Source organism: Notechis scutatus, chromosome Z (assembly GCF_049901735.1).
Source record: "Notechis scutatus isolate UNSWTSFEM ecotype Mainland chromosome Z, rNotScu1.2, whole genome shotgun sequence".
Lineage (NCBI taxonomy): Eukaryota > Metazoa > Chordata > Lepidosauria > Squamata > Elapidae > Notechis > Notechis scutatus.
The window spans coordinates 115310717-115382805 of NC_142025.1; the positions used below are offsets into that span (position 1 = coordinate 115310717).

The 72089-nt window shown below is 38.5% G+C and overlaps 2 pseudogenes across 1 annotated transcript; both read left to right on the plus strand.

Annotated features, from left to right (window-relative positions):
- Nucleotides 1-37047: 37047 nt before the first annotated feature.
- On the plus strand, nucleotides 37048-37892 carry LOC148129153 (vomeronasal type-2 receptor 116-like; annotated as a pseudogene).
- A 1984-nt stretch (nucleotides 37893-39876) lies between these two features.
- On the plus strand, nucleotides 39877-47997 carry LOC148129154 (vomeronasal type-2 receptor 26-like; annotated as a pseudogene). The gene is made up of 2 exons (XR_015745969.1): nucleotides 39877-39977; nucleotides 47100-47997. The product of XR_015745969.1 is annotated as a vomeronasal type-2 receptor 26-like (transcript).
- Nucleotides 47998-72089: the final 24092 nt, after the last annotated feature.

Consider the following 72089-nt stretch of genomic DNA (forward strand, 5'->3'; position numbering starts at 1 on the left):
CTCTTATTATTGCCTTCAATGTGTCCCAAATATTCTGTTTCGTAGTTGCCTCATTATTATTTTCTTTTGAGAAGTAGTCTAATTCCTCCTTAAGTTTATTAATAAATTCTTTCTCTTTAGTTAGCTGTGTATTTAGAGTCCACCTTTTCCTTGGTTTTTTCCTACCTTTCCACACTATCTGAATTGGATTATGATCTGCCCATTCGTTAGGTAAAATTTCAATCTCTTTTAACTCATTTGCTAGCTCACCATTCATCCACACCATATCAATTTGTGTCCATGACTGATGTGGATTGGAATAAAATGTAAATTGCTTTTTCTCCAGATTTAATTTCCTCCACATATCTATCAAATTTAGTTCAATCATTATTTCCTCACATGCTTTCAGTAATTCTCTCTTTCTCCTCCTTTTTCCCGCCGCTACTGTGATCTTTCTGATGGTCCACAATCGCATTGAAGTCCCCCAAGATACAAATATTCCTTTTTCTAGTTCCAGTATTTTTCCATGTAGTTGTTTAAAAAATTCTTTTTGGTTGTTAGGAGCATAAATTACTACTAGTAGAATTGGGATTGATTTAATCCAAATTTGTAACATCAGAATTCTTCCATTAGGATCTGTCCAAATTAGCTCTGCTTTTATATCCTCTTTCACGTATACTGCTATCCCTCTCTTTTTCCCGAGGTCTGCTGGCGACATATACAAATTCCCTAGCTTGGGGCATTTTAGATATTTTTCATCTTCCTTCCTTATATGAGTTTCTTGTAAGCATATTATATCTGCATTTTGTTTAATTAGTTTGGTTAGTATTCTTTTCCTTTTTATCCTAGAGTTCAGGCCATTTATATTAATTGATAATATTTTCTTTTCCTCATCCATTACCTAATTGATTCTTGCTCTTTGTCTTGTAGTTACTCCTGTCTCTCTTTGTAGCTGATTATGTGTCTTTGGTTCTTCTCTCTCTTGTTGTTATTGTATGATTTTTGAATCCCTAAAATTCCTATCTCTATTCTTTTGATAGTCTTGATCATCTTGCGAATTTGATTCTAGTTCATCTTTACTACTTGATTCTTCAGGGCCTACCAATCGTTCATAGAATTCTTGGGCTTTTTCCACGGAATCTATTCTGATTTTTCTTTCTTCCCATGAAATTAACATCCCCTCTGGGATTAGCCATCTAAATATAATGCCTTTTTGGTTTAATTGGTTCGCCAAGGATTTATAGTCTCGCCTTTGCTCTCTCTCTCTTCTTGGAATTTGTTTAAGCACCAAGACTTCTTTTCCTTTATATGTAATTGTTTCTTCTCTAGATATTTTATATATAACATCCCGAACCTTTCTTCTGGCAAATCTTACATGGACCTTGTTGTATTGGTTGGACGGACACACCAGGCAGACACCGGAGCTGAAGAATAATGTTTCTTTATTTGAAGCAGTAACAGATTAACGTGGCTGCCCAGCTGGGCTGGCAGCCGGCTGGCTGGAGCTGGAGCCCCAAAGCCCGGTTGATGCCGTTTGACAGCTCCTTATATAGTCTACTGTCAAACGGCACCAACCAATGGGAACAGTCGGTGGTCCCGCTCAAAATGCGGACCAGGTTGAAGACTTATCTAGTCAGGCACACAACACTCCTTTCCCCTAGCCAAGGGCATGCGCTGCCCAGCCTCTCGGGAATACCATGGTACAAATAAGGAAATTGAACTAGTAGCTGCTTTGTGCACCTATCCACTAGGCTTACAAAAAATGGCACCCCACCTGTCACAAGGCAGGAGCCTGAGAAGGGGAACCAGATAAGATGGTGAATAAACATGTCTGGTGACTGCCTGCATGGGGTAGAGCAGAGGTGCCTGAACCCTAAGGCTGGAGGCTCATTGTGCTCTCCTGGCCCCCTTGGGACAAGAACATCCAACCTCCCACCTACCTAGCTTTCGCCCCCCCTGGGGAGTGTAATGTTACTGTCAAGGGAGACAAGCCCAGGTGGGGAAAGACCCTGGAGGTGGGTGCATGGAAGGACTCTAATGGTGGGTGCGCACCTCCTTGTTCAACGCCTGACACCCACCACCCCCTAAATACCGGATCCATCCCCAGAGTCACTGGGAAGGAGGGGGGTGCAGAGAGGATTTTAATTAACAAAAGTGAGAGAATGAAGAAAAGTCTCAAACAACTCAGTGCATCATGGAAACGAACACCAGCCATGCTCAACCCAGAAGGGGCTGCAGATCTGCAGAGCCAATGGCTGCACCCAGTCCACAATGGTGAAAAGCTGCACCGGCAGTGGCCCGTCGCTCGGCAGCCGGTGGGAGTCGAGGAGGCGCTCGGGCTGTCGGCGGCCGCGTCGGAGGCGGCAGCAGCGGCGACGGCCGGCACGGGGAGGTGACTGCAGCGGAGGTCGCGCGGCGGAGGCCGAAGAGGCCACGCAGCGGGCGGCGGAAGGCCTCAGCGGCAGAAGAGGCAGCGGCGCCCCAGACGGGGCGGCGCCAGCGGGCGCGCGGCAGCGACAGAGAAGACCGAAGAGGCTCGCGCGGCGGCGGCGGCGGAGGCCGAAGAGGCGCGCAGCGGCGGCGGAAACGGCGGTGGTGGCCGGAACAGGAAACAGCTGCAGCGGAGGCCGTGGCGCGGAGTGGAAGAGGCTGCGGCGGAGTGGAAGAGGCCGCGGCGGAGTGGAAGAGGCCGCGGGCGGTGCGGAAGAGGCCGCAGCAGAAGCGGAAGAGGCCGCGGCGGCGGAGGCCACGGCGGCGGAGGGCGCGCGGCAGCGGCGGAGCGAGGCGGCGGCTGCGGAGGCCACGTGGCGGCGGCAGAAGAAGCGGAGGCCGTGGCGGCGGCAGCGGGAGGCTGCGGCGGCGGCAGAAGAAACGGAGGCCGCGGAGGCGGAGGCGGAGGCTGCGAGGCGGTGGCGGAGCGAGGCGCGCAGAAGAAGCGGAGGCCACGGCGGGGAAGCGGAGGCTGTGGCGGCAGCAGAAGAAACGGAGGCCGCGGTGGCGGCAGCGGAGGCTGCGGCAGCGGCAGAAGAAGCGGAGGCCGCGGCGGCGGCAGCGGAGGCCACGGGACGGCGGCAGAAGAAGCGGAGGCGCGGCGGCGGAGGCCGCGTGGCGGCAGAAGAAGCGGAGGCGCGGCGGCGTAGCGGAGGGCGCGCAGCGGCGGCGGAAGAAGCGCTCGGCATCCTCGGCGAGAGCGGCTACAGCGGAGGCCGCGGCGGCGGAGCGAGGCAGCAGAGGCGGCAGCTCGGGAAGCGCGGGGCGGCGGCAGGATGGTAACGGCAGCCGCGCGGGGGCGGCAGCAGCGGAGGCCGCGCTGGTCTTCATGGGCCTTGAGGCAACATCTGTCCCTCGGCTAGGGGTTGTAGGCTTTGCGCTCTTGTAGCGCCAACGGGGTGCCCTTGGCACAGGAGGCGGCTCTATGCCTGCTCTACGGGGGTTTTGCCGGCCTTCACGGGCCTTAATGGCGACGCCTGTTCCTCGGCTGGGGAGTCTTTCAGACTTCTGCGCTCTTGATAGCGCCAACGGGGTCTCGCCGGCCTTCATGGGCCTTGATGGCAACGTCTGTTCCTCGGCTGGGGAGGCTTTCAGACTTCTGCGCTCTTGGTAGTGCAACGGGGTGCCTTTCGCACGGGAGGCTAGGAGTGCCTTCTCTTCAGTCAGGGAGACTTTCAGCTTCGCACCTTCAAAAGGGCGCACGCAACAGGGCCTGTCAGGCAGTGACTTTCTCCTCAGCTCAGGGAGACTTTCTCCTCAGCTCAGGGAGACTTTTTTTTCCTCAGCTGAGGAGGCTCTTTAAATTTGGCGCACGCAGAGACTGTGTGCGGCTCCAGACATTCTGTGGCTTCAGCTCTATCTTCAGTGACTTAGCTTCTTGCCTGGGTGTCTCTTCTGACATCCCATCCTCATCGCCAGTGTTGTATTGGTTGGACGGACACACCAGGCAGACACCGGAGCTGAAGAATAACGTTTCTTTATTTGAAGCAGTAGCAGATTAACGTGGCTGCCCAGCTGGGCTGGCAGCCGGCTGGCTGGAGCTGGAGCCCAAAGCCGGTTGATGCCGCTTTGACAGCTCTATATAGTCTACTGTCAAACGGCACCAACCAATGGGAACAGTCGGTGGTCCCGCTCAAAATGCGGACCAGGTTGAAGACTTATCTAGTCAGGGACACAACAGACCTCATTTGGATATTTATGATGTTTTGCGTAATTTGTGCTCACTCTGTAGACTTCGTCTAGTTCTTTCAGAATATTATCCTTACCTTTTTCCAACAGTTCTGCTAATATTCCTGCCATCACTTGTTCCAAATCCTCTTCTTTCTGGATTCTCAGATATGCTGTGGCCTTGTCCATTTCCAGATAGATCAAGGAGTCATCCATTTCTTTGCTCATGTTTCTTACTTGCTCACCAACCATTTCCAGCTTCTTCTCCGTTTGTTCCATCCTTTTACTCAACCCCCTTTATTGTTGATTCGTTTCTCTCTAGTGCTTGCTGTATTATTTCAATTTTTAGATACAGCTTTGAGATGTCTAATTTCATTTCTCCCTTTAAGTTCCCCATCTCTTTTTTAAAATCATTTGTATCAGCTCTTGTTTCAGTATGGTTTTTCATCATTATTTCTTGAAGTTTCAGTATAGATTCTTGTAATGTAAGAAGAGTCGCTTGGATATTGGCACTCATGATGGGAGGTTGTTTCTCTCCAGATAATGTTTCCTCAATTGTCTTTTGTGCCATCACTGAGGACAATGTCACTGCAGTTGTTTGTGTTGAGGTAATCTTCTTCCGAGATTTAAGTGTTGTATTAGTTGTAGAGGTCATTTCTTGTAAAATTTGTTTCTGTTTTTGTATTATACTAAATACGTTATCCCAAATTAGCATTCGCTATTGAATAGTATCAAATGGCAATGGCTACTGCTCTAATTAATTAATATGTTAATTAAGTAATCATTCTTATCAATATATAATTCTCCAAAACAGTTTTAAGGTTATTTTCTAAATCAAACACCTGGGTTTGTAGATCTTAATATTGTATCAAATTCCTCTATTTATATTTTAAGTAGTTGTAATCTGTACATCTATAAGTGCTATGAAATTCCTAATCTAAATATCAATATTATAGAATAGTTTTTCAAATGTTTACAAATCTAACTGAAGATAAATTAACCTTGCAGTTAATATAACAGTTAATTACAACAGTTAATTATTTAATCTATAGTAATCACAATTAATCACAATTAATTAATTTAATACAATCAATGCCTATAGTCAAATATCAATACTTAAATAATTAATTAATTATCACCTCCTTTTCTATATTTTAAACCCAGATATGAACTTCAATATTTACTAATATATCAATTAAACCATATATGAATCACCTTTACCGCTTCTGAAAAACAGTTGAGTTGGTGTCCAGAAATAATTAATACAATCAGTAGGAGTTAAAGGCATAAAGTGTCTTGATATAACTGTTCAATTCTTCGTCCCTAAATCAGGGAGTTCCTTCACCAAGAAGGAACTTCTTGCTGGAAGCAGAATCTTGCTGAGCAATGTCTCTGGTTTTACAATCTCACTGCACTATCCACTATAACTGTTCCTCCTTTCATTTAAAAGTCTTGCAGGTCACTCTCTAAATTTCATATAGTCTTTTCATTTAATAGATCTCCTCCACTTATTACAGCTCCAAGCCAATAATCCAAAAAGAATCCAGGAAGTTATTAGGTTTTGTTCAAGGAATATTTACAGTTATGATAAAGCTGATTGTTTCCTCACTTGGGATCTCCCCGCCGGTCTCAGATTCGTCCTTCCAATCTTCCCAAAATCCACAAATCAAGTCTCTCACACTTCCCGAAAATTAAGCTCATTGTTCTCCCCCCAATTATTGTCAGTCACTGAAATCTCTTCGATTTTCTTATCTTCTCTATCCGATTGGTCACATCCTTACCCTCTTCCATCTCACAAGCCCTTTCGCTTTCACTGCCACTCGTATCTACTTTGGCCGCTGCTTTCGGGCTTCGCTCAGACCAATTTTCTCCAATACTCCATGCTCAATCAAGATCGCAAATTCTTTCACTCGCACTCCTCATCCACCACAGTCTGTCACTCACTTGCTTCCTCTTGTATGTAATGATCCAGACTTCAGGACCACCATTACTAGTGGTCTCTTGATGTCAGTCTCTACAAGGTTTCTCTGCGTTGCGATAAGAATCGCCTCTCCGCACCGCAACTCGAGTCTCCCCACACTGGCACGTTTCTCTACAGGATATGTGCACTCCTAAGGATCACTCCAACAGCAAGAAAAGGTAACATAAAACTCAGAGCAAGCTTCAGCACCTCCATTTGTCCATACCTCGTCACCGGAAGTCTCTAAATAGCATGCTTCTATGAGAGCCATTAGTTCAGCTGCTTGTGCAGACATATGTGAAGGGAGCCGTTTTTGAAGTAATGGTCCATCTTCTGTCACTACTGCTAATCCTGTATATCTTTTTTCCATTTTTCATGAAGGAAAAATCATCAGTCCAGAGTGCCAGATTTCCATCCATCAATGGCTCAGTCTTTAGATCACATCTGGACCCTGTGATGCACTCTAACACATCTAAACAATCATGCGCTGTGTCTTCTTCGGGCCATGGTAAAAGAGTAGCAGGCTTTAAAAGTTGGCATCTGGATAACTGAACATTTTCTTGCTCTACTATAGTACTCACATATTGTGAAATCCTATTGGATGTTGCCCAAGCAGGAAGCTTTTGTTCTAACAGAGTCTGAATTGCATGGGGTATGAAAACATGGAGAGGAGTTCCAAGAATAATTTTCTGCGATTCTGCAATTAGGATAGCTGTAGCTGCTACTGCTTTTAAGCATGCAGGCCATCCTTTAACAACATTATCCAGGCCTTTTGACAAGTAGGCCACTGGGGCCTGTTGTGGACCCACTTTATGTAGCAAGACTCCCACAGCACAGCCTTTTGTTATGTGAGGTACAAATCAAATCCTTGGGATTGATCTGGTAGAGTCAAACAAGCTGCTTTTACTAGATGTTCCCTTAAGCTCTTCCAGGCTTGGGTGTGTTCCCCTGTCCACCCCAAGCCATATCTTTGGTACAAGGGTTTGGCTATTACAGATTAGAGGGGGATCCAAAGTCTGGCATATCCTGTAATACCCAAGAAAGACCCAAGTTGTTTCACATTGGTTGGCATTGGCAAGGCCATCAGTGCTTGGAGTCTACTTTCACGTAACCATCAAGTTCCTTTGTCCAGCACATAACCTAAGTAGTTTACAGTTTGCTTAGTCCATTGGATTTTATTTTGGGACACTGTGTATCCCTTTTTAGCCAGATGATTCAGTAACTCAATTGATTTTTCTTCTAACTGTTGTTCATTTTCAGCTTCCAGTAACAAATCATCTACATATTGTAAAAGCGTTGTGGATGAAGTATCAAAGTCTTTTAAATCTGAAGAAAGGGCAGCAGCAAAGGCTGTAGGGCTGTTTTTATATCCTTGGGGTAATCTAGTCCATGTCAACTGGTAGCAGTGTCCCTTATCTGGATCGGACCATTCAAAGACAAAGTAATCTTAGCACTCTACGACCAAGGGGATACAGAAAAAGGCATCTTTTATATCTATTATGGTGTACCACACCTGGCAGTGTGATAGGGTGGTCAAAAGGGTGTAAGGATTGGCCACGACAGGATGTAATGTCTGAATCCTGTAATTGGTCTCCCTCAAATCCTGGATCGCTCTCCATGTCCCGTCTGGTTTTGGGACTTAAAAAATTGGGGTAGACCATGGAGACTGAGTCTCTCTAAGAATACCAATGTTCAAAAAGGTTTGAATGTGTTCTTTTATGCCAATGCGAGCCTCCCTTTTTATTGGATACTGCTTTATTATGATCGGGGCTGCATCATGTTTAAGTTTTGCTAAATGAGGGACAGCAAATTTAGCATATCCAGGCATTCCCTGGTACCACACAGAAGGGTTAATGCGAGAGTTTGAAGGTGACTTGAAGTTTTGCAGACTCAGAAAACACAAATATGCTTGATCGGGGGAAAATTTAGCTGTACTCCCTCTGGAGAGCACTTAAGGGTAGCTCTAAGTTTTCCTAATAGATCCCTTCCTAATAAATTAATTGGGCCTTGAGGAAGAATGAGAAACGAATGGGTCACACTGGGACCTTGTATTCCTTTAACTTCCAAGCATCCGCTTTGTTTGCCAGTTTCCATTCTCCCTGTAACACCTACTATAGGGGTACTTTGAGTGGCTAGGCATGGCACAATAGGGTCATTGAGAATGATGTAAGTTGCCCTGGTATCGACAAGGAAAGATTGAAAATCCCCCCCTCCACTTGTAGCTCCACTAGAGGTTCCGGGGTAGAAAATAATCCTCTGGAGTTCTGTCAGTGTCAGCTGGTGCTCCATTCAAAATCCAAGAAAGAAATACTTAGACTCTTTTAATTAGAGAAAAGATATCTTTTACTGGAAATGAAGTGGTAGGAACAAGAAAATTCTGAATCTGAGGAAATAGGCGCGTAAATCACATATACAAAGTGATGGAAATGTTCCCACCCCCAATAGTTCAAATGGTTCTTCCAATTAAATGTTGTGAATATCATCATGTGGACATCTTCATGTGGTGATGAAGTTTCTGTCCATTGACCTTGGCATACTTTGATAAAGGTTTGCAGCTGTGCAGAGAAGAGAAAGCTAAGCAAGAATTAGAACCCTAAGCAAGAATGTACTCTCCCCCCTCCTCAGTTTATACAATACTAGTTTGTAACACCTCCAGCTCGCTTCCCATACTTTTCGCCCCTACTCCCACCATTACTCATAACAGCTGAAAGATGCAAAGCAAAGGTAGAAGATCTTGAAGGCTGACATTCGGCCCTCCTAGAAAAAAGACGGTAGTCCTATAAGAGAGAGAAATATAAAAGGTACTAATTAATAATCAGGTACATAAAATAGACACATTTCTAGGGTTTATCAGGATACTTGCTACGAAATGCTTTGATCAGCATAGGGGCTCTAACATCTTTTTCATTGACCCACTCGGCTTGGGAAGAAGGGAAATGTTTCCAAGCAACCAAATATTGGAGTCGACCCCTCCATTTGCGAGAATCCAGAATTTCTCTAACTTCAAAATGTTGTTGACCCTCAATCAGCAATTGTACAGGAGGATCAGTCTGGGTTGGTCTCAGATCGGAAGTATGTTCAGGTTTTAACAAACTAACGTGGAAGACCGGGTGAATTCGTCGAAGAGTTTTTGGTAATTTCAACTGGACTGCCACAGGGTTTACAATCCGTTCAATCAAGAAAGGACCAACATACTTAGGACCAAATTTCTTTGACTTTTGAGTAGTTTGTAGATATCTGGTGTACAAGAAAACTTTGTCGCCCACTTGATATGGTTTTTGTGGAGTTCTCTTTTTGTCTGCAAATTTCTTATGAGCTTGATGTGCATCACCTAATGCTTTACTAGTGACTGGCCAATTAAGCTGGAGTTGCATTATCCATTCATCTAATGACTGGATATTAGGCCTCTCACGCGGAAGTTCAGGTATGGGTACAAAATATTGTCCCGATGCCACCTTGAATGGGATAAATCCAGTACTGCTATGTACAAAATTGTTATATGCCACTTCAGAAAATGGCAATAGGTCAGCCCAATTATCTTGTTGATAATTTATGTAACATCTAAGGTATTGTTCCAATACTGCATTAGTTCTCTCACAGGCCCCATTGGTTTGGGGATGGTGGGTGGAGCTTAAGCCCTGGGCGGAGCCCAATAACTTCAGGAACTCCCTCCAAAAGTTCGAGGTAAATTGAACACCCCTGTCAGAGATTATGCTCTCAGGAACCCCATGTAATCTATAGATATGCAAAATAAACAGTTTAGCCAACGTTTTTGCAGATGGAATCTTCGAACAAGATATGAAATGTACTTGCTTGGAAAACAAATTGGTTACCACCCAAATAACTCTGTTTCCCCTGCTTTTGGGTAATTCCACTATAAAGTCCATAGAAATTTCCTTCCACGGAGCCATTGGCCTAGCCACATTTTGTAACAACCCTGCTGGCTTACCAGGAGGTCTCTTGGCCGATGCACAAATAGAACAGCTAGCCACATAAGTTTCAATGTCCTTCTTCAAAGTGGGCCACCAGAATTGCCACTTAACCAGGTGTAAGGTTTTCACAAACCCAAAGTGGCCAGCTGCTTTAGAATCATGAACTTGTTGTAATATTTGGCTCCTCAGTTTTTCTGGCACATACAACTTGGTTCCCACCCAGGCCAATCCATCTCTAACAGTACAGTTATTCGAATGAGCCAGGAACCAATCATCAAGTTTTAGAGCATCTTTTTTTTTTTTGAACAAATTTTATTAATTTTTAAAGATATACAAAACATAAATACACAGAAACACAAAACATAAAAGCATAAAAAATCTCTTTTCTGAAAGTTGCTTAGTCCCAGGTTAAAACTCTTGATACAGACACAAATTCAAATTCATATTTATTTCATATACCATTCCATATCTTGTTAGCATTTTCAATTTTCTATATAACTTCTCCTCTCTTTTAAATTTTCTCAATTTTATTTTATTTATCTCCTCTCAATTCGAATCATAATATTTATTATTCTTTGTCTGTTCTATTTCCAGCTATCCATTTATCTTTCTTCTTTGAAAAAAAACTTCTCCTGTACACTTAATGGAGTATGATGCCTTTATCTCTTTCCCCTATATTTATAATACTTAATATAAAACACATAACTTACATTGGGATTCTGTCTGGTACGTTCTAAAATTATACAGTATTATCAAAACCAATACAAATCTATTCATTAATATTGATATTCATTTATATCTTAAACATTTAGCACATTACTTTTCAGTTAAATCACATACTTTTATGGGAGCACCTATTTTCCATAGTTATCCCCCCACATCACATATTATAGATCATTATTTCATTACGATGTTCCCCTTCTCCTACTTCAAATCTCTCATTTCACAAAAGTTTCACTAGGATAACATAGTCTAATCATTAATATTAACAATCATTTATATCTTAAATATTTTACCCATTTCAGTTAAATATCATGCCTTTGTGGGAACACTTATGCTTTCCAAAATTATTTCCCTCCCCCCACATCACATATCTTAAATCATTGTTTCATTACAGTACTCCCCTTTTCTTAACAAAAATTTCACTAGATTATACTAAATATTTTATCGCATTTTAAATTACATATTATTTTCTATGGTTATTTCTAAATACAAATATAGAAATGCAATCTTATGTACCTTTCTAGAATCCCTTTTTCAATAAAATTTATCCATTATCTCTAAAAAACTTTTGCTTCTTTACATCTTGCTCCCCACCATTAAGGCTTCTCATCCCTTCCTTTCTCCCTTGCTTCTTCTTCTCCTTGTCCTCTTTACCCCCTTGTCTCTCCACCTCCCTTTTATTCTGCTTTCCCCCTTTCTGTTGTTTCCTAACATAATATCCCCTTTTCACCTTATTCTTCTCTTTTTGGATTGTTTTTCCAAGGCTTAAAGTCTTCTTTTCCTTTTTCTCTTTCTTTTTTCCTTCTCCAACCAAAGTTATTTGTTCATCAAAAATGGCTTCTTCTTTGTCCCAGTCATCCTGTTGCTCATTCAGCTTTACATAAGTACAAACCGCCATTTCTCCAATGCAGGTTTTCGGATTTCTCTTATGATTCATCTGCTGTCACATTAGGAAGGAGAGTGAAACAAAAAAAAAACTTTCCTTTTTAGGATATTTGCAGCTTGTAACTCTCACTGGAAACAATGTATCCTTAGCAGCCTTCAAAGTTCCAGCGCACTTTCTCTTGCCTTGTCCCGGTTGACAGCAACTTTCATAATTCTTCCAACTTTCTCCCTCCTGCACCTGCTTGTCCGGCTGCAGATTTCTTCGTGGCGGCCATTGCTGACCACCGCTCCTCTGCCTTGGGAAAAGTGGGTTCTGCCGGCTGGGGAGGGGGTCTGTGACACCCCCAAGCCCCTGTTCGGATCCCCCCTGTCTTCAGCTGCCTCTACAGGGCAGCTATATCCCCCAGATCCAAACGGATCAGGGGAACCTTGGCGGCGAACACAGCAGGGATCGCGCAGTATCGCGAATCCCTGCCGCTGCCGAAACCTTGCAAACCGGAAGTCAAGTTTTAGAGCATCTTTTAATTGTGCAGTCAAACCATTCGATAGATCCACTTCCTGCTTCTTCTTTTGGGTTCTAGTAACTACTGGAGCTGCTAGCTGTTTGGTTGGGACAATCGGCCGTATTACTTCCTGGCGAGCACTATTATATTGAAGTAGTCTAGATAGAGCATCCGCCATGAAGTTCCTCCCAACTGGAATGTACTTCAATGAAAAATTAAACCGCTTAAAGTACTGGGTCCAGCAAACTTGTTTGAGGGACAGCTTCCGAGGCGTTTTTAAGGCCACCAAATTCTTATGATCAGTCCACACCTCAAATGGGTGTTTTTCTCCTTCCAAGAAATGTCTCCAAGTCAGTAGGGCCCAGCGGACTGCAAAAGCTTCTTTTTCCCAGACGGCCCACCTTCTTTCGGTTTCAGATAATTTACGGGAGGTATATGCACAGGGTTGTAAAATCCCTTTTTCATTGATTTGTAGTAACACCGCTCCAACTGCTACATCACTCGCATCGGCTTGGATCACAAAAGGAGCATCCATGTCCAGGTGCTTTAGCACTGGTTCATAAGCAAACAGTTGTTTCAGCTTTTCAAAGGCCGCTTGACATTCCATGGACCACTCCAATGGTTTACTAGGCTTTGGTTTCGCCTCCCCTTTAGTTTTTAAGAGGTTTCTGATAGGCAGTGCTATCTTTGCAAAAGCCGGGATAAATTGTCAGTAAAAATTGGTGAATCCCAAGAAACTCTGAAGTTTTTTTCTGGTGCATGGGGGGGGGGCAATTCCAACATGGCACGCACCTTCCCTGGATCAATTTCTATGCTCTCATGTGAGATGCAATATCCCAAATAGTCGATTTTCTCCTGATGGAACTCACATTTGGACAATTCAGCATACAACTTAGCGGCTCGGAGTTTCTCTAAAACTGACCGCACTAGTTTCACATGTTCATCCCAAGTCTCCGTGTAGATAAGGATGTCATCAAGGTAGACCAAAACCTCCTTGTTCATGTAACACCTGATTGATCATCTGCATGAATACTGCTGGGGGCCCCTGTAGGCCAAATAGGAGAACGTTGAATTGGAAACAACCCATCGGGTAGTTAAAAGCAGTTTTCCATTCATCCCCTTCCTTAATTCAAACTCAGTAGTATGCTTCTCTCAAGTCGAGCTTCGTAAAAAAATTTCCCTTGGCCAGGTGGGCCAGCATGTCCTTCATCCTTCATCCCCCCTTACACATTTTCCACTGAAATAGCGATCAGGTTTCTATAATCAACACAAAAATTCAGGGAGCCATCTTTCTTTTCACGGAACAATACTGGGGCTGCTACCTGGGGTCTAGTGGGTTGGATGAAACCACATTCCAAATTTTTATCAATAAACGACCGCAGCTCTTCTAATTCCCGTGATGTCATCGAGTATAGCTTCGGTTTCGGGAGTTTCACCCCAGGTAAAATTTCAATACTACAATCTGTTGAACGATGAGGGGGAAGGTCATCTGAGGCCTTCTCACTGAATACTTCCTTTAAGTCCCAATATTCCTCCGGAATTTTCTCCTCCCCCTTCAGTTCCTCGGTGCCCATGGAGGCTAACTCAATAGGATACTGAAGTTTCAGCTGAGATCGCCCCTCCCCTTCCGGGCTGGTCGGTGTGTATGTGCAATGACCCTTTCCTCCAGTTGATGTGGGGGTTCCATTTCCGGAGCCAGGGTAATCCCAATATTAGCGGCTGTTCCATCCCAGGGGCCACAATAAAACACAGAGTCTCTCTATGCCTCCCCATGGTCTTTTCTATGGGTTCCGTTATGAAATGTGCAGGGCTGCCCCCTGGCACTGATCCATCCAATTGGCAAAAAGCTATGGACGTTTTTAAAGTTTTTAGTCTTAAGCCCATTTTCTCTACTACTCCCGTGCTGATTACACACCTTGTGCACCCAGAGTCTAGCAAGGCTAGCTTTTTCCCTTTGGCCCCCGATGTGGGTACCCTTAACTTCACTGGAATGGTCATAGGGCCCTTGTTTGGACTTACCAGGGAGTCATCTTCCAAATCGAATTCACTCTCTTCAGAGGAGGTCGGAGTTCCCAGCTCCTCTCCTTTCGGAGGGGCGACCTCTACAACCTACCCGGTCTTAAGCGCCATTTCACGAGGCTTAACTGGGGTTTTTTCAGGCTTTTTCCCTCCTCTTGGCTACCCCTTTGGTTCCAACTTGGCCCGGCAGTCTGCAGCCCGGTGACCTTCCTTCCCACATCGGAAGCAGGCGGTGATCTTGGGTCTTGCCACCATCCCTCCCTTTTGGGGTTTGAAGGCTTCTTGAGGACGTGGGGGGGAGGGCTTCCTCCAACCAGAGCCCCCCCCGGTGTCGGTTTCAGGTAAGATTAATTTCCACCTCTGCTGCCAGCAGGTACCACATCTACAAATCACTGGGGTCTCCTCTGGCAATGCAGCTCTGGTATACATCTTCATTTAATCCATCTTTGAACGCTTCTATCAGGGCTACCTCCGACCAGCCTTGAATATGACACACCAGCTCTCTAAATTCCTGGGTGTAGTCGGCCACTGATCTCTGCCCCTGATTTATCATCTTCATCCTAATCCTGGCCTTACATTCCGCCAGTGGGTCCTCAAACCTTGCCTGCAGCACAGTCATGAACAGGTCATAATTCAACAGCTGGGGAGCATTATCATTATGCAAAGTCACCATCCACTTTGCAGCTGTTCCCTCCAGAGCCCTGGTAACACATCTAACTTTGGCTGCTTCTGAGGGAAAATCCCCTCCGTATTCTTCCATATAGCTCCAAACTTGTGCTAGGAAAAATCCCAACTCTTTGGGATCCCCCCCATATTTTACTTCCAATGGAGGCAACTTTGGAGTTCTACATCTTCTGGCAATTACACCTCCCGCTGGGGCCCCTGGGGCTGCTGCTGCCTGGTGCGATAGCCCAGGTTGATTTATGGGGGTGGCTGCTCTGCTTCTTCTGGCTGGGGCTGCCTCCCCCTCCTCTCCCTCATACCTTTGTGCAGTGTGAGGCTCTCCAAGGGCTTCATTGATGAAGTGCCTGGCTTGATTCAGTAAAAAGTCTTTCCTTTTCCTCTCTTCCATGCCGATGGGTAGTGGTGACTCCTGGGGGAAGCCCTCCTCAGGATCTTTCCAGGTGACTCCCAATGACCATTTGGGTTTTACAGCTGGTTTTTCCCCAAGGTTGAGCTCTGCTAGCAACTCAGCTTCCCGTGCTTCCTCTAGCAGTAATGAGTCTTGCCCTCCAATGGCACCCAGGTCTTCTTGGTCACTGGCTGGAGTTGACATGATGTTCAGACCCCCTCAGAAGAAATTGTATTATCTGTCCAGGTGGGCTGGTAGGTTGAGATTCAGAATAATGTCAGCTGGTGCTCCATTCAAAATCCAAGAAAGAAATACTTAGACTCTTTTAATTAGAGAAAAGATATCTTTTACTGGAAATGAAGTGGTAGCAACAAGAGAATTCTGAATCTGAGGAAATAGGTGCATAAATCACATATACAAAGTGATGGAAATGTTCCCACCCCCAATAGTTCAAATGGTTCTTCCAATTAAAAGTTGTGAATATCATCATGTGGACATCTTCAGGTCGTGATGAAGCTTCTGTCCGTTGACCTTGGCATGCTTTGATAAAGGTTTGCAGCTGTGTAGAGAAGAGAAAGCTAAGCAAGAAATAGAACCCTAAGCAAGAATGTACTCTCCCCCCTCCTCAGTTTATACAATACTAGTTTGTAACACCTCCAGCTCGCTTCCCATACATTTCCCCCCTCCTCCCCCCGTTACTCATGACAGCCGAAAGATGCAAAGCAAAGGTAGAAGATCTTGAAGGCTGACAGTCAGTATAGTTCTTCCTGTCTTGCCAACATCTGCCTCTGGGGAGGGTTTGGGAATGGCTGGGATTGAGGCCATTGCTGTTGGAATCGTCTATTGGGCTGAGGGTTTTGGTGATTTAGTGGACACTCATTCCTCCAGTGTCCCATCTTTTTGCATAGGGCACATTGGTTTTTCTTCAAACCCCCAAAATGTTGGTTTGGATATCCTGTCTTAGGTTGTGACTGTAATGCCACTGCTAGAAGGGTGGCTTGCTTCTTCATCTTTCTATCTTCCTTTTTTTTCTTCTCTTTCCTCTCGTTGGGAGTATACTGTGAAAGCTGTCTGAATCAGGAGTTCCAGATTTTGGGTAGTTGGGGCATCTAATTTTTGGACTTTCTTTCTGATATCAGAGGTACTTTGTCCCACAAAGGTCATTTTCAGAATTACTTCATTCTGTGGGGCATCTGAGTCTAGGTCTATAAAATGCTGAAAGCCTTCTTTCAAATGGATTAAAAAGTCAGATGGGCTTTCTTTTGGCTCTTGCATAATTTGGTGTACCCAATGAAAATTTACAGTTTTGGGTACTTTGTTAATGGTTGCCCTTTTGGCTTTATAATGTTTTTCTGCAGCCTCTAAAACTTGTCGCCTGTCTTCTGGGCCCAAGAAGGCAGAAAGCAAAGTATGCAGGTTGGGCACAGTTGGTCTGCGGGTTGCTACAATTATTTGAACCAGTTCTACATATGATTGAGGGGCTTCTCTACATGGGGGCATTCCCCTTTGCCAATTAAACAGATCACTTTTGGTGAGTGGAATGTGAACATACACAAGGTGATTTCCCATCGGTAATTCTCTTAAAGGGGCCATCAGCAGGGCTGTAAATGACCTATCAAGTCCTCAATAAAGTATTCCTCCTCTAGTGTGAGAAGCACTTAACAATTCCCCTCCCTTTTTATTTGTGGCTGTGGCTTCCTCATTGGACTCAGGAAGAGAGGGGGGGAATAGGTGGGGAGACTGGAAATAATGCTGCTGGAACAGGAGGATTTTTTATTTCTGGATTATAGGGAGGTGGAAATTCTAACTCTGTTTGATCTTCTAAAATCTCTTCCAGCACAGATTTTTCTTCTTCCACCCTCTTCTGAACAGGACAGACTTTAGATGGCAAAAGTCTGGCGGGTTCAAGATGACATTGTTTCAAGATGTCTTGTCTTAGTGCCAAATTAAGGAAGAAACCCGCATATAGTTCTTCCTCTAATTTTCCTTGGGCATTGAGATAGTCAGTTAAGGCTTTAAAAAAAAAGTTTTTATTTTTTACAACAACCATACGAACAAAACATAAAAACATAAAAGCATCTTTCAATTAAATACATACAGTGTGTCAGTTGGTTACAATCTTTTGTGCTATCCTTTTTTTACCATTACTCACAAGTTATATAAATTCTCACCTTATCGATCTAGCTTGTGCTTATATAATATCAATTATTAAACATTCATTTGACTATTTTTCCATCATTTTATACGAGATATTCTAATTTTCATTATGATTTAATCTTATACATTTATCCAATGATTATATATTTTATATTGTATTCTATATCATTCTATTAACTTTTATTGTAAGGCTTATTAGTCTATTTCTTTACCATGTCTTTTTAATCTAACAATTGATAAAATAAATCCCATATCATATAAAATTGTTTATCCTCTTGTTCTCTAATTTCAAATGTCAATTTACTCATTTCGGCACAGTCCATGATTTTCTTAATAATTTCCTCCTGCATAGGTATTTTTTCTTTTTTCCAGTTCTTAGCAAATACAATTCTAGCCGCTGTTAAAACATTTACAATCAAATATTTCAATTCTTTACAATATATTTCCGGTATAATTCCCAATAAAAATATCTCAGGTTTAAAGTCTATGTGTTGTTTTGTCATTTTTTCCAACCATGTGTGGATTATAGTCCAATATCTTTTTGCATCCGAGCATGTCCACCACATGTGGTAATATAAATCAGGTATCTGATGACATTTCCAACATTTATCAGATTTGTCCTTGAACATCCTGGCAATTCTCGTCGGGGGTAAGTGCCACCTGTAAAACATCTTATACAAATTTTCTTTATACGCAGTTGACATTGTCATTTTATAATTTTGAGACCACAATTTTTGCCATTTATCTAAGTCAATCCCATATCCGAAATTTTTCCCCCACGCAATCATTGTTTCTTTTACTTGTTCTTCCTCTAATTTAAACTCTAGCAAACGTCCATAAAAATTGTTGATTACTTGTCATAGATACCTTCTGTTTTAACATCTTTATCAAATCTAGATTGTATTTGCAAATATGAAAACCAATTCATTTTTTACACCTTGTTCTTCCAAAGCTTGCATAGATTTAAGTTCACCCTTTTCATTCAATATCTCACCATATCTAACTGTTTGTTCCTTTTTATATATTATTGGATAGGAAAAAGCTTCAATAGTAGATAACCATAGTGGAATTTTTAAATAATATTGCTTTTTTATCTTCTCCCAGTTTAGAAACAATGCTTCTCGGATATAATGTCTTCTAAAATACCCTTGCATTTTAGTTCCCTTATACCAGAGGAAGGCACGCCACCCTAACAGCAAGTCATGTCCTTCTAAATTCAAAAGTCTAGTATTCCTTAATGTTATCCACTTCTATACCCACATCAGACTTCTTGCTTGGTAGTATAATTCCCAATTGGGCAAAGCAAATCCTCCTATTATTCTTGCATCTTGTAACAATTTAAGTTTTATTCTCGCTTTCTTCCCCTGCCAAATGTATTTTAGCACTATTTTGTTTAAATCTTCAAAAAATTCTTTCCCTAATCTGATTGGAATTGTCTGGAATAAGTATAAGATTCTGGGCAATACATTCATCTTAATTGTAGATATTCTCCCAATCAGTGATAATTGCAAAACTTCCCATTTTATTAAATCTGTTGTAATCTGTTGTTTAAATTTGAGATAATTGTCCTTCTTGAGTGTGCTATATCTTGGTGTTATATGTATCCCTAAATACTTAACCTTGTTTGTGACCTGGATCCCCAAAACTTCCTCCAATGCTTTCTTTTGTCTTACTAACATGTTCTTTGCTAAAATCTTTGTTTTATCTTTATTTATTTTCAAAGCTGCTACTTTCCCATACTCTTCTATCTTTTCTATCGGTCTAGGTGCAGACTCCAATGGATTCTCTAATATAAATACCAGGTCATCTGCAAAAGCTTGCAATTTATACTCTTCTTTTTAAATTTTCATTCCTTTTATTTCTTTTTCTTCTCTGATGTTCCTATTCAGCACTTCCAGTGTTAACACAAACAACAGAGGCAACAGTGGACAGCCTTGTCTGGTCCCTTTTCTTATATCTATAAAGTCTCTTAACTCTCCATTTATCATAACCTTTGCAGTTTGTTTATGATATATCGTTCCGATGGCTTGAGTAAATTTTTTACCAAAGCCCATTTGGTCCAATTGTAACAGCATAAAATGCCAATTCACATTATCAAGGGCTTTTTGTGCATCTATAAGCATCAGAGCCATTTGTTTTTCAGGATGCGCCTCATAGTATTCCAGTGTATCTAAAATTATTCTCGTATTATCTTTAATCTGTCTCTTCGGCAGAAATCCATTTTGATCAGGATGAATAAAATTGTTTAAATATCTTTTCAGTCTTTCTGCCAGAATTGAAGCAAAAATTTTATAATCTGAATTTAATAGTGATATAGGTCTGTAATTTTTAACTTGCTGTGTGGGTCTGTGTCCTCCTTCGGTACAAGTGTTATATATGCTTCTGACCATGTTTCGGGTATTCTCTTCTTTGTCACAACTTCATTCATAATTTCTAATAAGTGAAGATTCAATGTTTCCTGGAATATCTTATAAAATTCTACTGGCAAACCATCCGGACCTGGTGCTTTCCCAATGTTTTGCTTTTTTAAAGCTTCTGTTAATTCCATCATTGTTATATTACTTTCTAACGTTGTTTCAATATCTTTGGGTATCTGGGGCAAATTTGCTTCCTGTAAGTATTGTTGAATTCTTTCTTCCTGAAGATTCTCTTGATGATACAGTTTTCCATAGTAATCTTGAATAATATTTTTCTTCTCCACATTTCCATAGCATACATGTCCTTGTTCATTTATCAATTGATTTATTCTTCTCGAGTCTCTTTCCTTTCTCAATTTATATGCTAGCCATCTGCCTGGTTTATTTGCATCTTCAAAATAGTTCTGCTTAGCATTTCTAATTTTTTGTGCTATTTCTTCTTTTTTCCATTAGCCCCATTTTATGCTTAGTTATGTCCAGTTAAGGCTTTGATCTCTTCTATATTCACAGAATCTTCTTTTGGCCATGGCAGAGATTGTGGACCAAGATTATATGTGGGCCAGATGATGTTGCAAAAGGTTCGGAGTTAGCTTTTATGAAAACTTATCTTAAAAGTCACCCAGGGTTTCAATGCTTTCCAGTTACTAAAAACACATTCTAAAAGAGTGCACGTTTTCCTCAAGGTGGCCAGTCCAACAATTCCTATATCTTTACCTTGCCTATTTCCCATTGTCCTTAAGGAGTTTTTCGGTTCCTTTCCTTCAGAATCAAGGCTAGCTACATCCCCTCCTTGTACATCGGACTGGGACCCTCTTCCCCCAGAATATTCAACAAGCATGCTTCGTCTGTCACTTCGGAAGTCAACATCCGTTTCCCTCGTGGCTTAACGAAAACACAGATCGTTCCTCTGCACTCACATCAGAGCAAACCTCTATCAGGAATTTCTCTGTCTCATTCTTCCATTCATGCAACACTCCCCACCTCCCCACTAATGAAATTATACTCACCACTACAAAGCTGGCCTCCCTTCTCTCCCACTCTTTCCTAAACGTTCAGTGCCTCGATTTAGCCAAGGCATTCTGGTCCTCTCACAGTGGAGTCCTCCATCCTCGGTGGTCATGAAATCACCAGGGGCAAGGCCCCTGGGAGTGCTCTTGATGTCGAGATCCTCCAGGTCCAGTTTCCTCTGGGAGATAACAAGAAGGCTCTCCATATGTACAAAAATGACAATGGCTAATGGGACTCAATGATGACAGCTAATGGGAACGTTGCCCTTGAGTTGTAATGCCCCAAGGTTGGGCGCCAGGAAAAATGTAAGGTTTTTGAGTGCAGCTCAGAATCTAATAAATTCAATGAAACTCTGAACATGAGGCTACTGATAATCAGCTTTATTTTCTGATCAGAAAGCAAAAACTGGGTCACTTTTCAGTCTCCCACCCTAAACAGCAAGGCAGAGAGAAAGAAAAATAGGTGTGCACAAAAACTTTTTCTTGAACTTTTATAGATTACACAGCGAGCAAACACCGTCATTGCTATGGAAACATTATTTCCTATCAAGCAAAGCTCATGAAATTTTCTCAGCACTTCTGCAAACAAAGGAACCTTATTTAGATGGATTGGAAAGAAATACATTTTAGCTCAAAGCTTCATTTCTCACATTTTAAGTTATTGGAAAAATACATTCTAAGTTAGTTACAAGCAGATAAATGCATTTTGCATTTCTCAAGTAGTTACTTTTCTAGGCTAAGGTTGGCAGTTCACCAAGTAGTTCTTATCTCTGCAGTCGGCTCATCTCCCAGCTCAGTAAGGAAATCAAGATTGGGTCAGACACACACTGTATATGCAATCTGTTTATGCTCCAATCCTTCAATAGCATGACAATAGCAGAGCAATTTTACTTCCTCAAAACCAAAGAACATTTTTATTAGTTAGGAACTGTGTGAAACTTTGGATAAGAGTATCTATTCAGTTATCAATATTTATAAGATCACAAAATGAAATGTTTATGAACTTTATGGATGTTTGAACAGATACAGGGCAGTAGACAAGGAAGGGTTTTATTAAAAAAAATTGAATTACACAATTGTATCTTTTCATCAGATTGCTGATTTTCATCTCTAACACAACATTATTCTTGATCCTTCTGTTCAGATGTCTTCTCATTCCTAGCTTTCTTATTTCATTCAGTGTGGTTTCCTTTCATTGAGAAGCCATTAAGCCAGATTGTTGAATACTAGCATGGGTATTCTTCACAGAAAACCATAACCCTGCATTTTCTTCTTTATGGGATCAATGGCTTTTTTGCACATTAGGTTTAGTTGACTCAAATCTGTATCAGAAGTCAGTTTCTTTAGTTTTGTTTTATGCATGAAGAATATGCAGTGATCCACAAGGATTGACTAATAAGTTATAACAGGCACTTTTTCCTTCCAGGTATAATGCATAATTAGAACTCCAATTGTTTTGACTGGCACCAAAAATATTGACCTACAAACAAGAACTTGCGAAAAATATCTATATTTTTTCACATTTGCTTAAACCTCTAGATTAGTAGTAAATCAGGGGAATGTGCATTAGGGGGATATTTGGTGTGGGGGAAATAGGCTACGCTTTGACACATTCTCCAAATCTAGAAATCACAAGAAGTACTGAAGAGTTGGGCGGTGGTTAGAATGCAGTCCTGCAAGTTAACTCTGCCCACTGCCAGGACTTCTATCCTGACCGACTCAAGGTTGACTCAGCCTTCCATCCTTCTGAGGTTGGTAAAATGAGGACCCAGATTGTTGGGGGAAGTATGCTGACTCTGTAAACTGCTTAGAGTGGGCTGTACAGAACTATGAAGTGGTATATAAATCTAAGTACTTTTATTATGGTAGATTTATTTAATAGACTAGGCAGTAGAAATAGATCGGCCATTATATATCCACATGAATACGGAGTGAAGGACTTTTGTCAGATTTCAGAACAATAACTTAGAAGTATTTAATGAGAACACATAAATTATCCTATTTTCAGGGCTCTAACAAAATTCTACCAGCATGTCCTTACCTTGGTCTTTGCTGTGAAGGAAATCAATGAGAATCCAAAAATCTTGTCCAACATTACTCTTGGCTTCCATATCCATGACAGCTACCACAATGCAATGATGACTTATCGGACCACTCTAGACCTCCTCTTCAGGTCACAGAAATGTGTCCCCAACTACAAGTGTGAAACCAGGAAAAATCTCATTTCTATCATTGGGGGGCTCAGCTTTGAAACTTCCTCCTATATCGCTGACCTTTTACAGTTTTACAAGATTCCACAGGTAGGATCTTTGAGAATAGAGACATGAAAAGTTTCTCTTTCTTTCTTTTTCTCAAACAAGGTTATCAAAAACTGACTGTCTCTAAATGACACCCACATAGCTCAACAATCTGACCAAATATGTTGAGTAATATAGAATAGAATAGAATTCTTATTGGCCAAGTGTGATTAGACACACATGGAATTTGTCTTTGGTGCATATGCTCTCAGTGTACATAAGAAAAAATAAAATACATTCATCAAGAATCTTAAGGTACAACACTTAGTGTTAGTCATAGGTTACTGTAAGTAATCAATTCATACATAGTTTACTAATACAAAATCAAAACATATTAGGAAAACAAATAAAACAATATAAATTGTAAAGATACAAGCAACATGGTTCTAGACATAAATAGGAAGAGATAGGTAATAGGAAGGATGAGGAGAATAATAATAATATAGTCTTACTAAGTAATTTGACAGTGTTGTGGGAGTTAGTTTAGCAGAGTGATGGCATTCGGGAAAAAACTGTCATTATGTCTATATGTTCTGATTTGCAGTGCCCTATAGTTCCATTTTGAGGGTAGAAGTTGAAACAATTTATATTATATTACATTATTTATATTAATTTCATATTTGGTTGGTCAATGGCAAGACACTGATGAAACGGGCGCAGCACCACCTGCATTTTCAATGTTGCATGACACGTTTTCCTCCCCCTGTCCTTACCCCTTTCTATAGAGGGACAATCGAGAGCATCCTGTCATATTGCATTACAGTCTCATTTGGAAGCATTACTCTTTCAGATAGGAAGGCTGTGCATAGAGTGGTGAGGTTGGCAGAAAAGATTCCTGGAAGTTCACTCCCTTCTATCCAAGACAGGCAATTTAAGCAATGCCTGAGCAGAGTCTGCAGGATTGTGTGGGATGCTAGACATCCCCTTCATGACCTGTTTCCTCTGGGAGGAGGCTTCGTAGCATCTGAAGCAGAAGATCCAGATTTAGTCACAATTTTGTTAAATACAATATCAACCGTCTGAACTCTCAAGCGTCCTCTTTCTGCCATGTATTCAAGATGGACAGTGGTTAATATTTATATAAATCATTATGTTAGGGTATATGGTGAGAATGCAGTAATGCAGGCTACTTGTGCTGACTGCCATCTCCCTGCAATCTGGCAATTCAAATCTCACCAGGCTCAAGGTTGACTCAGTCTTCCATTCTTCCAAGGTGAGTAAAATGAGGATCCAAAATGTTGAGGGCAATATGCTGACTCTGTAAACTGCTTAGAGAAGCTGTAAAGCATTGTAAAGCAGTATATAAGTCTAAGTGCTATTGCTATTGCTATATACATATATCTATGAATATAGCATGTCCATATGTGTGTTATGTATGTGTACACTTTTGAGAGCAGGCAACAGAATTTCATTTTTAAAATGTGCCAGTGTGCCCACAGGAAAAAATGACAATAAAGATTATCTTTCACAAATAGCAAAAAAAAAAATGTTGATGTTGATACTGATATTATAATATGTGTTTATTTTCTTTTAGCTCACATATGGTTCCTTTAGCCCCCAGGATATTCATTGTGCTGAGATTCCCTTTTATTGCTCCATGGTCCCAAATGAGTCCACCCAATATATTGGGATTATCCAATTGCTTCAACATTTTGAGTGGAGATGGGTTGGGCTCCTTGCCATTCATAATAGGCACGGAGATTATTTTCTGTAGACCATGGAGTCCCTCTTTTCCCAGCATGGAATTTGCTCTGCTTGTACACAAAGAATTCCTTTTTTAACTTACTGGGATAAATTATTTGAGATGCTTGAGAAAGGCAGACATATTTACGACCAAAGAACTACTGAAAAGATCAATACCTTTATCATCTGTGGAGAATCTTTGTCAATTATATGGGTAACGAGTACCATTTTTGGGATTGATCCCGGACTCAGGCAGAGTCCTTTGGGAAAAGTGTGAACCATGACTGGCCAGATGGATTATGTATTAACAGGAATGCAAAGAAAATGGGATCAACAGTTCTTTGATGAAGCCATTTTTTTTTACCATTCATTCCAGAGAAATTCCAGGGTTCAAGGAGTTCTTGAAGCCCATGAAACCACCTTGGATTCAACAAGATGGCTTTTTCACACTTTTCTGGAAACAAGTATTGGATTGTTCATTGCCATCTCCTTCTGTGACCCTTCTGGATGATGATACTTGTCCTGGAGAAGAGAGGATGGAGAACATTCCTGGGGCACTTTTTGAGGTGCAATTGACTGGGCACAGCTATAGTATCTATAATTCTGTCCATGTATTGGCTCAAGCTTTATATGCTCTCTCCTTACATTGATCTAACCACAGGAATTTGGAGAGGCACCAATTGTCAGAATATGAAGATGCACAACCATGGCACGTGAATTGTGTGCTACAAGTCCTTTATATTATAAAGATATACTATAAAGGTAAAGTTCAAAGTTAGGCTATGTGATTCTATGTGATGCTATGACCTGTGGCTTCAATGGCACCAAAACCCTAGTCACTATAGAAAACCTCAGCTACAGAATCATCAGAGAAGCCATAGAGATTGAAAAAAGACCTGAAAGCATGAATAGAAGAGATGATTCCACCAGACTGTCAATTATTTGCAAGCCTGCACTCACTAACAAAAAAATATCCACACCACTACCCAGGCAAACACCTGGGCACAAACAGATCCTCCCTGATACCTCCAGCTCAAACACACCCCAACCAGGCACCCAGCTGAAACCTAGCTTCCTAACAAATGATAGCCGCCCATTTACCAGGAGCCAAGCTGCACTAAAGGCCTTCAATAAAGGAATACAATGTTGCCAGCCAATCAAGACACAAAAAGAGCCACAAAACAGACAGAAGATATTAGAAACACCAATCAAGCAGAACACAGCAAACTCCAAGACCAATAAACACAGACCTAGACTCCCAACCAATCAGGATAAAGAAAAAACCATTCTGGCACAGCAATAGGCTAGCCCCAAATTTAAATCTGAACCACTGTAAAAGTCTGACTCACAGATGAACACATACAGAAGCCTGATGATGGCAGATGGTTCTTGGGACATGGGGCAAACTAATTAAGCATTTATTGTAGCAACAATGCAGAATATTATAGATGTTAGGAACAATATAAATAAATTATTCCCTAATTCAAATCATTTTTTTTATTTCCACTCATTCTCCTTAAGGGATAAACACAAGAAAGGAAGCTTTAAAAGAAGAAAGCAAAAATAGAAATATTAGATGAAAAGGAGACATATAGTTCTCTGAAGTATCGGGAAATTATGTTTCATATACATTTACTTGAAATAAATGTGTACTATATTGATATTTTTGAATTTCTTCCTTGACATATTATCTTTCATTTTTCACTTGAAACTTGATGAAAAAATTCATTTACATACCATATTTTGAAATGTCACCGTGAAATCAATATGGTTTTAAATATGAAAATATTCATTTCAGATGTTCATGAACTTTCATAGGAACAGTCCTTTATCATTAAAAAAAAATTCAAGATGGATGGAGTTTTTCCTGGGATTTACTATACATTTGTATGCTTTCAAAGTAATACTTGACTTAATTCCAATAACACACAAACCATACATAGGGAGATGTTCAAATATATTTTCCTAATGCATGTTGTATATTTTGTACCAGACATAAATATCAGGGTATGGATAAAAATGAAAATTAACAATTATAATTCTTATGAATCTGTGTTGACATAATATATATATATTTTCTTTTTAGATATTGTTTCTTGCTTTCAATGTCCTGATGATCAATATGCAAACCACAAGAAAGATGGATGTGTCATGAAAACAATTAACTTCTTGTTTTGTAAAGAAGTTTTAGGACTCAGTTTAGTCATTGTTACTATTTTATTCTTCCTCACCACGATGTGGGTGTTGGGAACATTTATTAAGCACAGAGACAGTCCCATTGTCAATGCTAATAATTGGGATCTCACCTACACCCTCCTCATCTCCCTTCTGTTCTCCTTCCTCTGCCCTTTCCTCTTTCTTGGACAACCTGGGAGAGTCACCTGTCTTCTCAGACAGCCTACATTTGGTATCATCTTCTCATTGTCTGTCTCTTGTGTGTTGGCCAAAACCATCCTTGTTTCTCTTGCTTTCAAGGCGACCAAACCTGGATCTCAGATGAGGACATGGGTGAGAAAAACATTGGCTGTTTCTATTGTCCTTCTTTGCTCTTCGTTCCAAGCAAGCATCTGTATTGTGTGGTTGTCAACCTCTCCCCCATTCCCAGAATTAGACATGCATTCAGTCCCTGGAGAAATGGTTTTACAATGCAATGAAGGGTCAGTTGCTATGTTTTATTATGTTCTGAGCTATATGGCTCTTCTTTTACTTGCCAGCTTCATTGTGGCTTTCCAGGCTTGTAATCTTCCTGACATTTATTATGTCCGCCCCCCGCCCCCCCACTTAGTTAATGTTGAGATCTGGATTGCACACTGCATTAACTTAGCATGAAAAAAAGGAAAATACTGTTTTGCACACATAAATCACCACAATCTTTGAGTTAATATAAAAGTCCCTTCACTCCTGTCCACCAGAATTAGATTCCACAGCCCACCAATACTAAGCCATTATTAGAGTCCCAAACCATTTCCATTTCTACCACTGCTGGTCCTCTAACATCTTTCATGTGATTCTGTCTAAACCCAAATTCTCCTATTGTCAAGCCTGTCATCAATTTAGTCATCATAAACCTTCTTGGGAAACTTAGCCCATGGTGCTAAACAGGAGGATAATTATTTTATGTTTTTTAAAAACTATAGAATAGGAACTCCCAAGCTTTTTCAAGAGACAACTGGACTTCCTTTGTTTTTCCTTGAAGATAATTTGCTTCTCATCCAAGAAGCTTCTTCAGTTCTGATTGAATGGTGGGGAATGGATTTATAGTCCTTGCAGTCATCTGGTCATTAGCACTCTTTCTGACAGTCATTGAGACGACTTAGAGGTTTATCTGTGCCCTCAGAGCCTCCTGAATAATGTAAATGGGTATGGAAACTTTTTGGAAAGTTGAAAGCACCATGTTGTAAAAGGAGATAGCTGGAGTCATATCCCTCTCTTGTTTAGACAGGGCTGTTCACTCTCAGAAAGAGTGATAACAAACAGATGGCTGCAAGAAATGTAAATATTTCCATTCCCCACCATTCAGTCAGAACTGAAGAAGCTTCTTGGATGATTAGATTAGAGATACTCAGAGTTGGAAGGGACCTTGTAGGTCATTTAGTCCAACCCCCCACCCAAGCGGGAGACCCTACACCATTTCTGACGAATAGCAGTCCAATCTCTTCTTGAAAGTGTCTCAACTGATGGCGCTCCCACAACTCAGACAACAAACTCCCTCAGACAACAAATGGTCAAAATTGGGAGCGTCCTATCAAATTCTGTACCTGTCAATAGTGGTGTCCCCCAAAGCAGTGTTCTAGGACCAACTCTCTTCATACTCTACATAAATGACCTCTGTGATCACATTAAGAGCAATTGCGTTCTTTTCGCTGATGATGTAAAGCTGTTCAATACCACAGACAATACTGCTACCCTACAAAAAGATCTTGACTATGTATCAGAATGGTCAAACAAATGGCAAATTCAAATCTCAACAAATAAATGCTCTGTCTTACATATTGGCAAAAAAAATCAGAAAATAAAATACAAGCTGAATAGTCAAGATCTTGTTGATGACCCAAGCTCTGTAAAGGACCTTGGAATACTCACCTCTAATGATCTAAGTGCTAGAGCCCACTGCAACTACATAGCCAAAAAGGCATTAAGAGTTGTTAACCTAATCCTACGTAGCTTTTTCTCTGGTAATATCACACTACTAACCAGAGCATACAAAACATTTGCTAGACCAATACTCGAATACAGTTCATCAGTCTGGAACCCACATTACATATCTGATATTAGCACAATTGAGAAAGTCCAGAAATATTTCACAAGAAGAGTTCTCCACTCCTCTACTCGTTGTAGAATACCTTATGCCACCAGACTTGAAATTCTAGAACTAGAAAACCTTGAATTACGCCGTCTTCGGTCTGATTTAAGCATGGTATATAAAATCATACATTGCAATGTCCTACCTGTCAATGAATACTTCAGCTTCAACCATAACAACACAAGAGCACACAATAGATACAAACTCAATGTTAACCGCACCAAACTTGATTGCAGGAAATATGACTTCAGCAATAGAGTGGTCAATGTCTGGAATACTCTACCCGACTCTGTAGTTTCCTCCCCAAACCCCAAAAACTTTAACCTTAGACTGTCTACTATTGACCTCACCCCTTTCCTAAGAGGTCTGTAGGGGGCGTGCATAAGCGCACCAACGTGCCTACCGTCCCTGTCCTATTGTTTCTCTTATTCTTCTTTTATTTTTCTTATATGTACCCATTTCATGTATTCACAACTATGTATACACTTATACTTATTATCTTGTAAACAATTGGCAAATCAAATAAATAAATAAATAAATAAATAAATAAATAAATAAATAAATAAATAAATAAATAAATAAACTTCTGAGGGCAAGCTGTTCCATTGGTTGATTGTTCTCACTGTCAGAAAGTTTCTCCTTGTTTCCAGGTTAAATCTCTTCCTGTTCAGTTTCCATCCATTATACCTTGTCTGGCCTATAGGAGCTTCAGAAAATAGCTGGACCTCCTCCTCCCTGTGGCAGCTCCTCAAATATTGGAAGACCACTATCATGTCTCCCCTGGTCCTTCTCTTTACTAGACTAGCCAAGCCCAGTTCCTGCAACAGTTCGTTGTATGTTTTAGCCTCCAGTCCCCTAATCATCCTGAGAAGTAATGAGAAGTGAAACATCTACAAGGAAAAAGAAAGAAGGTTCAGCTGCCTCTTGAAAAAGCACCTTTGGGACAACCAGTGACCTGGATGACTAAGAATATCCATAGATAAAGAATAGGAACATTGCAGCTTTCATTGTCTTTCCTGCAATTGCCTAAATTATAATAATTACTACTTCTCAAAAAAATAATAATAATCCAACAGTTTACCAAAGTTAAAAGAAAAACAGCTGATGTGTAATTTCAAACATGGTTATAAAACCCTTTTACCCCCTGCTCTTCAAATCTGGGCTACCTGGGGAGAAGCAATAGATGTGGCTATGTGGGTTTTTTTTTTTTTTTAACTTTTCCTTGACATGCTATGTGACTTTTCACATTGCTGAGCTTTCTTGAATTAAATGTAGCTCTAGAGATGAGTTCTTGATGGACAATGGAGGACCTAATCTGACCTAGAAGATGATATTAGAAGTTGTATTTCTTCTTTTATCTCACATAGAAAACAATATCAATTCAAGGGCCTGCTTTCCACCTGATTCCCTTTCCATCCCTCATGAATCATGAATCATGAATGAACTGTCCGAAACATCATCAGGGATTATCAAGCATCAACCATCTCCGCTGATGAAATACTTGACATTTCATGCATTGGCTGAGAGCTCAATAACTGTGACGGCTCTGTAGCCCCACGCCTGTGCAGAGTCATTTGCAAAAATGAAACAAGCAAACGTAAATTCATTTATACTATAAACTCACTAACCAAAACCAACACCAACCATAAGAACCTCCGTTGCGCGCTTCTGACCTAACCATACAGCAACGTGCCCGCTCCCGTGTACTCCGCATTGAACTCAAAAACCGTCTAGACAATGGAGAGAAGGACCTGTACATTGACTACCATGCTGACTGTATCAAAAGTAAGCCACGCAACCCAATACTCAGCTTTTACCCTCAACCACAACCCTACCTCAACCCATCCACCATCACCCAAGACTAGGCACGCACGCCCCCAACTACCTCAATTCCAACTACTGCCGGCCTTAAATGCAAACTACTCAATGCAAGAAGCCTTGTGAATAAAATACCTGAATTTCTCCTCTTACTAAATATGGCTAAATTCGACATTATATTTGTCTGTGAAACATGGCTCAATGCATCTCTCCCCGACTCCATTACCACAGTAAGAGACTATCATGTTTACCGATCAGATCGTGAAAATCGTCGAGGAGGTGGTGTTGCTATCTACTATAAAAAATCCTTACATCTAAAAAATATCCAAGTTACCCAGGAGCTTGCTCTTCCTGAGACCATCATCTGTGAACTATCCTTAAATATCACAATTCGATTCTTACTATGTTACAGAGCACCTGATTATGACATCGAACATGTAAACAAGCTAAATACATTACTAACATGGGCTGCATCCTGCCCATACCCTTTTATCTTTCTTGGTGATTTCAATCTACCTCATATTGACTGGACCCTAAATGATTGTACAACTGAAATCATACACACAACCTTCTACAATGCTACTACAAATCTGGGACTGGAACAACTAGTAACCAACAACACTAGACTAAACAACTGCCTCGATCTCATCTTCTGCAATAGTTTGAATTTAATTTACGGAATACAAACTAAAGAACCCTTTTCCAGTAGCGACCACAATATGATTGACTTTTGTCCCAACATACGTCCACACAAAAATCACCACAATGATGTAATTCCCAATTGTAACTTCAAAAAAGGCAACTATGATCTTATACACAACGATCTCTCATCCCTTGATTGGCAATCTCTATTCACTGGATGCAATACTGTTGAAGACCATTACAAAATATTTTTACTTGAAGTCAAAAGAGTCATCAAACTATATGTACCAACAACAACTCCCAAAACAAAACAAAAAAGCAGATTACCCATATCAATAAGGAAACTTCAATCCAAAAAGAGATCACTCTGGCGGAAAAACAAATCTGGTCACGTTGCCAATTTCAAAAACCGATACAAAAACTTATGCCACCAGATAAAGACCGAATGCACCAATTATCACATTAAACAAGAGGAAAACCTTCTAAGCACCAATTCCACCCGTGCTTTTTACAATTTTGTAAACAACAAACTAAAAGACTCAAGGTCCATCCCTCCCTTGATAGGACCTGATGGTAAAGACTGCAACGACGACACCATTAAAGCCAACAACTTTAACACATTCTTCGGCTCAGTATTTGTAAACAGCAATGGATCATGCCCAGTATTTCCTAGCCGTACCACAGATAACAACAATGATCTAATACACATCGATTTCACAGAAGACAATGTTGAAAAAGCACTACGCAACCTAAAACCATCTCTATCTATTGGACCGGATGGAATATGTGCCTACTTCTTAAGAAAGCTATCCACTGCCATAGCCAAACCTCTAAGCATAATCTTTGAAAAAATCTTTCAGAACCAGCTCCTTGCCTAACCTATGGTCACAAGCCACAATCATCCCCATCTTCAAAAAGGGAGACCCAAGCCTAGTTGAAAATTACAGGCCAATCTCCTTATGCTGCGTCACCTGTAAAGTCATGGAATCAATTATTAACCAATCCATCATCCTTCACTTAGAGACAAATAACCTACTCTCCAATAAACAATTTGGTTTCAGAAAAAAACTATCCTGTAATCTGCAACTCTTACACTGCAAAAACATATGGACGACACAACTCGACCAGGGCAAAGCAATAGACGCAATCTACATAGACTTCTGTAAAGCCTTTGATTCAGTGGTACACGACAAACTACTCCTAAAAATAAAATCCTATGGTATCTCTGGACAACTGAATAACTGGATAGAAGCATTCCTGTCAAACAGACAACAAATTGTCAAAATCGGGAGCGTACTATCAAATCCAGTACCTGTCAATAGTGGTGTTCCCCAAGGCAGTGTTCTAGGACCAACTCTCTTCATACTCTACATAAACGACCTCTGTGATCATATTAAGAGCAATTGCGTTCTCTTCGCTGATGATGTAAAGCTGTTCAATACCACAGACAATACTGCTACCCTACAAAAAGATCTTGACTATGTATCAGAGTGGTCAAACAAATGGCAACTTCAAATCTCAACAAATAAATGCTCTGTCTTACATATTGGCAAAAAAAATCAGAAAATAAAATACAAGCTGAATAGTCAAGATCTTGTTGATGACTCAAGCTCTGTAAAGGACCTTGGAATACTCACCTCTAATGATCTAAGTGCTAGAGCCCACTGCAACTACATAGCCAAAAAGGCATTAAGAGTTGTTAACCTAATCCTACGTAGCTTTTTCTCTGGTAATATCACACTACTAACCAGAGCATACAAAACATTTGCTAGACCAATACTCGAATACAGTTCATCAGTCTGGAACCCACACTACGTATCTGATATTAGCACAATTGAGAAAGTCCAGAAATATTTCACAAGAAGAGTTCTCCACTCCTCTACTCGTTGTAGAATACCTTATGCCACCAGACTTGAAATTCTAGAACTTGAAAACCTTGAATTACGCCGTCTTCGGTCTGACTTAAGCATGGTATATAAAATCATACATTGCAATGTCCTACCTGTCAATGAATACTTCAGCTTCAACCATAACAACACAAGAGCACACAATAGATACAAACTCAAAGTAAACCGCACCAAACTTGATTGCAGGAAATACGACTTCAGCAATAGAGTGGTCAATGTCTGGAATACTCTACCCGACTCTGTAGTTTCTTCCCCAAACCCCAAAAACTTTAACCTTAGACTGTCTACTATTGACCTCACCCCTTTCCTAAGAGGTCTGTAGGGGCGTGCATAAGCGCACCAACGTGCCTACCGTCCCTGTCCTATTGTTTCTCTTATTCTTTTATTTTTCTTATATGTACCCATTTCATGTATTCACAACTATGTATACATTTATACTTATTATCTTGTAAACAATTGGCAAATAAATAAATAAATAAATAAATAAATAAATAAATAAAAATAAATGAATCGTATCAACCAGGTGACTTCCTCATAGGTGGGATTACTTCTCAGATGTGGTACTTCTTTCATGAACTTTCCTTCCACAAGCAACCTTCACAGGACTTGAGCTTCCAATTTCCAATGTAAGAAACTCATGGATCTGACTTTAGAGTAACTCCATTCTCTTTTCTATGAAAGAAGATATTGGTTGGATAACTCTGTAAATTGCAAGGTTTGCTGATATGCACATGGAATAGATGAATGAAGGAGGCAGTTTACAAACTTATTCTTACAATTTCTAAGGACAAATTAAAGGAGAAATGAGTAAATAAATAAGCTAACCCCTTTTCTCATGTTCTCTCCATTTATACATCTAAGACATTATATTTGGAGCAACTACTTTCAAAATAATTCTTATTTGGTTCAGTCCCAGTCACTGAATTGATCCAATAATTCCATTCTTCTTCCCAGAACTAAGGAGAAATTTCCTGATAGTGAGAACAATTAACCAATGGCATTGCTTGCCTTCAGAAGTTGTGGGTACCCCATCACTGGAGGCTTTTAAGAAGAGGTTGGACAGTCACTTTTCTGAAATATTATAGGGCCTCTTGCTCTAGCAGGGGTTCAGACTAGAAGACCTCCAAGGTCCCTTCCAATTGTGTTATTCTATGTTCTATATTCTCACAATATATTAGATACCAAAGATACAACTGTAAACATTCATCATTTGGAGAGAAAGTTGTTAGGTAACCATTTAGGTATAATCTATCATAATATACATAGCTTCCTCCCCAAGAATTAGAGATATCTAGTCAAATAAATTAAATATCTGAAGGGGGGGGGAGAAAACTTATGTCTATGGAGATCCTCAATCATCCAGATTGTGTATAGTACTTTATTGTCATTCCACCTCACACAATGAAATTAAATGCCATCTTCAGTGTTCATTATACATAAGAAAACTAGAAAAAATAAAGCAAAAGCACATCCTTCACATTCTATGTAATTGAATTGAAAACCCCTGATATTGCATTAATATTGCACTATATAATAGAATTCAATATAGTTATTGCTCTGGGATAGAAGCTGTTTTTCAGTCCCATTTGTCCTTGTCCTGAACCATCTCTCAGATGGTAATAGTTTTTAAAAAGGGTGCCCAGGATGAGGTGGATCTTTAAGAATATTTTGAACTTTCTTAAGGCAGTGGAAGCTATAAAATTCTTCTAAAGATTGGTTGTCCAAAGCTGCGTTTCCAAACCACAACTAGATTTTCTTGGGGTTTTTTCTCTTGAAAACATTTTGCTTCTCATCCATTTAAAACTAGTTTCTGCTTATAATAAAACAGTAGTTTATTACATTCACCGTACTTCTGGCATACCTTTTTTTATCTCTACAAACCATTCTTGTTTCTACTATCTCCCTACATACTTTCATCTGTTCTTTAAACTTCTCTCCTCTCTCTTTGACTCATTGTATAAGGAGAACCATGTGGGCACTCAGAAGGTAACTGGTAGCACCTTGTACAAGTAACAAATTCTCCTAAAAGATATCAACTTTCAAGAGGTTCAACGAACTTTATCAAATGCAAAGAACTGGCTGAAGGAATTGCATTGGATCAAGCTCTGTGAAGAGAGGAAGAGAAGTCAGGGTGATTATTTATTTTATTTTTTATTTTATTTGGTTTGTCAAATGCTTACAAGATAATAGGTATAAGTAAAAACATAGTTATGAATACATGGATACATATAAGAAAAATTAAAAGAAACAATAGGACAGGGATGGTAGGCATGTTGGTACGCTTATGCACCCCCCCCTACACACCTCTTAGGAAAGGGGTGAGGTCAATAGTAGAAAGTCTAAGGTGAAAGTTTTTGGGGTTTGGGGAAGAAACCACAGAGTCAGGTAGAGTATTCCAGACATTGACCACTCTGTTGCTGAAGTTGTACTTCCTGCAATCAAGTTTGGTGCAATTAACCTTGAGTTTGGATCTCTTGTATTGTTATGATTGAAGCTGAAGTATTCATTTGCAGGTAGGACATTGCAATGTATGATTTTATATGCTATATTTAGATCAGACCAGAGGTGGCATAGTTCTAGTTTTTCTAAGTCTAGAATTTCAAGTCTGGTGGCATAAGATATTCTACAATGAGTAGAGGAGTGGAGAACTCTTCCTGTGAAATATTTCTGGACTTTCTCAACTGTGTTAATATCAGATACGTAATGTGGGTTCCAGACTGATGAGCTGTATTCAAGTATTGGTCTACCAAATGTTTTGTTTGCTCTAGTTAGTAGTGTAATATTACCAGAGAAAAAGTTATGTAAGATAAGGTTAACAACTCTTAATGCCTTTTTGGCTATGTAGTTACAGTGGGCAATAGCACTTAGATCAGCAGAGATGAGTACTCCAAGATCCTTGACAGAGTTTTATTGGATACATGTCTTGGGCTTGGTATTTGCAGTAAATGAGATCAACCAAAATTCCCAGATCTTGCCCAATGTCACACTTGGTTTCCACATCTATGATAGTTATTACAATGAAAAAATGACTTATCAGATCACCCTGGACCTGCTCTTCAAATTTGATAGATTTGTCCCCAATTATGCATGCCACTATAATTCATGCCACTATAATTCATAATTTCTTTGATTATAAATTAAGATGGGATTTGATTATGAATTAAGATGAGGTAGATAAGCATTTAATTGATTTTTCGAACAACATTATACCTTAGAAAAAAAGGAAGAAAGATTTGACTGGCAACAAATGCTTGACTATTCAAAATGAAGCCTAATTATTGTGGTTTAAGGGATCTTGACAATTAAAGAACAGCAAAAATAAGGCAGAGTAATGGGTTCGAACAGATTAATTTCTTGTTATTCTTTTTGTAGAAATTATTTCATTTTCCCATCGACCAGCATTGTTTACTTAGAATGAAGAAAAGACATTCAAATCATGATCTGAGACTCCATGCTCTAAAAAGACAGTCACAAAGACTAAAGATGTTTCTTACAGTAAATATATGTGTGTGTTTTTTTAAGCTCACATATGGTTCTTTCACCTTTGAACAAAACAACCCTGCACGATTTCCTTTCTTTTATCGCATGGTTTCAAATGAAGCCCTTCAGTATGCAGGAATTGTCAAATTACTGAAGCATTTTGGATGGACCTGGATTGGACTCATTGTTTTGAGAAACAAGAGCAGAGATCATTTCTTGAAGATCTTGGAACCTTTGTTTTTCCAGAATGGAATCTGTTCAGCCTTCATACAAAGAATCCCAAGCCAAGGTCATTTGACATCATTAACCCAAATCAAGTATCCTCAAGTACTTATCAATATGTCATGGACAACAGAGCCAACATATTTATTGTGTATGGAGAAATTCTCACAGTTATGTGGCTGAAATTTTTGATGTTTCAGTCTGATTCTTTTCATCAGGAAAATGCACCAATGGGAAAATTGTGGATTGTGACTGCGCAGATTGATTTCACCATCATGGGCCTTGTAACTAGCTGGGATTCAGAATTATTCCAAGGCACCATATCGTTTGAGGTTCCTTCAAATGAACCACTCGGGTTTCAGGCCTACCTTCAGAACCTAAAGTGCTGCTCAGAACAAGGGGACAATTTCCTAAAGGACTTTTGGGAGCAAGCCATTCACTGTACGCTTTCAAATTCCAAAGAATCAGTGGAGCACAATAAAATATGCACTGGGGTAGAGAAGTTGGAGGTGCTTCCAGATGCTGTTTTTGAAATGCAGATGACTGGTTACAGCTACAGTATCTTTAATGCTGTCTATCTTTTGGCACATGCTTTACATGCCATGTCTTCATTTAGGTCCCTCCACCAAATGTTAGTGAAAAGAAAAAGATTTGCATGTCAAGAACTTCAACCTTGGCAGGTAATAAGGATCATGGTGGCTCCTGTGGTTAGGATTCTGGGTTCATGATTTGCAAGCTCACGTTCAAGACCAGAGTGTTTCTTTGTGGTGGGATGAAGTCCCATCATTCGCTCCAACTCCTGCTAACCTAGCAATTTGAAAGCGAGTAACCACTAGTAGATAAATAGGTACCACTTCAGTAGACAGATTAACATGAAAGGAGACATCTCCAGGGCAACAGTAATGTCACCAGCTAATTCTTTCAACCTGGAAGCCTCTTAGGTGCTTCTGATACAAATGGGATGGGGCTAGGTAAATTCTCAAAAACAAAATAATTTTATTATTAGGGACACATTTTTGGTAAGTGAAATAGCCTTCAGATAAGTTGCAATGGAATCATAATTTTTGTTCTCGGCGAATGCATGCCAATTCTTTGTTTATTTCTGTGCTTGAGCCATGGTGGTGCAGTGGTTAGAGTGCAGTACTGCAGACTACTTCTGTTGACTGCCAGCTGCCTGCAATTTGGCAGATCGAATCTCACCAGGCTCAAGGTTGACTCAGCCTTCCATCCTTCCAAGGTAGATAAATGAGGATCCAAATTGTTGGGGAAAATATTATGCTGACTCTGTAAACTGCTTAGAGAGGGCTGTGAAGCACTGTAAAGATGTATATAAGTCTAAGTGCTTGCATTGCTACTTGCATTTTATGTATTTTTGTCCTTGTTCAAGAACACTCAGAAGAGGTGCCATTCAAGATTAGCTGAGACAGGACTTCCTGTTTTGAACTTCCCCAAAGATTGACCACTGACCACGATTGTACATGGCTTTGGTTCGTGCTTCAGCATTGGAGAGCCCCAATCCTTTGGATTCAGGGCAGAAGCTACCTCATAGGGGTAGCAGAGGAAGAGGAGACCATCAGCTGGGTAGAGGGGAGTCACAAATCCCCTCCCCGGCTTGGCAATTGTTCCCTCCTGAAGCGGTGGTGTAAAATGGCCACCCTGAAGGGGAAGATCAGACTGGAATAAGATTGTGCAGGAGAGAGAGAAAGAAGCGAACAGCAGGAGGAACGGGATGATATAATCAAATGGAAAATTTAAGAAAAGATCTAAGCGGCGAAGAGAAAGAGAGAAAAAAGGTGTGAATTGCTTTTGATAGCGTCGGGGCTTTGAAACCGCAAAAGGTAGAAGCTGGAGAAGGAATTATATAATCAACTTGGATAAGTATACTTTGATTTTATATTGGCACTAATAAAGCTGAACTATAGACTGTTAAAGAGGAAATTTAATATCAACTGGATTTGATTTTTTTCTTGTTGGAAAATTGTGGATTAAAAAGTTTTTGCTGGCAGATGCACCACGAGATGGTCCTTCACTGTTTCTGGCCCAGCCCCATGATCCTTGAGTTTGATATCCCTTAGCTACAGTAAAAATGGTAAAGAACTGTTTTTCATGACCACATAAAGAAGGAGTAGAAATGGCAATAAATTGTATTATGTAGTTTTTGTTTAAATACATAGAAAGCTTCTTGATAGTAAAATTGGTTCAACAGTGGAACATCCTAGATATAAAGATGGGTTTTCCATCTCTGGAGGCCATTAAAAAAAGGCTGAACTACCTGTTCTCATGGATGGTTTAGTTGGGTTTCCTACACCTTGCAGAAGATTAGAGCAATGTTCCTATAGTTCTGTGATTTTAGGATACTTTGAATCTATTCTCAACCATGTTAAGATTTTCAAAACACTTATTTGATATATATATTTATTACCTAGATAAACTGTGATAGAGTCCTAAAAATTGTATTTATGAATCAAGTTGGAGCTGAGGGCTACTATATCTCTATCTCTGAAATATTATTTGGGAAGCAAGTCCTTGATCTCTCAAATTCTCCCCAACCAGTCTCAGAAATTCTTGCTAATCTATTCATGTTATTTATCCATATGAATCAATACAGACTTTCTTTTTTTTAATAGATTATATGATGAAGAAAGCCAGTTTTTCCCTCTTAAATTATTTTCACATTTATGGATAGGTTCTGCCCTTTTCTCTGTGTAGTAATCCTTGCCAGCCTGGATACCAAAAGAAAAAGAAAGAAGGGGAGAAATTCTGTTGCTATGATTGTGCTCCCTGCCCAGAAGGGGAGATTTCATACCAAATAGGTAGGTAATATAGTACAAGAAATATTCCAGCATGCATTAATGCAAGTGAATGTATGCAAATATTTAGCTGGCCAGGAGAATTTGAATACATTTCCATGTGTCTGGGAAAGAAGAAACTAATTTCTAATACAATATTTTTCAATGGGATCAATAAGAAATCAACAGAAGGATAAAAGAAAAAAACAATATCTGTGCATGAAAGATAAAAGTTTACCTGTCCTTTCATGTCTGGCTCTTGGACAAGGTGCTCATCTCCGTTTCTTAGCCAAGGGAGCCAGTGTTCTCTGAAGATGCTTCTGTGGTCATGTGGCCAGCTAAAGCACATGGAATGCTGTTACCTTCCCACCAAAGTATCTACTCACATTTGCATGTTTTCTAACTACTCAGTGGACAGGAACTGGGGCAAGGAATGGGAGTTCATTCTGTCATGCAGCATTGGGTCTCTAACCCATGTTATCAACTCTCCAGCTGGCAGGCTCAGTGTCCACTTTATTGTCTCAGAGGTGCTTTTTCAAGAGGCAACTGAACTTTCTTATTTATCTTTGAAGACGTGTTGCTTCTTATCCAAGAAGCTTCTTCAGTTCAGTGAAACATCTTAAAAGAAAAACAAGAAAGTCCAGTTGCCTCTTGAAAAAAGCACCTTTGGGACAATGATAACCTGAAAGGCTGAGAATCTCCATAGAACTTTAACTGCTTTTTGTGTATTATGTATTAATATTGCATATTTATTCATATGTATGTGACTTAATGATAAGCAATTTTATTACTAATAAGATCTTATGAGATTCTTCCAAACTAATGTCAGTTGCATACAGTAAATATATTTCCATCATGCTACTCTCCCTTGAGTTCAAAACCTTTATTAAAAGAAACAAAGAAAGAATAAGTCACAAGCAAACTTAAAGCTAGAATAGGAAAAGAGATCTAACTAAATCAGCTTTATATTGATACCATTTATGAAACCTCCATGCATTATATTGGCAAAGCATCTTTGCATCCACCGGATCCATACACTATTCATTCACTATCTTATCTTCTTGAGAAGATCATTTATTTATTTATTTATTTTTATTTATTTATTTGATTTGTCAATTGTTTACAAGATAATAAGTATAAGTGTATACATAGTTGTGAATACATGAGATGGGTACATATAAGAAAAATAAAAGAATAGAGAAACAATAGGACAGGGACGGTAGGCACGTTGATGCGCTTATGCACGCCCCCTACAGACCTCTTAGGAAAGGGGTGAGGTCAATGGTAGACAGTCTAAGGTTAAAGTTTTTGGGGTTTGGGGAAGAGACTACAGAGTCGGGTAGAGTATTCCAGACATTGACTACTCTATCACTGAAGTCGTATTTCCTGCAATCAAGTTTGGTGCGGTTTACTTTGAGTTTGTATCTATTGTGTGCTCTTGTGTTGTTATGGTTGAAGCTGAAGTATTCATTGACAGGTAGGACATTGCAATGTATGATTTTATATACCATGCTTAAGTCAGACCGAAGACGACGTAATTCAAGGTTTTCTAGTTCTAGAATTTCAAGTCTGGTGGCATAAGGTATTCTACAACGAGTAGAAGAGTGGAGAACTCTTCTTGTGAAATATTTCTGGACTTTCTCAATTGTGCTAATATCAGATACGTAATGAGGGTTCCAGACTGATGAACTGTATTCGAGTATTGGTCTAGCAAATGTTTTGTATGCTCTGGTTAGTAGTGTGATATTGCCAGAGAAAAGCTACGTAGGATTAGGTTAACAACTCTTAATGCCTTTTTGGCTATGTAGTTGCAGTGGGCTCTAGCACTCAGATCATTAGAGATGAGTATTCCAAGGTCCTTTATAGAGCTTGGGTCATCAACAAGGTCTTGACTATTCAGCTTGTATTTTATTTTCTGATTTTTTTTTGCCAATATGTAAGACAGAGCATTTATTTGTTGAGATTTGAAGTTGCCATTTGTTTGACCATTCGGATACATAGTCAAGATCTTTTTGTAGGGTAGCAGTATTGTCTGTAGTATTGAACAGCTTTACATCATCAGCGAAGAGAACGCAATTGCTCTTAATATGATCACAGAGGTCGTTTATGTAGAGTATGAAGAGAGTTGGTCCTAGAACACTGCCCTGAGGGACACCACTATTGACAGGTACTGGATTTGATAGGACTCTCCCGATTTTGACCATTTGTTGTCTGTTTGATAGGAATGCTTCTATCCAGTTATTCAGTTGTCCAGATATACCATAGGATTTTATTTTTAGGAGTAGTTTGTCGTGTACCACTGAATCAAAGGCTTTACAGAAGTCTATGTAGATTGCGTCTATTGCTTTGCCCTGGTCGAGTTGTGTCGTCCATATGTTTTTGCAGTGTAAGAGTTGCAGATTACAGGATAGTTTTTTTCTGAAACCAAATTGTTTATTGGAGAGTAGGTTGTTTGTCTCTAAGTGGAGGATGATGGATTGGTTAATAATTGATTCCATGACTTTGCAGGTGACGCAGCATAAGGAGATTGGTCTGTAATTTTCAACTAGGCTTGGGTCTCCCTTTTTGAAGATGGGGATGATTGTGGCTAGTGACCATAGGTTAGGCAAGGACCTGGTCCTGAAAGATTTTTCAAAGATTATGCTTAGAGGTTTGGCTATGGCAGTGGATAGCTTTCTTAAGAAGTAGGCACATATTCCATCCGGTCCAATAGATAGGGATGGTTTTAGATTGCGTAGTGATTTTTCAACATTGTCTTCTGTGAAATCGATATGTATTAGGTCATTGTTGTTATCTGTGGTACGGTTAGGAAATACTGGGCAAGATCCATTGCTGTTTACAAATACTGAGCCGAAGAATGTGTTAAAGATGTTGGCTTTAATGGTGTCGTCGTTGCAGTCTTTACCATCAGGTCCTATCAAGGGAGGGATGGACCTTGAGTCTTTTAGTTTGTTGTTTACAAAATTGTAAAAAGCACGGGTGGAATTGGTGCTTAGAAGGTTTTCTTCTTGTTTAATGTGATAATTGGTGCATTCGGTCTTTATCTGGTGGCATAAGTTTTTGTATCGGTTTTTGAAATTGGCAACGTGACCAGTTTTGTTTTTCGGCCAGAGTGATCTCTTTTTGGATTGAAGTTTCCTTATTGATATGGGTAATCTTCTTTTTTGTTTTGTTTTGGGAGTTGTTGTTGGAACATATAGTATGATGACTCTTTTGATTTCAAGTAAGAATATGTTGTAATGGTCTTCAACGGTATTGCATCCAGAGAATAGAGATTGCCAATCAAGGGATGAGAGGTCGTTGTCTATAAGATCATAGTTGCCTTTTTTGAAGTTATAATTGGGGATTACATCATTGAGGTGATTTTTGTGTGGACGTATGTTGAGACAAAAGTCAATCATATTGTGGTCACTGCTGGAAAATGGTTCTTTAGTTTGTATTCGTAAATTAAATTCAAACTATTGCAGAAGATGAGATCGAGGCAGTTGTTTAGTCTAGTGTTGTTGGTTACTAGTTGTTCCAGTCCCAGATTTGTAACAGCATTGTAGAAGGTTGCGTGTATGGTTTCAGTTTTACATTCATTTAGGGTCCAGTCAATATGAGGTAGATTGAAATCACCAAGAAAGATAAAAGGGTACGGGCAGGATGCTGCCCATGTTAGTAGTGTATTTAGCTTGTTTACATGTTCGATGTCATAATTAGGTGCTCTGTACCATAGTAAGAATCGAATTGTGATATTTAAGGATAGTTCACAGATGATGGTTTCAGGAAGGGCAAGCTCCTGGGTAACTTGGATATTTTTTAGATGTAAGGATTTTTTATAGAATATAGCAACACCACCTCCTCGACGATTTTCACGATCTGATCGGTAAACATGATAGTCTCTTACTGTGGTAATGGAGTCGGGGAGAGATGCATTGAGCCATGTTTCACAGACAAATATAATGTCGAAGTTAGCCGTATTAAGGAGGATGAGAAATTCAGGTATTTTGTTCACGAGGCTTCTTGTATTGAGTAGTTTGCATTTAAGTCCGGCAGTAGTTAGAATTGAGGTAGTTTGGGGCGCGCGTGCCTAGTCTTGGGTGATGGTGGATGGGTTGAGGTAGGGTTGTGGTTGAGGGTAAAAGTTGAGAATTGGGTTGCGTGGCTTACTTTTGATACAGTCAGCATGGTAGTCAATGTACAGGTCCTTCTCTCCATTGTCTAGACGGTTTTGAGTTCGATGCGGAGTACACGGGAGCGGGCACGTTGCTGTATGGTTAGGTCAGGGCGGCAACGGAGGTTCTTGTGGTTGGTGTTGGTTTTGGCGAGTGAGTTTATAGTATAAATGAATTTATGTTTGCTTGATTCGTTTTTGCAAATGACCCTGCACAAGCGTGGGGCCACAGAGCCGTCTCTATTTTTGAGCTCTCGGCGATGCGGGAAATGTCAAGTATTTCATCAGCGGAGATGGTTGATGCTTGATAATCTCTGATGATGTTTCGGACAGTTGTGATGTCATCATTGACATTGATGTCTTCTTGTCCAAATAAGATGGCGTTTGGACATTTCCGTTCACGCTCAACAGCTTCTCTGATGAGGATTGGGATATCAATATTTGTCTGGGTTGTGTTTATTTGTGGATTGGGTTTTGGATTGGATTGTGGTTGATGGGTGGAGATGTGGTTTGTAGCTATTTGATGTTCAGGTTTTTGCGTTGTGTCTTTTTTTTCAAGGTTGGTTATTCTTTCTTTTACGGCGTCCAGGGATGCTACTATGGTGTTGAGGGATGTTTTAATGGTTTCGATGATTGGGGATGTTTCAATGGTTTCGATGGTATCATCTCTTTCAGACAGATCCAGTTTGGATATGCATGATTTGCAGAAATATGGATACTCATTGGATGATTCTAGGTATTTAATCATTTGCTCAGGTAATCCGAAGCAGTCATGATGAGTGTATTTTTTACACAGAGAACATATGATGGAGTATTTATTATCCTTTAGATTTTTGTAGCATTTAAGGCATGTGCAGGAGTCTTGTGGTTCATTGGTGGGGATTATCTTCTCTTTAGGTTGTGGTTTGACGTAGGATTTACTTTTTGGCATGGTAGGATTGGTAAAATAGTACGTTGATTGAATTGAATTAATTAAAGGAACAATTTTGGGTAATCTATATAGCCAATATTACATCAAACAATATCAAACAATCAATTGTAGTAATCTCTCAAGTCAGATAATATTCCTGAGCAACAATCAGCCTGATCAATTAATTACTCTAATCACTAATCAATTAATTACACTAATTATTAATCACACTGTTCATTTAAATTCACTAAATCAATGATTTTGCTATTCAATTAAATTACATGAATTTTGATATTTTAATCTAGTAATCACACTGTTTGCACTAAACACTCTAATCACACTAATCAATTAAAAACAATAAATTAATAAAACCATTAATAAAATATTTTATAGAAATTGATTATCTAATCGTTGATATAGGTGATGAATAGAAATTGATTATCTAATCGTTGATATAGGTGATGAGGTAGAAAAGTTGTAAGTTTTGAGGTAATGAGGTAGTATTAGGAGTCTGCAAGGAACGGGTTGATTGTTTTACTAGCAGCTGATGAGAGGAATTTATCGCTTTTTGAATAGCAGATCGCTATTACTCTGTAAACAGGAAGTTGTAACACAGTGTTCTCACTCAGCAGTTGAGGAAAACTCTCAAAGTTGGGGAAAAGCCACGTTTGGAGCGTTCTCGCTCAGGGAGCGATTCACCCGGCCGGCGCTCCTCGGGCTTTCCTCCTTCTGGCGCTCCTCGGGCTTTCCTCCTTCTCTCTCCGGAGCGAAGCGGTAGCAGTGGTAGCGGCAGCGGTGTCTCCTCCGAATTTTCCCTCCTCACTGCCCGTCGTCTCCCCAACCAACTTCGGGACAGAAAATTCTAACTTGGATTTACAGCGGATCCCTTGCAAGAACGAGCCTTGCTTTTACGCGGATCCGCCGCTTGGATTCTTCTTTGTCTGCGAGGCTTGTCCCGGTTAAAATGGCGTCCCCCTCCACTCCCGGCCTTCGCCCGCTTGCCTTTGTTCTTGCTTTGTTCCTTTGCGCCTCTGGGCTGTCTCCGGGCTGGCTTGATCTTTATCTTTCGCTTCTCCACGATCTTTATGGTGCCGGTAGATGCTGCACGCTTAGCGGGAGGGTGGGGGGTGGGGGTAGCAGGAACCGTCGCCGGCGATTTCCACGGCAAGGATCATGCCAGTAATCCCACTAGTCTTCCCTTTCTTCACACTTCCTTCCTGTATTGATTCTGTGATTTGAACCTCTCTCTATAATCAAATCATGCCAATGTACTTCTTAGCTATGGCTCACTCACTTTCGTATCCAGTCCAGATTAATTCAATATTTCCTTTGATGATCACCACACATCCTTCTTATTGTAACTAACTCATTCCCACCAAATGCTGCTTCCTTTTATATTTCTTCTGACCTGACCAACACTCATTTCCAAGGGAAAAAGTGGACCAAAGCATCAAAGGTGGGATTCCATCAGGATAACAACCTGTTCAGTGATTACGCGCATGTTCCACATTTAAAAAAGCTCTCATACTTACCTTCTACTGCAGCCCCTGTGAATAAAACAGCTGAGCTGTGGCAAACCACTCTGCCACATGAATCAGCTGTGGTCTAAAAAAAAGGAAATAAAGCACAGGAAAGAGCAGGGGCAGGTGGGTGGGCTCACATGCTTGTTGCAGCAAACAGCTGATCTTCAGAATTAGGACTGGTTCACCCAAACCAGTCCTAACTGGTAGAATCCCACCCGTGGAAAACATACACTCACCCCGTAGCCATTTTCACTCCTTTGGACAAATCTTATTTTCAGTTGGTAACATTCCAGTTTGGGTAATGAAATGTCTACAAGAAAACAACCTAGCTCAGAAAGCAACAAAGCCCCCTCAAAATCTTCTTTTCAAAGGAAGAATATATTCTATAAACTCTAAAGGCTCCAAATAAGAGTTAATCCTATACTTGCTAAATACAACGTTAAGACATAGGATAACACAACAATGTTCAACGGGGAGGGATTAGGTTGAATAGAATATGGAAATGTCTCTTGGGCCACACATGGTCAATGTTTTAATTTATTTTTTTCAATGTCCAGATATGGTTGATTGTTCCCCATGTCCAGAAGATCAATATGCAAGCAAGAAGCAAGATCGATGTGTTTTCAAGACTTTAAACTTTCTGTCTCATAAAGAGCCATTAGGGATGAGTTTAGCCTTGGTTGGGATTAGCCTATTTATAACTACAGCCTTTGTCCTTAAAACTTTTGTTAAGCACCAAGACACTCCAATCGTCAAAGCCAACAACCGGGAATTGACATTTACACTCCTTCTGTCCCTTCTCCTTTGCTTTCTTTCAGCTTTACTGTTTTTGGACAGCCTAACAAGACCACTTGCTTTCTTTGCCAAACTGCTTTTGGCATTGTTTTTGCGGTGGCCGTTTCCTGTGTATTAGCTAAAACCATCACCGTAGTTGTAGCTTTCATGGCCACCAAACCAGGGTCCAACATGAGGAAATGGTTGGGGAGAAAATTGGCCAGTTCCATTGTTATTTCCTGCACCCTTGTTCAAGCAAGTATTTGTTCTTGGTGGATGGCAACCTCTCCTCCCTTCCCAAATTTGGATATGCATTCTCTCACTAGTGAAATCATAGCAGAATGTAATGTGGGATCTTCTGTCATGTTCTATCTTGTCCTGGGCTACTTAGGATTTCTAGCCATCATTAGTTTTATGGTGGCTTTTTTTGCCAGAAAGTTGCCAGATGCTTTCAATGAAACCAAGTTTATCACCTTCAGCATGCTGATGTTTTGTAGTGTTTGGTTGACTTTTGTCCCTACCTATCTGAGCACAAAGGGGAAGTATATGGTGGCTGTGGAGATCTTCTCCATCCTAGCATCCAGTGGTGGATTGCTGTCTTGTATCTTTTCCCCCAAATGCTACATTATTCTGTTGAGACCTCAATTAAACAACAAGCAGCAGTTAAGAAAAAGCAATTAAGAAAAATTTGTGTGTTCTTTGTGTGGTATGCATGTAAGCATGTGTGTATTACAATTGGTGGTGACCAGTGACCAATATAGCAATTTGAAGTTTAGCTGCTTTCCTTCTAGGGCAGCCCCAGTAAGTAGAACAGCTGAAGTGTGGAAATCAGCTGTGCCACGTGACTCAGCTGAGCCAGAAAGAAGGAAATATAGGACAGGATGGGTGGGGGACAGCTGATGGACAGAACTATCAGTTTGCTAGAACCAGTCTGAACCTGCAGCAGCCTACCAATGGTGGTGACTAATAAAATTCTGCCTAATTTTAAATGCAGTAGAACAAAATTTAGCTACATTCATGGAGATTGAATCATGCTGATATGATAACAAATGTATTCTGTTTTACCAGGTAAGGAACTATAAAAGGGATCCTTGAGCCCTTATAGAGGGTACTATATAGCAGAATGTCAATTTAAGTTCAAGAATCGCTTTTCATGCATGTCTCCTTTTTTTAAATAAATCTCATTCTTAAAATATAATTGGTCTTTTTATTATATCATCATCATTATATCCATCCCTTTCGTTACTATGTAAAGCCCTATGAACTCAGGCTGACATTATATGAATAACCATTGAAGATGGAATAAGACATTTTAAAGCAGGGGTGTCAAAATCAAGGCCCACGGGCCAGATCCAGCCTATGGGGTGCTTAGATCTTCCCTGTGGGGTTGCCCTGGAAATAGTGAAGCACCAGCCCATGATGCCCCTAATAGCAAAAATGGAGCTGGCAAGGGCTACCCTCCTGAGCTCCGTTTTTGCTGGCAGAAGGTTGCAGGAAAAACTCGGGAGCCCATTTTTGCTAGCAGAGCACTCAGGCTACCACAGATTGTTCCCTACATGAATGATGTCAAGCTGGCCATGCCCATCCCAGCCTTACCCAGTTTATGTATTTTCCTCAATATAGCCTTTGGTTATTTTAACCAGAAACAACCTCTGATTAGAACTGCTGAAAATTACCTGCATGGTTTGCCGTTGTTATACTCCAAAACTACTGGGTAATTAAAACACCTTCAAGTTTATATTCTATCATATCTCAAGACTTAAAATGGACATCTAACATCAAAAACATCATCAAAAAAGCACATTGAAGAATGTTCTTTCTGCGCCAACTCAGAAAGCTCAAACTGCCCAAAAGAGCTGCTGGTTCAATTCCACAGAGGAATTATTGAGTCTGTCATATGCACCTCTATAATGGTCTGGTTTGGCTCTGCAACCCAACAAGACAGACACAGACTTCAATGGATAATTAGAACAGCAGAAAAAACAATTGCTACCAACCTGCCTTCCGTTGAGGACCTGTATACTGCACGAATCAAAAAGAGGGCTGTGAAAATATTTACAGACCCCTCACATCCTGGACATAAACTGTTTCAACTCCTACCCTCAAAATGATGCTATAGGGCACTGCACACAAGAACAACTAGACACAAAAACAGTTCTTTCCCGAATGCCATCACTGTGCTAAACAACTAATTCCCACAACACTGTCAACTTATTTACTAAGACTGTATTACTATTCTTCTTCTCATCCTTCCTGTAACCTACCTATGACTATAACCGTGTTGCTTGTATCTTTACAATTTATATTTTTATTTGTTTCCTAGTATAATTTGATTGCTTATTAGTAACCTATGATTATCACTAAGTGTTGTATCTTGGTGAATGTATTTTTTTCCTTTATGTATACTGAGAGTATATGCACCAAAGACAAATTTCTTATGTGTCCAATCACATTTGGCCAATAAAGAATACTATTCTATTCTAAATAAAGATCTATGTTAATCTATATTTTTTTAAAGGAGGCAGCAAAGGCAGCATGGCATTTTTGCTTTGGCCCTGATCGCTGGCACAAAAGGAGAAAGATCTGCATGGGGAACTGGGAAAGATTGGTAAACAGATTCTTGGTAGAACTCTTTGGGGTGAGCTGTGGCAGCTGAGGCTTCCTGGGGTTAAGTACACAGACCCAGGTCTATGCAGTTCTGGGTACATTTGCCATCCTACAATACAAGGTGCAGGGCAGACAAAGAGACATAAATAGGGGGAGGGGGAAGATAAGCATTTGGGGAACATTGAAGTGCCTGTGTGATTAGCGCACGTGCACACACACACACACACACACACACACACAGATATATATAGAGAGATGAAGACAGAGAAATACAGAGACAGAGAGACAGAGAGACAGAGAGTGACAGAGAGAGAGACAGAGAGAGAAACACATTTTAAAGGATATTTATAACAAGGATAATAAATCCACTGGAGTTGCATTAAATGCCAATGCATTTAAAGGTATATCTATATATATGTGTATGTGTATATATGTATGTGCCTGCATATTTGCTCATTTTCAGCAGTAGGAAAAAGCACACTGGGACTCTAGAGATATAAAAAAAGTTTGTGTATTTTGTTTGTTTGTGCTAACTGCTCTAAACCATTCTCATGTCCTCCAAGCAATTCAGCTTCCATGTCAGCAAATTCCAGAGAAAGTTGAAATTAGTTAAGCTGTATAAAGAGCTGAGCTAGTTTGTGGGAAACTCTCTTGAGGACTCCAGCTCTCAAAGGCCTGAAAGTGGTCTTCTTCTCAACATTGAGGCTAAGGAAACATCTAAAGCCAAATTGCAGAGTCATTATCCTGAAAAATAAACAATGGCATAATAAATGTCTGTCGAATTGGGCATTAGTTATCCTTCTGCAGCATGCTTATGGCCAGCATATAGGAACATTCATATTCCTAGTTTCTGATTCAACCCAAGAATTAACACAAGCCCTAGCAGGACTGGTGTCAGTCAGTCAGTCAGACTGTCTGTGTTAAAATTATTCACCAGAGTATCACTTAATGATTTCTATGGAGATTCTCAGTCATCCAGGTCATGGTTGTCCTGAAAGTGCTTTTTCAAATGGCAGATGGAATTGCTTTTTCTTGAGGAAAAACATCTCCCACAAAGAAAAGTCGAGTTGTTGTTTTTTTGAAAAAGCATCTTTAGGATCGCTTAATGAAAGAGTTATTAGCATTCAGTGAAGAAAGGCTGAAGAAAAACTGAAATGCTCTCTTGGTATTTCTCCTAATCTCCCCCTTCTTCATAACTAACTTTTCTGATGAGGCAATTAGTGAGCTCTTTCTGCTTTTTAAAAATACTGAATATATTTTTCCCTGTGCTTTTTTGAAACATATTTCCAGTCTATATATATATTTTTGAAGCACATATTCCAGTATTATGCACACAGGCTGAATTAAATGGAAACAATTTGGGATTTGATTTCTGGATTGTTTAAAGATAGTATGTGAACCTTAGACTGGCAAATACATACAGCTTCCCTCCATTCCACAGTATGGAAATATATAATTTAATTTTTTTAATTAAAATAAATCTGAAATGGAATGAAAAATAAAAAGATAGGAAAATATCCTAAGATAAAAAGCAAATCCCTAGCATTTAGCATTGCCTTTCTTTTTGAGACTATAATGTGGGACCTCTTCTCTTTCATGCCAATGTGTGATAGACCTTTTAATAAATACAAACCTTGTCCACTGCTTTTCTATGAGTTAATACTACTTTGAATGTACAAATGATTCTGATTTTAAAGATCAGAAATTAGATTGCAAAGGAAGTAGAGCAAAATTTATTTTGCTCTACTTCAATCTATGTGTAGATTGAAGTCATAAGATACAAAAAGAATGTTGGTTACATAAGGATACAGGTTAAATAACTCCCAGCAAAATTAACAGAATAAGTGAATTGGAAGGGACCTGGAAGATCTTCTAGTCAGTATATCAAAGAGGAAACCCTCTATACCATTTCAGATAAACGGTTTTATGTCATTTGATGTCAAAAGATTTAGGCACCCCTGTTCAGATTGTAGGTTACAATGAATCCTTAAATCAACAGAAAGGATGTAACTTGTATTTGAGATGCAGTTAAGGATTATAACTTTCATCCAATGTAACTGTATTTTTATTAGGTACAAATGGACTTTGTATATGAATGGATCTAATAAAAAATTGAATCCTGATCATAACAAATGGCTCTCTTTTCCATTGTTCTGCAGCCTTGATCAGGGATTAAATTAACCCAAAATAAATATTAAGTTGGTAGCATATAATCAAAACTACCATGTTTCCCCAAAATAAGACCCTGTTTTATTTTTTTGTCACCAAAAAGGCACCAAGTCTTATTTTCGAGGGATGTCATCCACTGACTAACCTCATTTGCTTATGTTAACCCTGGCCTCCTTTACACTGTCAGAGACATTCAGGAACTTCTGTGGCCAGCAAGGCTTTCCTGAAGGCCTCTGCAGCCGATAACAGAGCTCCAGACAGATCCTGAGCTTTGGTATGAGCTCCAGAGGCCTTCAGGAAAGCCTTGCCAGCCTTGCTGGCTGCAGAAGAAATGGGCTGGCAAGGCAGGTGTCAGGATGTGTGAGGCCTGTCTACAACTGTCCAAAGATAAGTAGTAGGGAAGCTCCAGCCCCCCATCCCCACTCTAGCTTAAATTTTATCTGTGCACTCTGGAGTGGGCAAAATCTGAATTAGGGCTTATATTGAGTTCACAGTAAAAATCAAGCTAGGACTTACTTTTAGGGTAGGTCGTATTTTCAGGGAAACAGGGTAAGTATAACTCCACTCCTGAAAACACTGTACAAGGAACTGAAGTCTTGATTCTTCCTATGGGCTTTGAACATTTATGCAAGTATGTTCTGAATCAGAAACTGTAAATGCAGAAGTGGATAGGATTATGTATCTACAAATCTTTCAAAATCTTCAAAGAAATAAAAACTCAAAGCAAGCTGTAATGTGTTCTGTGACTGCATGGTCTGTTTTCTAATCCAAAAAAGGAAACACTACTCTTTGCCAGGCTATATTGGGTTTGTTATATATATTTGAATTAGGCTTAGCTTAGACATAAAACAATACAAATAAATATTTAGGGAGATGTGTATGGTTCAATACTATTGGATTTTAGTTCTAAATTTATAATCAAGGATGAAAGGAACAAGAGATTAATAATAGAATAGAATGCCAACAGTTGTCCATGTCATCACAACTTTCTTCAGTAGTCAATTCTTAACATTTCAATGATTTAATTGATTGATTATGTGCCATCAAAATGTTTTCAACAAAGGAACTCCATAGATCAGCGGTCCACAACTTTTCTGGTTCCATGGACTAGCAGGGACAGCAGCTGAGGTGGCGGGGTGGGGAGAAGATAGTTCTGCAAACTTTGTTTTCTTGGCCACCAAAGAATTATCAGGAGTCTCTCCTAACAGCAAATTTCAAAAGCATCAATACTCTTTAAAATAACAGTTTGGCTTCTGTAATGTCACAGGAAACACTATGGCAAGCATGATTTGGAACTGGAAGTTTTATCTAGTTGCCAAAGGATTTTGAAATCAAGACCAGCTAATCTGTAACAGATAGTTGACATCTGACCATTTCATCAAACATTCCTGATTTCTAGAATTAGTGCAATGTTGTAGCTTCAAACTTCCCAATTCTATTTCTCCACTATTTTCAAAACAGATTAAACACCAGTCACTTATTATGTCACTCTAAAGAAAGAAAGTTGTTCATCACACATATTAAGAAAACATTACCAGGTGGCTAGTGTTTCCATGCCAATTATGTCCCTTATAAATGACTGCAGTCATTCTATTATTTTAGCAGACCAAAATATCAAATGTTCTGCACAGAAAGGAATAGAAATTGAGAAACAATCCATATAAATACTTCAAGAGCTACACGGGGAGAAGGCGGAGCTTCGTCACGGCGATACAGCTGCAATCTCGGGGCTCTGAGATTGCAGCTGATATTTTCGCCCCTGGTCGGTCCCAATGGACCTAAACCGTCCCGTAGAGACGGTGATCGTGAAGGGCACACTCCGTGGATCCCAGGGACATCGCAAAGTCCCTGGTTGATCCGGGAGAAGTCCTTTTGCCGGCGGCGGAGAGGCAGCCTCCATAGCTGCTGAAGTCGGGACAGCTCTGGAAAGGAAGAGGCTGAAAGTGAAAGTGTGTCGGCTGGGTGAAAAATTTCTTTCTTTTTGCTAACTCACTGAGATTTGAAAGGACACTCTGAATATGAGAAGAAACCTGTGAGATTTTTTGACAAAACTGTATGAGCGGCATTTTTTAAAGGGACATCAAATTGAGGCTTGGATTTTTTTTCTCTCTTACTTTTTTTTTACTGGACTTTAGCGTGATTTTGTAGTTAACTGGACTGAATTTTCTCTTATATATATATATTTACTTCTTATGCTCCTTTTTGATTTTTTAATTTTCTTTTAGGACAGAGGCTCCCTTTGGTTATTTTCTCTTCTTTATATATATATATATATATATATATATATATATATATATATATATATATATATATATATATATATATATATATATATATATATATATATATATATATATATATATATATATTTTTTCTCTTTTTTCTCAACTTAAACTATGTTTTTCTGGCTGGGGGGGGAGTGTATTAAGAAATTTTGTAACACTGCCAACTAGAGGCTTGAAAATATTTTATTTGAATTGGAGAGAACTGTGAAAAGACTCCTTCTCAAGGACATTTTAATTTGATAAGATAGAGGGAAGAGCGCAGCAGAATATTATTACAGGTGCTTTCCTGGACTCTTATCAACATAACATTTGAGGCTTGGCTTTGAAGCTTGTGGAGAAGAGAGTCATAATAAGAGCCTTGGACAACTAAACAAAGTGCAGTGTGTTTTCTTATCTCTTTTCAGTTGTGGTACCCCTCCTTACCAGCTTCTCTGTAAATTTTAATTTTAGTAATATTCTTATTTTTGCTTTTTATTTTAAAGGGAAAGCCTCAGAATTTTTTCTTTATTTTTCTTTTCTTTTCCTTCTTTTTACTGGGATTTTTTGCTTTTTCCATCCATGTTTTTGGACCATTCTGCCTTTTCCTTTTTATTATTGAGATTTCCTAATTGGATTAGGGGCTAGAAGAACCTGAAGATTTTTCTTCTTCTCTTTCTCCTTTTTCCTTTTTGCCATCGGGCTTTTTACTATTGGATTTTTCCATTTTGGATTATAATTGGCTATTCTACCAGTTTGATTAAAAGTTAAAAAGAATTTGAAGGTCTTGAAGCGTCAAAATGAGCAGGAAACCCATATCTTCTGGCGTTTCTACCTCTACCTCTGCCTCCCCACCAGCTGGAGGACAACGTTTAATTCAGACAATGTTGAAGCAAGATAAAGAACAAGAAAAAGTGACTTTACAGATGATTATGCAAGGAATCCAAGATCTCAAGATAAAAACAGATACTATTGAACAAAGAACAGAGAAGACTGATGAAAAAGTGGAAAATATTCAACAAATGATGGTGAAGTATGATGAGAGAATCCAAAAAATTGAGGAAGAAGGTAAACAAAGAGAGGAGAAGATTGGAAATATTGACAGCAGATTAACAGTGGTTGAACAAGATAAAAGTGGGATGTTGAGGTGGGAGATGGAGAGGTCAGAATTCTATCTCAGATTTCAAAATATAGAAGAAGAAAAAGGACAAAACTTGGCTGCGATAATGATAGAATTGTTGGCGGATGCTTTGGAAATTACAGAGGAAAAGATGATGGATGGAGTAGACGAGGTATACCGAGTTTATACAAGATATGCGATGAGAAATAATTTACCAAGGGAAGTCCATATCAGATTTACCAAAAAATCTATCAAAACACAAATATTACAAGCTATAAGAGAGAAGACATTGAAATACAAAGGCAAAGAGATTGTGGTTTTAAAACAAATACCCAGAAGAGTGAGAGAGATGAGAAGAGAATATTGATTCCTGACCAAAACGCTATTGAAAAAGGAAGTGAATTATAGATGGCTGATTCCAGAAGGATTAATGTTTACGTGGTAAGAACAGAGACATAGAATTGATTCAATTGAGAAAGCAGAACTTTTCCACGCAGAATTTTTTGGAAGGAGAGAAGAAGAGGCAGAGAAAGAAGTCTCATTATTTGAGTTTCAAGAGGAACAACTGGAGACTGAAAAAGAGGAAGGCGCAGTAGGTGGACAGGTGGATAGTAAAGAACAGCGTGAAGAGGGACTTTCAGTTTGCAAGGTTTCGGCGGCGGCAGGGATTCGCGATACTGCGCGATCCCTGCTGCATTCGCCGCCAAGGTACCCCCGATCCGTTTGGATCTGGGGGATATAGCTGCCCCGTAGAGGCAGCTGAAGACAGGGGGGATCCGGATAGGGGTTTGGGGGTGTCGCAGACCCCCTCCCCAGCCGGAAAAACCCCCTTCTCCCAAGGCGGAGGAACGGCGGTCAGCAATGGCCACCACGAAGAAATCTGCAGCCGGACAAGCAGGTGCAGGAGGGAGAAAGCTGGAAGAAATATGAAAGCTGCTTTCAACTGGGACAAGGCAAGAGAAAGTGACCTGGAATCTTGAAGGTTGCTAAGTATACATTGTTTCTAGTGAGAGTTACAAGCTGCGAATATTCTGAAAGGGAAAGGGTTTTTTTTGTTTTTGTTTTTTTGTTTCACTCTCCTTCCTAACGTGACAGCGGATGGGAAAAATCTTTTTGGCTGTGAGTGGGAAGGGAGAGGAAAAAAAATTGGAGCAAAATTTGAAAATAAGGAGAAGATTGCCTAGAACTTTAAAGAGTTACTAAACATCAATAAGGCTTCTAAAAGATATATTTTAAAGGGAACTTTGTGATTAAACTTTAACCCCAGAAAGAGAAAGTGAAGAAGGAGAAGGTACTTAAAAGAAACAGCTTGTTTGGATTGTTTGGTGATTTTGGAACTTTTGAGAATTATTTCTAATTAAAAGCACTTGGGTGGTTGTTTGGAAAAACTTTTTCTCTACATAATGGCATCACTTGTGGAAGGACTGAAACTTGTATATCAAAAATATGAAAAAGAAAAGCAAGAAGGGAAAGATGTCCTTGGCACTCTTTTTCAATTTTTAGAAATGGTGGCTTAAACTTATGTAAAGCTGAATGAGCAACAGGATGGTGGGGACAAAGAAGAAGCCATCTTTGATGAACAAATAACTTTGGTTGGAGAAGGGAAAAAGAAAGAGAAAAAGGAAAAGAAGACTTTAAGATCTGGAAAAACAACCCAAAAATAGAAGAATAAGGTGAAAAGGGGACATTATGTTAGGAAACAACAGAAAGGGGGAAAGCAGAATAAAAGGGAGGCGGAGAGACAAGGGGGTAAAGAGGACAAGGAGAAGAAGAAGCAAGGGAGAAAGGAAGGGATGAGAAGCCCTAATGGTGGGGAGCAAGATGTTAAGAAGCAAAAGTTTTTTAGAGATAATGGATAAACTTTATTGATAAAGGGATTCTAGAAAGGTACATAAGACTGTATTTTTATATTTGTATTTAGAAATAACCATAGAAAATTGGAAATAATATGTAATTTAAAATGTGATAAAATATTTAACATAAACTAGTGAAATTTTTGTTAAGAAAAAAGGAGTACTGCAATGAAATATGATTTAAGATTGTGATCTGGGGGGGGGGGGGTAATAATTTTTGGAAAGCATAAGTGTTCCCACAAAGGCATGATATTTAATTGAAATGAGTAAAATGTTTAAGATATAAATGATTGTTAATATTAATGATTAGACTATGTTATCCTAGTGAAACTTTTTGTGAAATGAGAGATTTGAAGTAGAAGAAGGAGGAACATTGTAATGAAATAATGAGCTATAATATGTGATGTGGGGGGGAGAATAACTATGGAAAATAGATGCTCCCATCAAAGTATGTGATTTAACTGAAAAGTAATGTGTTAAATGTTTAAGATATAAATGAATATTAATATTAATGAATAGATTTGTATTGGTTTTGATAATATAGTATAATTTTAGAATGTACCAGACAGAATCCCAATGTAAGTTATGTGTTTTATATTAATTATTATAAATATAGGGGAAAGAGATAAAGGCATCATACTCCAGACAGAATCCCAATGAAAGTTATGTGTTTTATATTAAGTATTATAAATATAGGGGAAAGAGATAAAGGCATCATACTCCATTTAGTGTATAGGAGAAGTTTTTTTTCAAAGAAGAAAGATAAATGGATAGCTGGAAATAGAACAGACAAAGAATAATAAATATTATGATTTGAATTGAGAGGAGATAAATAAAATAAAATTGAGAAAATTTAAAAAGAGAGGAGAAGCTATATAGAAAATTGAAAATGTTAATAAGATATGAAATGGTATGTAAAATGAATATGAATTTGAATTTGTGTCTGTGCCAGGAGTTTTAACCCGAGACCAAGCAACTTTCAGAAATGAGATTTTTTATGTTTTTATGTTTTGTGTTTTTGTGTATTTATGTTTTGTATGTCTTTAAAAATTAGTAAAATTTGTTCAAAAAAAAAAAAAAAGAACAGCGTGAAGTAAGATCCACGAGAGCTGTTAGACCTAAATATAAAGCATAATCATGGAAGAAAAAAATTGATTACAATGAATATAAATGGACTCAATTCAGCTGTTAAAAGAAGGAAACCCTTTCATAAATTAGAGAAATTAAAATTTGATATAATTTGTCTACAAGAAGTACATATTAAAAAACAACATGAACAATTGTTAGTACAGCCAAAATTAGGGAAAATATTTACTTCTTTGACTCAATGTAAGAAAAGAGGAGTGGTTCTATACATTAAAGAGGCCATCCCAGCAAAATTGATTTATACTGATGAAGATGGAAGAGTATTAATGGTGGAAATAATGGACAACAATATAAAAATACTCTTGATTGCAATTTATGCTCCGAATGATAAACAAGAAGAATACTATAAAAAATTACACATGAAAATAACTGGACTGGACTATGTTAATATAATTTTGATGGGAGACTTTAATGGAATTGTGGATAATAAACTGGACTATATAGCAACAACAACAAAGCAAAATAGAAGGACTCTCCCTAAATCCTTTTTTAAAATGACAGATGAATTAACCTTAAAAGAAATTTGGAGAGAAAGAAATGTTAAAACTAAACAATATACTTTCTACTCAAATAGACATTTATCATGGTCCAGATTGGATATGATTTGGATCTCAACAGAATTAATATCTAATATTCAAGAAACAAATATTGAAACAAGTACTTGGGCAGATCATAGCCCAGTGACAATTAAATGGAAGAGACAAAAAAAAAGATCGAAATGGACATTAAACAATACTATCTTAAAGGAAAAAGATTTTACACAATGGATGGAGAAAGAATAGGCTTTTTTCTTTAGAGAAAATAAAAAAGAAGATACTTCAACACAGAATATTTGGGATACAATGAAGGCATATGCTAGAGGTTTGATAATAGATTACATAAGAAAAAAGAATATTAGGAAAAGGCAAGCCACTAAGGCCTTGGAAGATGAGTATAAAAGACTTGAAAAAGAATTACAGAAAACGCCACAGAAAAAGGATATTAAATTGAAGTTGGACATAACTAAACATAAAATGGAATTAATAGAGAAAGAAGAATTGGCACAGAAAATTAGAAATGCTAAACAGAATTATTTTGAAGATGCAAATAAACCAGGTAGATGGCTAGCATATAAATTGAGAAAGGAGAAAGAATCAAGAAAAATATTGAAGTTAATAGATGACCAAGGCCAAGTTTGTTATGGTAATAAGGAGAAAAAGGAAATTATTCGAGACTTCTATGGGCAACTATATAAACAAGAGAATATTGATGAGGAAAAAGTCAAACAGTATCTACAGAATGCTAACCTACCTAAGATATCTAAAGAGACTGAAGAAATGCTAGAAAGCAACATAACAATGATGGAACTAACTGAAGCACTTAAGAAACAAAATAATGGGAAAGCACCAGGTCCAGATGGGCTTCCGGCAGAATTCTATAAAACACTACAAGAACCATTGAGCATTCCATTCCTAGAAGTTATGAATGAAGCTATGTCAAAGAAGATGATACCCAAAACATGGTCAGAGGCTTATATTACACTTATTCCAAAAGAAGAGGCTGATCCACTGCAAATTAAGAACTATAGACCTATTTCTTTATTAAATGCAGACTATAAAATCTTTGCTTCAATTTTAGCAGAAAGACTTAAAAAATACTTAAATAATTTCATTCATCCAGACCAAAATGGATTTCTGCCAAAGAGACAAATTAGAGACAATATGAGAGTAATCCTGGATACTTTGGAATACTGTGAGGCACACCCTGAAAAGCAAATGGCTTTGATATTCCTAGATGCTCAAAAGGCATTTGATAATGTGAACTGGAGATTTATGTTATTACTATTGGAACAGATGGGTTTTGCCAGAAAATTTATTCAAGCAATAGAAGCCATATACAATAAGCAGACAGCAAAGGTAATGATGGAGGGAGAACTTACAGACTTTATTAATATAAGAAAAGGCACAAGACAAGGATGTCCCCTATCTCCTTTGCTATTTGTATTGACTTTGGAAGTGTTGAATAGAAATATTAGAGATGATAAAAGCATAAAAGGAATGAAAATTAAAAAGGAAGAATTTAAACTGCAAGCCTTTGCTGATGACTAAGCCTTTATTTTGGAAGATCCATTAGAAACAGCTCCAAAGTTATTGGAAAAGACAGAGATATATGGTGAGGTGGCTGGTTTGAAAATAAATAAAGACAAAACAAAGATTTTGACAAAGAAAATGCTACTGAGACAAAGAGAAGAACTGGCAGACCTGTTGAAAATCCAAGTTACGAATAAGGTCAAGTATCTGGGGATATACTTGACAGCAAGATGTAGTACATTAAAAGAGAATAATTATATTAAACTTAAACAACAGATAGCTTTAGATTTGAAGAAATGGGAAAATTTCCAATTGTCATTAATAGGGAGAATTTCAACAATTAAGATGAATATTTTACCCAGAATCCTATTTTTGTTTCAAACAATACCAATTAGGCTCGGAAAAGACTATTTTGAAGATTTAAATAAAATTATGCTGAAGTATATATGGCAAGGTAAGAAAGCGAGAATAAAGCTAAAGCTTTTGCAAGATGCTAGAATTAGAGGAGGTTTTGGCCTGCCCAATTGGGAATTGTACTACCAAGCTGCAAATTTGATGTGGGTCAAGGAATGGATAACATTAAGAAAGACTAGATTGTTGACACTAGAAGGTCATGATTTGCTGTTGGGTTGGCATGCTTTTTTATGGTATAAGGGAACTAAAACACAGGGTTATTTTAGAAGACATTATATACGGGAGTCTTTGTGGTTAAACTGGGAGAAGATAAAAGACAATGTTATTTGAAAATTCCAGTTTGGTTATCGACTATTGAAGCATTTTCCTATCCTATAATTTATAAGAAGGAACAAACAGTTAGATATGGGGAACTATTGGATGAAAAGGGTGAACTTAAATCGATACAAAATTTAGAGGAACAAGGTAAAAAGATGAATTTGTTTTCATATGCACAAATACATTCAAGGTATGATGAAGATTCTAAAACAGAGGGATTTTATGATAAACAGACTGATCTAGATAAGATCTTGACAGGTACTGATGAGAAGGTGATTAAAAAATTATATGGTTATTTACTGGGAATTAAGTTAGAGGAAGAACAAGTTAAAGAAATTATGATTGTTTGGGAGAAGAATTTTGGATATGGGATTGATCTAGAGAAATGGCAAAAATTGTGGCCTCAAAATTATAAAATGACAATGTCAACAGCATATAAGAAAATTTGTATAAGATGTTTTACAGGTGGCACTTTCCCCCGACAAGAATAGCAAGAATGTTCAGGAATAAATCTGAAAAATGCTGGAAATGTCATCAGATACCTGGCTCATATTACCATATGTGGTGGACTTGTGAGGACGCTAGAAAATATTGGACTAAAATTCGCATGTGGTTGGAAAAAATGACAAAGAAAGCGTATAGATTTGAAACCGGAGTTCTTTTTATTGGGAATCTTACCAGATACATACAGTAAAGACTTGAAATATCTGATTGTAAATGTATTAACAGCGGCTAGGATTGTATTTGCTAAAAATTGGAAGAATGAGAAAATACCATCGCAGGAAGAAATTATTAAGAAAATATTGGAATGTGCTGAGATGAGTAGATTGACATTTGAAATTAGAGAGCAAGAGGATAAACAATTTTATGAAATTTGGGATTTTTTCTATCAATGGTTGGATGACAAAATACAATAATAGAATATTTAGAATGTTAGACAGCAAGGAATATCTTTGTTTTTCTTTCTCTTTTGTTATTTGATATCATATCTATAAAAGTGTTTTTAGGATAGATCTGGTATGATTATATGATTTGTTATAGAATAAACTGTTTAAAGTATTGTTATCTCATAAGTATGAATAATTAAAAGTATAGTCAAATGATTTTCTAATAGCGATATTAGGATATATAAGTTTGGATTGACAATATGAGCTATTATGTAATATAACTGTAATTGAGACTACGAAATGAATGCAAAAAACTGATGAACCAACCGACACACTGTATGTATATAAGAGAGTTGATGTTTTTATGTCTTGCTTGTTTTGTTTGTTTGTAGAAAATCAATAAAATTGTTTTTTTTTTTAAAAAAAGAGCTACACGGAGGAAGGAAGTGGTAATGCTGACTCTGTGAGATTCATTTCCAAAAAGTTCTCTTCCTTCTGTTTTATCTTCCAGAGGTTCTCCTTGAAGATAGACACTTTTTCCATACACAGAGAACCATAAAATCGATCCTCCTGGTATTCCAGATGCACAAAGCAGTTCCTTTGAGCTGTCCTGCAAGTGATGCCTTCCCTGTTCCACATGAGTAGTTTCAACCTCATCATCGGTGGGATGATGTCTCACTTGATTTACCATTTCTATCAAACTCTATTCAACCAACATCCTTTTCTCAACGTTTATGATTCACCAATGTAAAGATTTTCCTTTGAATCATCTGACCATGCATACATATCAAAGAATCATTTATATGACTGTTTGTAGAGAAAATGTAGAGTTTTTCATGTAAATGTAAGAATTCTTTGTGTTTTGAAAGTTTTCTAGTGGTGTGAGAAGAGGGAACTATCTTTGTGTTTGTTTCATTAACATTCTTGTAAGTAAAGCATATTTCATTGCATGGAAATTATCAAAAAAGAAGAATGCAAAAAAAATCAGCTCTGCCACATTTCACAACACAAAAATAAAGGTGCTTGTCCAAAAAAACAACAACTGAATGTTCTTGGTTTTTTCTTTGAAACATTTCATTTCTCATCCACAAAACTTCTTGTTCTATCTCAATTCTGGTTCAAATCTGGAGGTTTCTTGGATGAGAAGTGAAATGTTTCAAATAAAAAATTAAGAAACTCCAATTGCCTTTTGGAAAATATCTTTGGGACAACCATAACCAGGATGACTGAGAATCTCCAGACATAAATATGGAAACAATTAAATCTATTGACATTCTGTTTTACTAAACATGAAAGGAATGTTAAGATAGACTAAAGGTGTTTTAATATTTCTATTTTTGCAGCCAAAGTGGCCACACACCTTAGATATTGACTTTGGTGGAACTAAGAATTATGAGCACTCATGGAATATCCCTTAAGAACTTAAACAATTCACATGAGCAAGATGTATGGGTTTAGAGAGAACCTCACCCTTAATCTATAGTTCCTAGAAAACTAAATCAACAGAGAAAACAACAGGCCACAGCTTTCTAGTTGAACACTGAACACCGAGGTTAAAATTTCAGAAATTAACACAGTATGTCTTGTAATTATTAATCTTGTAATCTGGAAAAATATTAAAAGAAATAAATTGTGTGCAAAGCATATTTGGCCTGATTACAAAATAAGTATATTTAGCCTGATTATACAATTAATCAATACTTCAATCAGAAACTGGTTTTTCAGTAGTCAGTTATATACTGACCACCCTAAAACAATTTGCAAAATTATTATTTTGAAAAGGTGTGCTCAATCTATTTTCAGGGTAATAACCAAATTCTACCAACACATCCTTGCCTTGGCCTTTGCTGTAAAGAAGATCAATGAAGACACCCAGATCTTACCTAACATCACTCTCGGGTTCCACATCTATGACAGTTACTACAATTCAAGGATGACCTATTACACCACCCTGGACCTGCTTTTCAAATCCCATGAATTTGTCCCTAACTACAGATGTGATAGCCAGAAGAATCTCATGGCCATCATTGGAGGCTTAGGTTCTGATACATCATCTAATTTAGCTGAAGTTGTAGGTTTCTACAAGGTTCCACAGGTCAGTATGGAGGAGATGAGCAGAAAAATTATATACCTTGTTGTTATGACATAATTACTGAGAATCAGGTATTAGACTTAGATATTCTAGACATCTTAATCATCATTTCTAAAGCTACAGTACCAATCATACACGTAATTATCTAAAATCATTCCATACCAGAGGGAAGATTTGAATGTAGCACACCCTGGTCCTGTTCAACCAAATGAACTATTGTAATGTGTTTGTAATAATTCATAGAAATTCCATGCTATATTAATATTTTAAACAAAATAGAGGGGGGGAAATCCTTCCTTGGCTATTGTTTACAGGAAAACTAGACCCAGAAAGATCAGATCTGAGCGAACGACTGAACAGAATATTACTCTGCTTTCTTTTAGCTGAATTTTGGCTCAATAGCCCAAGAGGAGTTTCAGACCAGTAAGCAATCTTCACTTCATTTCATGGTCCCAAAAGAGGACCATCAATATGTTGGGATTATTCAACTGCTTCATCATTTTAGATGGACATGGATTGGGATATTTACTATGGATAACAATAATGGAGAACGTTTTTTACAGAAAATGCAGCCCATACTTTCACAAAATGGAATCTGTTCATCATTCATACAAAGGCGTTCACAACTAATCCACATAGAACACTATATAGAACTTTATCACATACTCTTAAGTAGTTTCACTAATATGAGGAATAGCAACACCACCACGTTTCTTGTTTATGGAGAATCGTTGACAATTACAGGGCTCAGAGCTATCATGTTTGTAGCAGATCCTGAAAACAAGCAAACTGCATTATTTAGAAATGTGTGGATCATGACTGCACAGATTGATTTTGTGCTCTCAGGCTTTCAAATCAGTTGGGATCTCCAGATGTTCCATGGGGCTATTTCTTTCAGTGTTCATTCAAGAGCAGTTGTAGGTTTCAAGGAATTTCTTCAGACCATCAACCCTCATTCAGGCTACAAAGAGGGGTTTCTGCAAGATGTTTGGGAACAATTATTTGACTGTTCACTCTCAAAATCAGAATTACAAGAAACGTCCAATAGGCAGTGCCTGGAAGAGAAAAAACTGGAGGATCTTCCTGCACCTGTGTTTGAAATGGAAATGACTGGCCAAAGCTACAGTGTCTACAATGCTGTTTATACTGTGGCTCATGCTTTGCAAGCACTACTTATATCAGGGTTCAATAAGAAAAAAACAATGATGGGTAGAAAATCTGACCTTCCATATCTGCAGCCTTGGCAGGTATTCTCTCTGCATTGGAAAATTCTTTTATTTCAATGAGAAATTTGATCTAGAATTACCGTTTGAACCTATGGTGGGAAGTCTTAATATTTTCTGCTTATAAAATCCAGTTAGGTGTGAAGATTAAGAAACTACTATATTGTTAAGTAACACAGTTGTTAAGGGAATCTGGCTTCCCCATTGACTTTGCTTGTCAGAAGATGGCAAAGGTCATAAATGTGAAAAACAGTCATTTTTTTCATTCCATAATAACTTTGAATGGCCACTAAAAAAAACTGTTGTAAATAGAGGACTACCTGTATTATCCTTTGAACTCTCTCTCTCTCTCTCTCTTTCTTTGTTCTCTTTTACATAGCTCCATCCATTTCTACATGGCATTTCTTTTAACAATTCGGCTGGAGAGAAAGTTTCCCTGAATGAAAAAGGGGAAGTAATGGGTGGATTTGATATCATCAACCTCATCACATTCCCCAATCGGTCTTTTCAAAGAGTTAGAGTCGGAATAATGGATCCGAGTTCTCCAACAGGCAAAGAATTATTCATTGATGAAGATTTGATTGTCTGGCACCCAGCTTTTAATCAGGTATGGACTCATTTGTGGACTGTATCTTAAGCCATTACGATTCCAGCTAGAGTCATTGATCTCTTAAACTATACTAACCAAAGCTTCTTTAGAAATCTAATTTTTATGTTTATAAGAAAAAAATGGCATACTTTGAACAAATGTGGCCCAAGATTAAGCATTCATGAAACTGACAAAATGATGTTGCAATGTAAAAGTCTGTTTTTCATATTTGATTGCAAGTGCCTTTCAAATCATTGGAACTGCATCATTTCCATAACATTTTCATGAATATTTATTTACTCACCTTGCCTTTTTCAAAGAGGCCCTTTTCATCATCCTTCTAATTTCAACAACTTTTAATGTATAATATCAATCCAGCTAGGTGATATACAGTATTCCTCTAGGAAGTAAAGGATTAATTCCCCCAATACAAGAGAACAATTAATAACTCAGGAGTGGAGGGATCTCAGGATAATATTGAACAATCTATTCTGAGTCAGTCACTGGTCAACCTTTGGTGCAATGAGGGGTCAGCTTTCTTCTTCTATTGTGTCTTGGGGTACATGGGTATCTTGGCCATCACCAGCTTTATTTATTTATTTTTAAACAAATTTTATTAATTTTTAAAAGCATACAAAACATACAAAATAAACATAAAACCTTTTTTCTAAAAATTTCTAAAAATTATTTGAAAGTTTTACATTAACACATTTCCTTACAATCACATATTTTCCCTTTCTAACTTGCTTTATTTTCTTCTATCTTTCTCTCCATTGTCCTTTTCTAACCTTTCTCCAAGGTTTTATTAGCTCATTCAAACATAAACACATAAGAACACAAAACATATAAACATAAAAAAAAACATCTTTTCTGAAAGTTGCTTAATCCCGGGTCAAAACTCTTTGTACAGACACCAACTCAAATTCATATTCATTTATATGCCATTCCATATCTTATTACCATTTTCAATTTTTTATATAGCTTCTTCTCTCTCTTAGATTCTCTTAATTTTATTTTATTTATCTCATCTCAATTCAAATCATAATATTTATTATTCTTTGTCTGTTTATTTCCAGCTATCGATTTATCTTTCTTCTTTAAAAAAAAAAAAAAAGCTTCTCCTGTACACTAATTGGAGTATGACGCCTTTACCTCTTTCCCCTACATTTATAATTCTTAATATAAAATACCTAACTTACATTGGGATTCTATTTGGTACATTCTAAAATTATACAATATTATCAATACCAATACTAATCTATTCATTAATATTCATATTCTTTTATATCATAAATACTTAGCACATTACTTTTCAATTAATTAACATACTTTTGTGGGAGCACCTACTTTCCATAATTATTCCCCCCCACATCACATATTTTAAATCATTATTTCATTAAGGTATTCCTGCTTCTCCTACTTCAAATCTCTCCTTTCAAAAAAAAAAAATTCCACTGAAATAACACAATCTAATTAATATTGACATTCATTTGTATCTTTCTCTCCAACTCCTTTATATCTTAACCATTTTATCCATTTCAATTAAATAACATGCCTTTTGGGAATACTTATATTTTCCACAATTATTTCCCCCACATCATATCTCAAATCCTTATTTCATGAAATGTTCCCCTTTTCTTAAGACAAGTTTCACTAAGTTATATTAAACATTTTATCACACTTTACATTACACATTATTTCCAACTTTCTAAAATTATTTCTAAATACAAATATAAAAAAACAATCTTATGTACCTTTAGAATCCCTTTATCAATAAAGTTTACCCATTATCTCTAAAAAACTTTTGTTTCTTTACATCTTGCTCTCTACTATTGAGGCTTCTCATCCCCTTTCTCCCATGCTTATTCTTCTCTCTGTCCTCTTTACCCCTTTGCCTCTCCACCTCCCTTTTTCTCTGCTTTCCTCCTTTCTGTTGTCTTCTAACATAATATCTCTTTTTCATCTTGTTTTTCTCTTTTTGATTGCTTTTATAGGTCTTAAAGTCTCTTTTTCCTTTTCTCTTTCTCCTTTCCTTCCCCAGCCAAAGTCACTTGTTCATCAAAAATGGCTTCTTCTTTGTCCCCGTCGTCCTGTTGTCCATTCAATTTTACATAAGTGTAGACCGCCATTTCTAAATACTGAAAAGAGTATCAAAACGTCCTTCCCTTCTTGCTTTTCTTTTTCATATTTTTGATATAAAAGTTTCAATCTGTCCACAAGTAATGCCATTATAAAGAGAAAAAGTTTTCCCAAGCAACCACCCAAGTGCTTTTAATCAGAGATAATTCTCAAAAGTGGTAAAATCACCAAGCAATCCAAGTAGGTTAATTCTTTTAAGCACTTTCTCCTTCACTTTCTCTTTCTGGGATTGGAGTTTGATCACAAAGTTCCATTTAATATATATCTTTCAGAAGCCTTGTTAGTATTTATAGCTCTTTAAAAATCCAGGCAGTCTTCTCCTTATTTTCAAATTCTAATCCAATTTTTCCCCCTCCCTTCCCACTCACAGCAAAAAAAAAAAAAAAAAAATTAAAGTCTTTTTTTTAAAAAAAACATTCAGAAATCCTTATCTCTTCAATATTTAATTACCTAGATTTTCAGATTTCTCGTTGTTCCATCCGCTGTCACGTTAGGAAGGAGAGTGAAGGAAAAAAAAAACTTTCCCTTTTAGAATTCTGTGCGCCGCTTGTAACTCTCTCTGGAAACAATGTAGCAACTTCTCCGTAGCAATTTTCAAGCCCCAGGAAACTTTCATATCCCTTGGCAACTTTATCCCGGTCCAGAAACAACTCTCACTATTTCTCCGATTTTCTTCCTCCTGCACAATCTTATCCTTTTGCAGGTTTCTTCATGGCGGCCATTGCTGACCGCCGCTCCTCCGCCTCGGGAAAGGGGTTTTGCTGGCTGGGGAGGGGTCTGCGACACCCCCTTACCCCTTCCAGATCCCCCTGTCTTCAGCTGCCCCTGCAGGGTGGCTATATCCCCCAGATCCAAGCGGATCGGGGAACCTTGGCAGTGAGCTCGGCAGGGATCGCGCTGGATCGCAAATCCCTGCCGCTGCCGAAGCCTCGCAAACCGGAAGTCCTCAATGAAAGCAATTTTGAGTATGAATTTAAAGGTTAAGAGTATGAGTATGAATTTAAAGATTAAGAACTTTTGGGAATAAGATTAAGAACTTTAAATGAATAAACAGCAGAAAGGTGATTAGGGTGTTGTTTTTGGAAAGTTAGAAATTGACTAAGGAACCAGATGAATTTGAAATAAGCTTTTTGAAATCAATTAAAATAAACATTCCCATGGAAAGTCACTGTTGTTTCAATTGTGGATTAAAAAAAAAGTAGAATGGATAATTTAGTCTTCTGAGAATTGGGTTGATCATTATCATTTCCTGATCTACTCGAATAGGTGAGAGCTATGCAAAAAGATTGAAAAAACAGAAAGCAAGCATAAAATAAGATAAAATCTCAGCCTCTCTGTGGGGATCTTGATAATAAGAAGAAACAATGCTATTCATTTTCATGATTCTGCCATTTTTTGTTACTATTAATCAGGAAACATTGCTATTAATATCGAAACATTTCTTTATTCTCCTGTTGTTCAAATCTAGATAAATTCATTTTTCTCAAGAGGTGCATGTGGACTAGTCCATTAAAAAAAAATCTAGCTGACTGCCTCAACTTGTAGCCTTTATACCAAGGACATGTTCTTTCTTCTAATGTTTCCAGTAATCAAAGTGGATACACTGACTTGCTCGGTTGCCGATCCTTTTCCTGTTCTGCATGAATGGTACCAACCAGGTGATCTCTTAATTGGAGGGATGGTTTCTCAGATTATATTTGTTTCCAATGAACATTGGTTTGATGAATACCCTTCACATAGGATATTTGATATTACAAAGTAAGCAAATATCTATCCTCACCTAATGGGAATTTGCCCCTTGTTAGCTTTTGCAGATCAGATCTTTTGTTTCTGGTTTAACAAATATGGTCTAAAACATATGAAGAACAGTTGCAGGAACTGTTCTAGTTTAATGAAAAGAAGGACTGGGGGTGACATGATAGCAGTGTTCCAATATCTCAGGGATTGCCACAAAGAAGAGGGAGTCAAGCTATTCTCCAAAGCACCTGAAGGCAGGATAAGAAACAATGGGTGGAAACTAATCAAGAAGAGAAGCGACTTAGAACTAAGAAGAACAACTAACCAATGGAACAACTAGCCTCCAGAAGTTGTGAATGCTTCAAAACTGGTAGTTTTTAAGAAGAGATTGGATAACCATTTGTCTGAAGTGGTGTAGGGTTTCTTGCTTAAGCAGGGAGTTGGACTAGAAGACCTCCAAGGTCCCCTCCAACCCTGTTTCTATATTCTATATACCAAGGGAAAAGGCTGTTCTCAGTCTATAAATCAATCACCTTTTGAAAAGATGTCACAAAACTGTGAGAACAATTATTAAGACCAATTTTACCATTATCAAGATTATGAAGACTTTGTTCACTTCGGATGTCCAGATCACAAAAATATAGAAAGCACATTTAGCAATCTAGTGTTTTTTATACTGAACTCTTTTATATTCTCTATTTTAAAATTAATTTACTTAGATGAGATCTAAGGGTCTTTGTGGTTTTTTTCCATAAGTATATACCCATAGGAAGGTTATTGAGGTACTTTCTATTAGATTGATTGATACTCATTGATGACCCTCACTCTGTCAAGGACCTCGGAGTACTCAAACTAAATTATCTAAGCGCTAGAGCTCACTGTAACAGCATTGCCAAAAGGCATTAAGAGTTGTAAATCTAATCTTATGAAGCTTCTCCTCTGGAAATATTGAATTGCTAACTGGGGCATTCAAAACCTTTGCTAGACCAATACTCAAATACAGGTCATCTGTCTGGAATCAGCACTGTATATCAGATATTAATACAATTGAGCAACTCCAGAAGTATTTCACCAGAAGAGTACTACACTCCTCTGCTCCCAACAGAATAAATACCCTATACCACCAGGTTTATATACAACCGCCTACAAGATAATAGGTATAAGTATATTCATAGTTATGAACACATGAAATGGGTACATATAAGAAAAATAAAAGAAACAATAGGACAGGGACGGTAGGCACGTTGGTGGGCTTATGAACACCCCCTACGACCTCTTAGGAAAGGGGTGAGGTCAATAGTAGAAAGTCTAAGGTTAAAGTTTTTGGGGTTTGGGGAAGAAACCACAGAGTCAGGTAGAGTATTCCAGACATTGACCACTCTGTTGCTAAAGTCGTATTTCCTGCAATCCAGTTTGGCGCAGTTAACCTTGAGTTTGTATCTATTGTGTGCTCTTGTGTTGTTATGGTTGAAGCTGAAGTATTCATTGACTGGTAAGTTTGGGCTTGGACTATCTTGAAGTACGCTGCCTATGGTTGGACTTAAGCGTAGTATACAAAATTTTCTTCTACAATGTCCTACAAATCAATGACTACCTCAGCTTCAACCACAACAATACAAGAACACACAACAGATACAAACACAATGTTAACTGCTCCAAACTTGATTGCAGAAAGTACAACTTCAACAACAGAGTGGACAATGCCTGGAATGCACTACCTGACTTTGTTGTTACATCCTCAAACCCCCACTCCTTTAACCTCAAACTATCCATTATTGACCTCACCCCATTCCTAAGAGATTTGTAAGGGGCATGCATAAGTGCACCATTGTGCCTCCTGTCTCTGTCCTATTGTCCCCATTTATTTGTACCTATTACCTGTATTCTTACTCATGTTTATACTTATATCTATTATCTTGTAAGCAATTGAAAAATAAAATAAATAAATAAAATAAATAAATAGATTGCATTTTGCTAGATGCTGAGTTTTTCTGTAAATACTTCTTCACCACTAAAGATACAACCTTATTTCAATTGTCTTTGCAGAATTTGGCTTCCCTTATCATGAACGGACAAAACAAAAAACAAAACAGAAACAAATTGCATCTCCATCTCCTCTCCATAAAATAAAACATGAACCTGCTTTAAA